At 49.5% G+C, this 52,568-nt stretch overlaps 1 protein-coding gene, 1 long non-coding RNA gene and 1 other non-coding gene across 3 annotated transcripts; all 3 read left to right on the top strand.

Moving 5' to 3' along the window:
- The first annotated feature begins 1,996 nt into the window (after positions 1–1,996).
- B4GALNT2 (beta-1,4-N-acetyl-galactosaminyltransferase 2) lies at positions 1,997–29,422 on the top strand. The gene is made up of 11 exons (XM_043582634.1): positions 1,997–2,034; positions 4,223–4,411; positions 4,942–5,079; positions 9,393–9,499; positions 10,518–10,555; positions 13,344–13,524; positions 14,351–14,437; positions 24,438–24,625; positions 25,567–25,707; positions 28,127–28,346; positions 28,871–29,422. The coding sequence occupies exons 1-11, from the start codon at positions 1,997–1,999 to the stop codon at positions 29,059–29,061; spliced, it is 1,518 nt and encodes a 505-aa protein (XP_043438569.1). The 3' UTR covers positions 29,062–29,422.
- A 13,479-nt stretch (positions 29,423–42,901) lies between these two features.
- On the top strand, positions 42,902–50,079 carry LOC122485402. The gene is made up of 3 exons (XR_006297852.1): positions 42,902–44,244; positions 48,677–48,760; positions 49,126–50,079. It is a non-coding gene; the product is annotated as an uncharacterized LOC122485402 (long non-coding RNA).
- Positions 43,406–43,477, top strand: TRNAQ-UUG. Its single transcript has one exon. It is a non-coding gene; the product is annotated as a tRNA-Gln (tRNA).
- Positions 50,080–52,568: the final 2,489 nt, after the last annotated feature.

Below are 52,568 nucleotides of genomic sequence, written 5' to 3'. Positions count from 1 at the left end.
TAGTATTAATGTATATCATTATTTATAAACGGATTATCAAGTGCTAAAAAATCAGCGTAATAAAACCAATGATCAAGTATCCAAAAATTAGGTCACACAGCTCAAAAGACATACACATACATTCTCTCCCTTTTGAAAGTTCCTATTATAACCACTTGGCTTTTACGAAGCTATATTGGTACTTAAACTTTTGTTAACCAAAGGAAGCGCAAAGAGGATTTTTGCTGTAACCGAAAAAGGCGAAAGGGAAAAATAGCGCTGCTGGGTTTGTTTTGCAAGCCCGGGGTACAGAGGCGGCTCGCACCCTGAGCAGCCCCAGGGTCGCCCCCAAGCACCTTGCCCGGGGAACTCAGCATCTCAACATCAAGCAACCCTGTGTCGGCGAGCAATTGCTTTACCTCCGTTCATTTTGTGCATCCGTTAGCAAGATGCCCCTAAGGTATCAGAAAAGCCTAAATGTAGTTAGTTTGGGGGTCTGGGAACACTAAAGAATTTTCCATAGAAATTCATGGTAACTTAACGGTCTCGTAGGATTGTTTTCCTTTCAGAGGGTGGGAGGAACCTGTAATACATTAGATAGAGGCTCAGTTCACTGCCAGAAATTCACTTCCTTTTTTTTTTTTTTTTCTTTTTAAAGGAGAGGCTGGGAAGAGGGGAAAAAATTCACACTTCAAACAAAAATAGTAGTGGTAAACAACTTCCGATAGGTCTGTAAAAGTTAGGAGATGTTCAGAAATCTTATGACTAAACTTCGTTTTAGTTTCAATAACAAAGCCTCACTGGCCTTTCAGAAATAGTTACTAAGTTAAAGGATATATTCTACATGTTTTGCACAAGACAAAAGGCAACCTTTTATTAAAAGTAGGAATAGGGGCGCCTGGGTGGCGCAGTCGGTTAAGCGTCCGACTTCAACCAGGTCACGATCTCGCGGTCCGTGAGTTCGAGCCCCGCGTCAGGCTCTGGGCTGATGGCTCAGAGCCTGGAGCCTGTTTCCGATTCTGTGTCTGCCTCTCTCTCTGCCCCTCCCCCGTTCATGCTCTGTCTCTCTCTGTCCCAAAAATAAATAAACGTTGAAAAAAAAATTAAAAAAAAAAAAAAAGTAGGAATAAAGGGGCGCCTGGGTGGCTCAGTCGGTTGAGCGTCCGACTTCGGCTCAGGTCATGATCTCACGGTCCGTGAGTTCAAGCCCTGCGTCGGGCTCTGTGCTGACAGCTCAGAGCCTGGAGCCTGTTTTGGTCTGTGTCTCCCTCTCTCTCTGACCCTCCCCCGTTCATGCTCTGTCTCTCCCTGTCTCAAAAATAAATAAAATGTTAAAAAAAAAAAAAGTAGGAATAAAGCCTGGGGCGCCTGGATGGCTCAGTTAAGCATCTCGACTCTTGATTTCAGCCCAGATTTCAGGTTTGATCTCACAGTTCATGAGTTCGAGCCCTGCATCGGGCTCCGTGCTGATGATGGGGAGCCTGCTTGGGATTCTCTCTCTGCCTCTCTCTCTCTCTCTCAAATAAATAAACTTTAAAAAATTAATAAAATAGGAACAGTCTTCTCATTCTTCTTCTTTTTTGAAGTTTATTTTTCATTTATTTATTTATTTTTTTGAGAGAGAGAGAGTGCAAGTGAAGGGCCGAGAAGGAGAGAGACAATCCCGAGCAGGCTCTGTGCTGACAGCATGATGTCACAGCGACTCAAGTTCCTGAACCGTGAGATCGTGACCTGAGCTGACATCGGGAGTTGGACGCTTAACCGACTGAGCCACCCAGGCTCTAATTTTCTCACTAATTTTCAGGCTTTCCCTGTTAAGTTGTTGCACACCAAGTGCAAACATTTCATTAACTGTAAGGCTTTTGCCTGAAGACTTTACAGGGTGTGCTGCTGTGCAATGTAGAGTTTCCAAGTGGAGGTTTTCTATTATAGCACAACGTGAGACTTACAGAAAGACAGATCATCACGGTAAGAACTTGGTTGACATCCAGCAAAAATCAGCGATTGTAGAAACCCGATGTACTTTGGTACGAATTCGGCGGAAGTGAACATAGAGTAAGCAAGCGAATCACCATACGAGTTTCCACTGTCAATGTTTGAAATTCCTGAAGGCATATACCACATCCAATGAGAGTGTTCATGGCGCCTGGGACTTTCATCCATGTGATACTGAAAATATACACATATTGGGCTGGGTATTTTGGTACTTCGCATCTCTAGATTTTCTTGGCTGTTGATAAGATCTTGGGATGAGAACGGATTTTTTTTTTTAAGTTTATTTATTTTTTTTTGAGAGACAGCGTGCAAGTGAGCTCAAGCAGGGGAGGAGCAGAGGAAAAGGGGGGAGAGAGGATCCCAAACAGGCTCCGTGCTGTCGGCGCGGAGCCCAAGGCGGGGCTCGAACTCACAGACCGTGAGACCGGGACCTGCGCCGAAGTCAACAGCCAGACGCTTAACTGACTGAGCCACCCGGGTGCTGCTGGGATGGGAATAGATTTAAAAAAAAAAATTTTTTTAACGTTCATTTACTACTGAGAGAGAGAGAGAGAAAGAGAGAGAGAGAGAGAGACACAGAGCGTGAGCAGGAGAGGGGCAGAGAGAGGGGGAGACACAGAATCCGAAGCAGGCTCCAGGCTCTGAGCCGTCAGCACAGAGCCCGATGCAGGGCTCGAACTCACAAACCGCGAGATCATGACCTGAGCCGAAGTCGGTCACCCAACCGACTGAGCCACCCAGGCGCCCCAAGGGTCCTCGCCAAGTGTCCAGAGAGGACCAGGAGATCAGGATCACACGGGCCACCTTCCCTTCAAAGGTTTATTTTTTTAAAACTGTCAAATTGAAGAAAACTTAGAACAGTGTTACCATGAATACCACGAATACACCTTCTACCTGGAGATAACAATTATTAATATTTTACCACATTTGCCTGATGTCTCTTTTTGTCTTTCAAATGGCTGGGCCATCTGAAAGGACGTTCGAGACACGTGGACACGTCACCTCTAAAGATTTCATCAGGCTTCTCAGAATGACCACATTCCTCTATAAATTTTTTTTTTCAACGTTTATTTATTTTTTTTTGGGACAGAGAGAGACAGAGCATGAATGGGGGAGGGGCAGAGAGAGAGGGAGACACAGAATCGGAAACAGGCTCCAGGCTCTGAGCCATCAGCCCAGAGCCCGACGCGGGGCTCGAACTCACGGACCGCGAGATCGTGACCTGGCTGAAGTCGGACGCTTAACCGACTGCGCCACCCAGGCGCCCCCCACATTCCTCTATATAATCACAAGAGTACCAGCTCACCTAAAAAAAAAAAAAATGAACAATTCCCTAAGATAATCTAACCTTCAGCCCATGTTCAAATATTCATGATTGTCCTGAAAACGTCATTTAAAATTTGATTTTTGGAACAACGATCCCATCAAAGTCCACACGTTCTGTCTGGTTGCCAGATTTCTTTGATTTCTTCAGTATCGAAAGCTTTCCCCATCCCTCCACTGTTTTTCCTTTTGGTAATACTGTCTTTTTCAAGAGTCTAAGCCAGGGGCGCCTGGGTGGCTCAGTCAGTTAAGCGTCCCGCCCTTGATTTCGGCTCAGGTCACGGTCTCGTGGTTCTTGAGATCAAGTCCCACGTTGGGGTCTGTGCCGACAGCGTGGAGTCTGTTTGGGATTCTCTCTCTCACCCTCTCTCTGCCCCTCCCCCCATGCACCTTCTGTCTCTGCCTCAAAATAAATAAACAGAAAACCGTTTTTTTTTAATGTTTATTTTATTTTTGAGAGAGGGAGGGAGAGAGATTGACAGAGCGTGAACAGTGGAAGGGCAGAGAGAGGGGGAGACACGGAATCGGAAGCAGGTTCCAAGCTCATGAGCCGTCAGCACAGAGCCCGACGTGGGGCTTGAACCTGTGAACTGGGAGATCATGACCTGAGCCGAAGTCGGACGCTCAACCGACTGAGCCACCCAGGCGCCCCTCAAGAAAAGAGATTCTGGGGGCGCCTGGGTGGCGCAGTCGGTTAAGCGTCCGACTTCAGCCAGGTCACGATCTCGCGGTCCGTGAGTTCGAGCGCCGCGTCGGGCTCTGGGCTGATGGCTCAGAGCCTGGAGCCTGCTTCCGATTCTGTGTCTCCCTCTCTCTCTGCCCCTCCCCCGTTCATGCTCTCTCTCTGTCCCAAAAATAAAAATAAAAAAAAAAAAAAGAAAAGAAAAGAGATTCTGACACAACTTGTTCTCTCGTGTGCCTACAGGTGTGAATTTCTATGGCTCCTCAAGATTTCGGCGTTTCTCTTAGGCCTTGGCACTATTGGGTTTCTGTGCGTCAGCGTGGGGCTAAGTAGGCTCCCGCCAGAGCTCCCTCCTTCTGCTGTGGCTGACCAGCCGCCGAAGCTTCTACCTGAGGAACGTTTCCAGAACCTCTTTACCTACGATGGAATCTGGTGAGGTTCAAGTCCACGTTGTTCTGATGTCTCCCTTGCCCCCCCTACGGTTTACTGTGCCTCCTGGTGCCCATTTTATAGCCCCTTCCCCGCCTTCCCGAGCCTGCGCCCGTCGCTAAAGTGAACCAAACCGGGGCACCAGGAAAGGGTTCGGTCTGCAAGGTGCACAGCACCTACCAAAGTCCCTTACAACTGCGGAGGGCCTGTCCGGCCAACAGTGTGAGAAAGGGGCAGCCTTTTCCACCCGCTGGCCTCCTCCTCTGGTGGGGCCAAGATGCCCCTGGCATCCATGTGACTCGAGTTTAAAGAAAGTGGGTGCAGGGGATGATTCCAGAGAGGGGACCTTCTCCCCCTTCTCCGTCCCCTCCCCTCCCTGCGTCTCTGGGAGGTGTTGCTGCTGGGATCCCAAGTACGACCTGGGCGGGTGTGGGAAGGAGATGCCCAGGGTGGACGGTGAACCGCACGCCGGGTTTTCGATGGCGGGTTCTCCCCCCTCCCAGCCCCTGTTCACAGCCCTTTTCTGGTTTTAGGCTGTTCCCGAGAAACCAGTGCAAATGTGAAGCCCCCAAAGGGCAGGGAGGCTATAACTTCCAGGATGCCTATGGCCAGAGTGAACTCCCTGCGGTGAAAGCGAGGAGGCGGGCTGAATTCGAACACTTCCAGAGGAGGTAATGCAGACCGGGGCGGGGGGGGTGGGGTGGGGGGTGGGGGGGCGGGGGGCTCCTGGGTCTCTCCCGTGTCCTGAGGGTGTGGGGTCCCAAGAGAACAGGGGGGATCTCCTCTCTTGCAGGGGCCCCTGGGGGTGTGGGGGAACCGTTAGGAATAAAGCAAGGAGTGAGAACCGAGGAAGATGGAAAATGGCCCGTCCATGAAGACGTATCAAACTTTGCACGTCTAGGGCATTTCCTCGTAAGAATCGAGCAGAGGAGTGAAGATAGTCTGAGGCGTCCCTTCTTTCCTTCCTCCCTTCCTTTCCCTTTTTTTCCAGCAATCATTTATGAATCATAGTGGAAGGCATGCTATAATAAAAAATAAAACGAACAGAACCACGCTTAGGGACTTGAACGCTGGAACAAGCTGGATGCCAAGTTACCTGCCCCCCCCCCCCGTACTTAAGTATCTTTATATGAAAAATGGCGATAGAGGTACTTCTTTCGGAGGTTTGTGAAGGCTCGCGATGAACACAGCTAGTATCTCGTAAAGGGTCTGACGGACCGAAGCCTTGCAAAAATATCACCTACTATTATTGTTGTGGTTTACTATCCATCTTACTCTGCTTATGGTTCTTACAGGAGGTACATGATTCATGAAGAGATACATAAGTCACCTAAATATTAGATCGTTCTAAGTGCCAGTTAAATTCGTGTGGTAGAATGCTACTAAATGCCTGAGATTTAATGGGATGGTGAAGCAAAGTGACCTTGGACTCTGATTTGTATATGAAGCAGGAGTCCCCAGCGTCTCCTGTAAGGGAGCATCTCAGAAGGAAGAGTTAAGGCAGGGCCCAAAGCCCGGGCAGGTGGTGGGGGGGGGGGGGGAGGGGTGGATTTTGTGATGGCTGAATGACAAGAAAGCAGGTGACGGCTGTTGGAACCTAGTAAGTCAGGGGAGGGCTGGTGGTGCATGAACTCAGAGAGGCCAGGAGGCCAGGAGGAAGGGTGCGCCTTTTGCTTTCTGAGTAATGCAAGGAATTAGACAGGGTTTTTTTTTTTTTTTAATGTTCATTTATTTATTTTGAGAGAAAGAGAGAGAGAGAGGAGAGGGAGAAAGAGAGGAAGAATCCCAAGCAGGCTCCAGGCTGTCAGCACAGAGCCCCACGCGGGGCTCGATCTCACGAAGTAGTAGGGAAGGTATAGGGAAGGCGGGGCGACCTGTTGGGGAGGCAGCTGGAAGGTACATGTTCCTTCTACTCCTGGGACAGCGGTGTCTCTGGGATGAACGGTCCCCAGGGGCTCAGTTGACTGAGCCTGAGTCATGAGTCAAGGAAGGGGAAGGGTGAGTAGGGCCCCTCCGGTTTGCTTGTGGGAATCAACCACTACCCGCCCCCCCCCCCCCAAACTACATACAAATAGAAGACTCCAGAAAAAGAGATGGGGCAGCGGCAGGAGGCAGCGTTGCAAGTCGAAGAGCCAGGGGAACACAACAGATGATTCTGGCATGGCTTTGAAGCCTGGCCCCACCTAGCTGCGTGAGGAGCATTCGGGCTCCGCGGTTAACAGTGCGTCTTCCGTGTCCCAGCCGGATGACCTTGGGCGAGCTGCTTACCCTCTTCTGTATAATGGAGACAGTAACAGTACCTGGGGCTGTTGGGACCTGTAATGAACTGATCCACGAAAGGGCTCAAAACGGTAGTGAGGTTGTAGCCTCAATGAACTGATAGGACAGCAGAGGTCAGAAAAGCGTATAAACAGCCATAACTTGATGTGATAAAGCTGTCACGCCAAGCGGGACCTGTGCCTGGCTCCGCGCCCAATGGCAGCCTCTGCTTGCCTTCTGCCAGTACTGTGGTTCCCACTGGCTCTCCTGGTCTCCCTTTGCCACTGCCTGTGAGGTCCCTGTAGTCGGGGACTTGAGGTGGCCTCAGCGAGATGCCCGCTCTGGGCGAGGCGCCGAGTTAGGTACCGAGACAGGACTGATCTGAATGCCGCTCCCGGGACGCTCCCAGAGGAACAGAGAGGACACAGTCGGCGTCCACCTCACCGTCCCTGCCGCTGCTGTAAGGACCACCGAGCCCCAGCCCGGTGCGGGGTGACTGTGGGCGGGCTGTGGCCCACGGAAGGTGGTCAGCGACCCGGGCGGAGCTCAGAAGTTCAGTCCCAAGCTCAGTGTTTACAGGACCAGTCAGAGGGAGGGCCGGGGAGGGGGGCGAAGCCTGAGGAGGGAGAAGGGCTTCCCATTCTGGGAATTCCAAAAGGGATGGTTCCAGAAGGCCGCCTTCAGAGCTGGCCTCATTTCTGTGACTGAACAGGTGACCTAGGATTCCGGTTATGGGTGCCTTAGTCCTCCAGCAGTGGGACCTTCTCGTCTCCTTGCCTCCTCTGTAACACAGGGGGGCAACGCGATCACATAGAATAAATAACCCAGAATCTTCGGCCCCTGGTGCATGTCACCTAAGCTGTGCAACTCTCTGGGGGTCATAGAATGGAGATGGTTCATACCTTACATGCTTTCTGCCATGTGAGGGAATTCAGCCAAGCCCCATTTGGAGATCACATTATCCTCGGCCAGAGAGCACGTCTGACGTGGGAAGGCATGACAGGGGATCCCCGCCCCGCCCCCCGGGATTCCCAAGATCTCTGTGTGCTCTGTCTGTGCCGCGTAATTGTCTGTATCCTTGAAACTATTATCATGATTTTATTTATTTTGAGAGAGAGGGCGCATGAGAGCAGGGGAGGGGCAGAGAGAGAGGGAGAGGGAGAATCCCCAAGTAGGCTCTGTGCTGTCAGCCGGGAGCCCTACCCGGGGGCTTGATCTCACCAACTGTGAGATCCTGACATGAGCTGAAATCCAGAGTCTGTCACTTAACCAACTGAGCCACCCGGGCACCTCTGCTTAAAAAAAAATTTTTTTTCTGTTTATTTTTGAGAGAGAGACACACACAGAGTGTGAACAGGGGAGGGAGGGGTAGAGAGAGAGAGGGAAACACAGACTCAGAAGCAGGCTCCAGGCTCTGAGCTGTCAGCACAGAGCCTGATGCGGGGCTCGAACCCACGAACCGCGAGATCATGACCTGAGCCAAAGTCGGACGCTCAACTGACTGAGCCACCCAGGCGTCCCAGCACCCCTGCTTTTTTTGTTTTATTTTAAGTAATCTGTACACCCACCGCGGGGCTCGAACTCACAACCCTGAGATCAAGAGCTGCATACTCTACTGAGTGAGCCAGCCAGGGGCCCCTATTTCATTGTTTTAGAAGCTGCATTTCCCCGATTAATTTTGAAGCAGAGCACGTTTCATATATGTATTCGCCATTTGTAGTTTCTCTTCTGCTAGTTGCCTATTTATATCATTTTCCATTTTCAAATTTTCTCTCTTTTGTATCGTCATAAATATTCGCTACAGTCGTCTGATCTTTCTTCCAGGTGATCTAAATGACACCCTTGGCCACACTGGATCCCTAAAAGGCTGCGTTTCAACCATATTCCCTTAGTGCCTCAAAGACTCAGTCTCACTGGATTCTTCCCTGCTTGCCCTTGACTGAGGTTGTTACCACAACAAAACCATAGGAAAACTGTCACTGTGTTTGCTCTGAAAACATCAAGGCAACAAATCACGTTTCTTACGACAGATCTTCTTTGTGAGTTCAGTGCCAGGAAGAAGTGTATTCACCTCGGGAGTTGTTTGCTTTTGTCTTTTTGATAATAAGACCAGAGTCCTGACTGGCCACCCGTTTGGACCCTGGCTACCAGGAAGTGACCCTGGCATGGGGCTACCCGCAGCTGGGTTGGCCCATATGCTCCGAATATTTTGTTTCTTCTTTTTCGCTGGTTGTGATTTGGATTTCGCATGTGCCTTGTTGTAAACTGCCTCGATTCCTTTGTGGGATTCAAGGCTGGAGGGAAGGGCAGGAATAAAGGAGGGAGGGGATGGAGGGGTGCACAGGGCAATCGCTTTCACTTCCTTCCCCCTGGCAGCACAAAGCTCTGGACACAGGCACCACTTTAAGAACCGACGGGGAGGGGGGGGGGAGGGGGTGCCTGGGTGGCTCCATCGGTTAAGCGTCTGACTTCGGCTCAAGTCATGATCTGGCGGTCCGTGAGTTCAAGCCCCGCGTCGGGCTCTGTGCTGATCGCTCAGAGCCTGGAGCCTGTTTCCGATTCTGTGTCTCCCTCTCTCTCTGACCCTCCCCCGCTCATGCTCTGTCTCTCTCTGTCTCAAAAATAAATAAATGTTAAAAAAAAATTAAAAAAAAAAAAAAAAAAAGAACCGACCGGGGAGACACGTCAGAGCGGCTGCTAACGGTTCCGGTTCTGTCCCCTGCAGAGAAGGGTTGCCCCGTTCACCGCCGCTGCTGGCTCAGCCCAACCTCCCCTTTGGGTACCCGGTCCATGGGGTAGAGGTGATGCCCCTGCACACGGTTCCCCTCCCAGGTAGGTACGTCTCCGTCTGGAGAGGAGCCAGGCAACTTTCATAACCCTTCTGAAGCAAAATTGGGGAGTGGAAGGGGACAGTCGTGTATTGAGTGCCTGCTGTGTGCTCAGCGCAACCAGGAATTTGGCGTGATTTCGCTGAATGTCGGTCTCACGGTTTCCGCCCCTGGGAATCACCCTTAGTAGTGGTGACCTCCCAGGGGACCCGAGATGACACAGAAGAGGACAGAAATCTGTGTGCCTCAAGGGCTCTTAGGACATCGTTGGCTTTTTGGCGTCCCGTCACTCATGGGAACAGGCCAAGATGAGCCCACCTCCTGGGACAGCATATTGAAAAGAATATTTATGGTGGTTAAAACGCCCCTCCAACGAGGGATTTCTAGACACGTCTCTAGTTCGGGACCACATCCCTGTGAGGTAGATGTGACTTTGCCAATTTCACGGATGATTCCTTTTTTTTTACTGTAAAATGTGCATATCCTAAAATTTACCGTATCCATCATTTTGAAGCACACGGGGTTGTGGCATTACATTCTCATCGTTTGGCAACCGGCCCCGTCATCCGTCTCCGGAACTTGTTAATCTTCCCCCACTGAAACTCTGTACCCAATTTAACATTAAGTCCCTTCCCCCCACTGCCCGTGGCAGCCACCATTCAGTAGAATGTCTTGTCTCTGTGAATTTGACTGTTCTAGAAACCTCATATACAGTATGATCCGTTGCGGCCTTCCCTTCAGTAACAGAGATGCCTGGAAAGTGCTAGATTAATGCACAGTCCCCGTCCAGTGCTGAGGGTGGGCATCAGAGGCTTTAGAACCACTGGAATTTGAGGACAGGGGACACCCCCTAACACAACCCCCAGGGAGAGAGGAGTGTTCGGCAGATGCCCTGGGTAGGAGGGACACTGAAGGGATTCTGGAAGGATGTACAGCATCCACCGGGAGGGTAGGAGCGTCAGGGAACCTTTGACACCCTCTCAACTGGTGTTTTTTTTTCTCCTTTCATCTGTGTCTTCCAGGCCTTCAGTTTGAAGGACAAGACGCCCCCTTCTATAAGGCAAGTCCCCTTCCCAGCCCCTTTTTGGGCTTGGCCTCCTGTCCACACCCTGCTTCCCCAGTGGTGGCTGGTCTCAGATTTTGACAGAGTCTTTATCCAGATTGAATATCTGACATGAGTCCCAGGTGGGGAGAGGAGAAAGGGTGTCTCCAGAAGGCATGATTTTCATGAACTCCAGCGGCCAGAGCTCCGAGGAGGACTTCTAAAGACCTGGGCCATCACAGATGCTGCTGCTTCTGCCTCAAGAGGAAGTTGCGACCACAGCCGCGGCCACGGCCACGGCCACGGCCACGGCCGTGGCTTCTGTGCATGTTGCCTCTGTCAGGGTGAGCTCCGGCAAGACCGATGCTCCGTGCCCTTAGCCTTCCGTGGCCCGCTTAACACGGCGCCAAATCCAGCTCTCCTGCGCGTAGAGCTGATGGGTTGGAGGCAAGACATCCAGAGCCCTAATTTGAAAAGGAGTCTGGGAAATGCAGCTTTAGTTTTCCCACTCTGCATGCCACAGGTTGGAATGGGTGATGAGTGAGCAAATCTGCAAAACTACTCAGTGCCCGATGGTCTTCCCCCCTCCCAGCAAAGCGCTCCCCCCCACACGCCCCGCCCCGCCACTTTCCCAGTACTCTCATATCTTTTCAGGGTGCCTTTCTGTACCTGAGTTATTTTATTATTTATTTAAAAAAAATTTTTTTAATGTTTATTTATTTTTGAGACAGAGAGAGACAGAGCATGAACGGGGGAGGGGCAGAGAGAGAGGGAGACACAGAATGGGAAGCAGGCTCCAGGCTCTGAGCCGTCAGCCCAGAGCCTGACGCGGGGCTCGAACTCACGGACCGCGAGATCGTGACCCGAGCTGAAGTCGGACGCTTAACCGACTGCGCCACCCAGGCGCCGCTGTACCTGAGTTATTTTATATGCATCATAATAGACTGGTGGCTGACCTCCCCCACCAGAATAGAAGCTTCTGGAAGGTGTGGAGTTGGTTTTATTCACTGCTCTTCTCTCAGTGCCTCTAGTTTGGGTCTCAGAAAACACCTGCCCGCTGACCAAAGCGTTCTCAGCAGACGTGACATAACCCAGTGTACCTTTCACAAAAGACGTCTGGATGCACAGAGGACGAGGAGGCAGGAGAGGAGAAGGGCTTTCAGGAGTAGCAGTGGGATGGAGAGAAGGGGACCAGTCCTAGCTACGTGTTGAAGGTAGACCCGGCAGGACTCCCTCAGAATAGCAGTGACCTCCATCAGGGACGTCACCAGTTGAATGGATGAAGGCTCCATTCACGAGGCCGGGAGAAGCAGGCAGAGAGTGGAAAACAGGTTGATAGAGAAAAATCAATAGTTTGGTCGCGAAGACTTAACTTTGAGTTAGTCGCCTGGGGAATTTCCTAGCAGAGCAAACAGCCGGGCAGTTAGGGCTCAGAGAGATGGGAGCTGGAGGCATCCATTAAAAAAAAATTTTTTTAAAATTTTTTTTTTAATTTTTTAAATTTATTTTTGCGACAGAGAGAGACAGAGCATGAGCAGGGGAGGGGCAGAGAGAGAGGGAGACACAGAATCCGAAGCAGGCTCCAGGCTCTGAGCTGTCAGCCAGAGTCCAGCGTGAGGCTCGAACTCATGAACTGCGAGATCATGACCTGAGCCGAAGTCGGACACTTAACCGACTGAGCCACCCAGGCGCCCCCCCCAAAAAATTTTTTTTAACATTTTATTAATTTTTGAAAGACAGAGACAGCATGAGTGGGGGAGGGGCAGAGAGAGAGAGAGGAGAGAGAGAGAGAATGTGAAGCAGGCTCCAGGCTCTGAGCTGTCAGCACGGAGCCTGACGCGGGGCTCGAACCCACAGACTGTGAGATCATGACCTAGGCCGAAGTCAGACCCTCAACTGACTGAGCCACCCAGGAGCCCCTGGAGACATACATTTTTAAGCCAACAGCCTATGAATGATATTTAAAGATGCCTCCTCTAGGGGCGCCTGGGTGGCTCAGCTGGTTCAGCGTATGACTCTCGGTTTTGGTTCAGGTCATGATCTCGGGGTTTGTGGGATCGAGCCCTGTGGCTGACCGGTGTGGAGCCTGCTGGGGATTCTCTCTCTCCCTCTTTGCCCCTCCCCCGCTCAGGCACATGCTCTCTCTCTCTCTCTCTCTCAAAATGAATAAATAAACTTTCAAACATATATACATAAAGCCGCCTCCTCTAGAAGGTGTTGAGTAGGAAGAGAAAAGGGGACAGAGCTGAACCCTGAAAAACTCCATTTGGAGGTCAGACGGTAGCCAAAGTCAAAGGAAGCAGCCCGCGGCAGTAGGCAGAAATCTAGAAGAATGGTATCCCGTAAGCCAAGGGATGAGAGAGCAGTGGCCCTGGAACACTCCAGGCCCCAGGACTTGATTCTGCTTTGCTGAGAGTAAAGCTACAACTGCCTGCGGTGCCAGACCCCAGCTTTCAGGAGCACCCCGGAGCGCCTCCTCTTTCCCGCCTGTGCCCTGCCCCCTGCTGGCCATCCCGGGTATGTGCCTTTCCTCACATTCAGCGTCCTTTTTTTTTTTTTTTTTAAATTTTTTTTTTCAACGTTTATTTATTTTGGGGACAGAGAGAGACAGAGCATGAACGGGGGAGGGGCAGAGAGAGAGGGAGACACAGAATCGGAAACAGGCTCCAGGCTCCGAGCCATCAGCCCAGAGCCCGACGCGGGGCTCGAACTCCCGGACCGCGAGATCGTGACCTGGCTGAAGTCGGACGCTTAACCGACTGTGCCACCCAGGCGCCCCAGCGTCCTTGTACCTCATCCACCCTAGGTCACGCTGACAGCGTCTCTGGGGACCCTGAACACCCTTGCTGACGTCCCGGACAGTGTGGTGCAGGGCAGAGGCCAGAAGCAGCTGACCGTTTCGACCAGTAACCGGCAGCTTTTGAATTTCGTCCTCCAGCACCTGACATACACCAGCACAGTGTATCAGCACCCCAGGGTGGATGTGGGTGAGAGCCTGTGCTTGGAGGGCAAAATGCGAAGGGAGCGGGAAGGCAGCCACGGGCCCCTCTCAAAGTCTTCCTCCTCCAGGAAGCCCGCCTGCGTTTAGCACGCTTGCCTTGCTCCTGTTTCTAACCCTGGATGTCTCACCTTCCCAAGTACTGTATTCCATATTATCCCCATGTTGCCACTGACCCCATAGCCTGACTGGAAGGAAAGAACACGTACCTCTCTGTGAGGACGGATCATTCGTGCTGTGTACCTGGAAGCCATCGGGCCCTGTTCCCCGTTATCTGTAGCTCTCAGCTGCGGGAGGGGAGGGAAGCAGTCTGCGCATCCGTATCTCGTCCTGGGCACTGACAGGAAAGAGGGATGTGGGGGAACTCCCAGTCCCAAGGGCAGTGGTTTTGTGTCCCACCCCCCACCCCCCACCCCAGGGATTCCCTGGGAGAACAATCCTTGCTGCCCTGATGGCAGTCCCAGGTTCTTTCCGGATGAATTCAAGTTGCTGTTTTCCCTTTGGGGGCGCCTGGGTGGCTCAGTCGATAAAGCTTGCCACTCTTGTTCTCGGCCTTGTGGGTCGTGAGTTCGAGCCCCGTGTGAGGCATAGAACTTAATTGAAAAAAAAAGGGGGGGGGCAGTCAGCAGGTTGCCCCAGGGACGCAGAGCAAGTCAGGTGCCAGAATGCTGTCAACGTTATGGGGTCCTCAGTCTCATCCCAGGCGGGACATTCTCTACCGGGCCTTCACCTGGCTTCAAATCAGCTTCCTTGGGGCAGCGTGGAAAGTGACCCAGACGCGGTGCTGCCCACCTTGCCTTTCTGTCTCCCTCCAGTGAGTCTGGAGTCCAAGTCCTCAGTCGCCAGATTTCCAGTGACCATCCGCCATCCTGTCATGCCCAGGTTGTATGACCCTGGACCAGGTGAGGCCCTTGCCCCCGGGGCTCCAGGGTGGGATCCTGTGGAGTTTTGGTGACATTCGGAAGGCATCCCTCCTCCGCCCCCCCCCCCCCCGGGAGGTGGAGGAGGAGATTCAATGAAAATAACAGCTCTGATTGGATTCCTGACAAACAAGCTTTGCTTGGTGGGGGTGGGGGTGGGGTGGGGGGCGGATTCGAGGACACACGCTCCTAATATCGCTTAATCATATTTAACTTATTATATGGTTGGGCTTACTTTGCAAAAAAAAAAAAAAAAAACAACGAATGACAACGTCTTAATAAGTAATAGTAACAAGAACAGAATGGTACTGGGATGTGGCTAGATGTATCAATGGAGTCCAACTGGAAATCCACAAACGACCATGTTAGAATTCTACCATGTAATGAAGGCAGCTTTTCAAATTAAAGGGCAAAAAAGATGGGTTAGCCAAGAAATCCCATGGGACAGCTGTGGAGCTACGTGGAAGATAGAAAGTTGAATCTGTCTTACGGCTCATACCCAGAGAAATTCCAAATTGATCAAATATCGCATATTTTTAAGTGCTAGAGCAAAAAAAAAATCCATGGAGTGAAAAAAAAACAAACAATCCTAGGGGCGCCTGAGTGGCTCAGTTGGTTAAGCGTCTGACTTCAGCTCAGCTCATGATCTCACGGTTCATGGGTTCAAGCCCCATGTCGGGCTCTGTGCTGACAGCTCAGAGCCTGGAGCCTGCTTTGGATTCTGTGTCTCCCTCTCTCTCTGCCCCTCCCCTGTTCATGCTCTGTCTCTCTGTCTCAAAAATAAATAAGCATTAAAAAATGAAAAAAAAAAAAGCAATCCTAGAATATAAGACCTTTCTCAACGTTTATTTATTTTTGGGACAGAGAGAGACAGAGCATGAACGGGGGAGGGTCAGAGAGAGAGGGAGACACAGAATCGGAAACTGGCTCCAGGCTCTGAGCCATCAGCCCAGAGCCTGACGCGGGGCTTGAACTGCCGGACCGGGAGATTGTGACCTGGCTGAAGTCGTACGCTTAATCGACTGCGCCACCCAGGCGCCCCTAAGACCTTTCTAAGTACGTCACAAAACACAAAGGCCAGGAAGGAAAGACTACCCACGTAAAATACCCAAAATTGTTCAATGTTTTTATGGCAGAAACCCACCAAAGGCAAAGGCAAATGACAAAGAACAAATTGGGAAAAAAAAAAAAAAATCTTCAGCACGCGTTAAAGTCAAAGGTGTGCTTTTATTTGCAAGCGCTTGTGAATCAATAAAAACACCTAATAAGCCGGGGCACCCGGCTGGCTCTCGGTGGAGGGTGTGTCTCTTACTCTGGGGGTTGGGAGTTCGAGCCCCAGGCTGGGTGCAGAGATTACTTAAATAAATAAACGTTTGAAAAAAAACACCTACTTGGGAATGCAAGCTGGTGCAGCCACTCTGGAAAACAGTATGGAGGTTCCTCAAAAAAGCTAAAAAGAGAACTACCCTACGACCCAGCAATTGCACTACTAGGCATTTACCCAAGGGATACAGGTGTGCTGTTTCGAAGGGACACATGAACCCCCATGTTTATAGCAGCACCATCCACAATAGCCAAAGTATGGAGAGAGTCCAAATGTCCATCGATGGATGAATAGACAAAGAAGATGTGGTATATATACACAATGGAGTATTACTTGTCAACCATAAAGAATGAAATCTTGCCATGTGCAACGACGTGGATGGAACCGGAGGGTATTATGCTAAGCTAAATTAGTCAGAGAAAGACAAAAATCATAGGACTTCACTCATATGAGGACTTTAAGAGACAAAACAGAGGAACATAAGGGAAGGGAAACAAAAATCATATAAAAACAGGGAGGGGGACAAAACAGAAGAGACTCATAAATATGGAGAACAAACTGAGGGTTCCTGGAGGGGGTGTGGGAGGGGGGATGGGCTAAATGGGTAAGGGGCATTAAGGAATCTACTCCTGATATTATTGTTGCACTATATGCTATTTGGATATAAATTTCGATGTAAATTTTAAAAAAGAAAAAAAAATAAAAAAAATTAAAAAATGCCTACTAAGCCGATGGAAAAATACACAGCTTGCTACAGATTAAATCCAACAATACTTTTAGCCATTAAGATATGTACTCAGTCCCATGCTTAAAAAAAAGCACAACTGTGAAATACATTCATATCAGAAAGGATTGGAGGAGGAGTGGGGGGAAGGCACTCTTTGAAAAAATTTTTAAATCTTTATTTTTGAGAGAGAGAGACAGAGAGAAGCAGAGCTCCAGCGGGGGTGGAACAGAGAGAGAGGGAGACACAGAATCCGAAGCAGGCTCCAGTCTCTGAGGTGTCAGCACAGAGCCCGATGCGGGGCTCGAACTCACGAACTGCGAGATGAAGACCTGAGCCGAAGTCAGACACTTAAACGACGGCGCCATCCAGGTGCCCCAGGGTGCAGGCATTCTTATGAACCCCCGTGGGACGTGTAAATTGGCATAGCCTTTCTGGAGGTAGTTTGGCAATATCTATCAACATTTGGGATGTGTATTCCCTTCGGGCCAGCAATGGCACTTCTAGAAGTTGTCATACTATGCTTGTATCTGTGTGAAATGACGTTTGTTTGAGGTTCTTTATTGCAGCAAAAACCTGAGTAGTGGGATGCATTGGTTAGATCAAGTGGGGTCCATCCATATAATGAAATTCCACGCAGTGGCATTCTGAAGGAGGGAAGGGGGAAAACAGGAGATTTTTTTTTTTTTTTATGCTGGTACAAAATGATTTCCAAGTTATAGGCGGGTACAGAAGAGAGGGAAGGGTAAGCTACCATGTCTGTAAAAAGGAAGAGAGGAAAAAAATGCATCTACATTCATTGCTGGATTAAGGAAAAACGAACAAGAAGTTGGTAACATTGGTTGCCTCCTGGTTTCCTCATTGGGGGACAGAGATGGGAAGAAATTGTTCCATGGTATAACGTTCGAGATATTCAGAATTTTGAACCGCTTGGCACTTTTTGAATATATTACGTATGTATTCAAAGTCTATTCTATCCAAATAGAGTCTATTCAAAATACAAATTGAATTACTATTTAAGGGTAATAGCATGAAATATCCAGGGAGAAGGATTTAAAGTATTTGCCTAACACAACTATCTCAAAAATAAGAGAATTAAGTACAAGAAAGTCACATAATTTGTTTTCTTTTTTGGCTTCAGGTTTGCTTTTAAAGACAAGGTGTTATTTTTAGGTAGAAACTTCCACAATCTTATCCCCCTCCCTTCTGTTAACAAATGATCACATATATCTTTCTTTTCCTGGTTTTTGTACATTTCATACGTAAATTTCTATTTCCACCCGCATGTGTGTGCGCGCGCGCACGCGCATAGAGCATTGAGCGTGGTTTTGAGCTGTTCATAAAAGTTATCGTACCTTATGGTGTGAAGTTCTAGATTCTGACCTTTTTTTGTCAATCTGCGGCTTGTCTTTTGATTTTGTTTCTGGTGTCATTTGTTATGTGAAAGTTGTATCCTTTAATGTAGTACAAGTGATTTTTTTTCCCTAGCTTTTGCTTTTTGTGCTTTGCTCAAGAAATTCTTCCCTACCTTGAAGCCATAACGATATTCTCCTGTATTTTTCTTTCAAAGTTGTAGGTTTGGCTTTTCACATGTAGATATTTAATCCCCGCACAAGTTATTTTTATGTGTGGCATGTGCTGGGGATCTGATTTTTTGTATATGAATAGCATGTTGTCCCCACACCATATATTAATGAGCCTATCTATCCTCCTCCTCCATGGCTTGTGTGACCAGTCTGTCACATACCAAGTTTCATATATGCAGGGGTCTGAATCTTGGCTTTGTTGGGTTGCATTGGTCTGTTTCTCCTTGGGCCAATCCCATAAGACTTCAGTAAGCTGTATAAGTTTTACATCTGGTGCTGATAAAATCTATACTTCGGGGGCGCCTGGGTGGCTCAGTCAAGCATCCGACTTCGGCTTAGGTTGTGATCTCACAGTCAGTGAGTTTGAGCCCCGTGTCCGGCTCTGACTGACAGCTCGGAGCCTGGAGCCTGCTTTGGATTCTGTGTCTCCCTCTCTCTGACCCACCCCCGCTCTGTCTCTCTCTGTCTCTAAAATAAATAAATATTAAACATTTTTTTTTTTAGGGGCACCTGGGTGGCTTCGTCGGTTAAGCGTCCGACTTCGGCTCAGGTCATGATCTCACAGTCCGTGAGTTCAAGCCCCGCGTCGGGCTCTGTGCTGACAGCTCAGAGCCTGGAGCCCGTTTCAGATTCTGTGTCTCTCTCTCTCTCTGCCCCTCCCCTCTTCATACTCTGTCTCTCTCTGTCTCAAAAATAAATAAAAGTTAAAAAAAATTAAAAAAAAATAATTTTTTTTTTAATCTATACTTCAGGATGACTGTACTTCGTTTGCAACATTTTCTTAACTCTTCTTGGTGTTTGACTTTTCCATTAGAATTTCAGGATCCTCTCATCAAGCTCCTCCAAAATCCCTTGAGATTTTGATTAGCATATCATAGAATTTATAGATGAATTAGAGATGAGTTGGCAACTTGGCAAAGTTGAATAGTCTCAGTCACGAATCTGGTATACCTTTCCATCTTATGGTTTCTGCGATAGTCTCTTCATAAGCTCTTCAATCATTAATTTATTTTGTAATTTTATTCGTAAAGAAATTGCACACATTTTGTTGGATTTAGTCTTAGGTGCTCTATGTTTTTTATTGTTACTGTGAATTGAATCTTTTTCTTCTTTAAAAAAATTTTTTTAATGTTTATTTATTTTTGAGAGAGAAAGTATGAGTGAGGGAGGAGCAGAGAGAGAGGGAGACACAGAATCCGAAGCAGGCTCCAGGCTCTGATTTGTTTTTTTTTTTTTTTTTTTGAGAGACAGAGAGCGAGAGAACATGCAAGCAGGGAAGATGGGCAGAGGGAGGGAGAGAGAGAACCTTAAGCAAGCCCCATGCTCAGCAGAGACTGTGACGTGGGGCTCGATCCTGTGACCGTGAGATCATGACCTGAGCCAAAATCAAGTGTTGGACGTTTAACTGACTGAGCCGCAGGACATCAGTGACTTTCAAACGTTGGACTCATAAAAAGCATCTTTGTTACCCTCTTATTGACGATGTGTTTAAACACAAACATAGAGTCTCTTAGATAAGTACTGATTTTTTTTGTCCCTTCCTTTGCTTTTAATTCTTATACTTTTTTTTTTTTTCTTGTCTGACTCCATTTGGCAAAAACTTCCGGTATAGGGTTGAATAGTGGCAGTGAGTCCTAGAGGGCGATTTGACTTGTTCCTGAGCATTCTAGTGCTACACTAGTAATGTTTGCTGTGTGGGAGTGGTAAATGTATCAGGCTAAGAAAGTTATTTCCTTCTGCTTCTATTGCCAAGGCTTTTTCTGTTTCTACCTTCTATTTTCTGTTTTCTTACTAAGAGTTTTTATTATGGATGCGTGTTGGATTTTAATCAGATAATTTATCTGCATCCGTTGAAATAATTTTTCTCCTTTAATTGGGTTCATGTAGTGATTTACATTGGGTGATTTTCTTTTTTTCTTTTCTTTCTTTCTTCTTTCTTTCTTCCTCTTTCTCTCTCTTTCTCTTTCTTTCTTTCTTTCTTTCTTTCTTTCTTTCTTTCTTTCTCTGAGGGAGATAGAGCACGTGAGTGGGGGAGAGGGGGAGCGGGAGAGGGAGAGACAGAATATTAACCAGGCTGCACCCCCAGCATGGAGTCCAACGTGGGGCTCGATCTCACGGTTGTGAGATCATGACCTGAGCTGAAATCAAGAGTTGGACCCGTAACTGACTGAGCGACCCAGGAGTCCCTGATTAATTTCCTGCAGCGGAATATCCTCACGTGTCTGGAACAAACCCATTTTTTTTTAACTGCTTTATTCTATTTATTTCAAGTAACCTTGATGCCCGGTGTGGGACTCTTGATCTCGGGCCAAGAATCACATGCTCTACAGACTGAGCCAGCCAGGCGCCTCTGCAACAAACCCATTTTTTTTTTTTTTAATATAATTTATTTTCAAGTTAGCTAACATACACTGTGCTCTTGGCTTTGGGAGTAGATTCTCATGATTTACCGCTTCCATACAACAGCCAGCGCTCATCCCAACAAGTGCCCTCCTCAGTGCCCATCACCCGTTTTCCCCTCTCCCCCACCCCCATCAACCCTCAGTTTGTTCTCTGTATTTAAGAGTCTCTTATGGTTTGCCTCCCTCCCTCTCTGTTTGAAACGACTTTTTCCCTTTCCCTTCCCCCACGGTCTTCCGTTAAGTTTCTCAAATTCCACATATGGGTGCAAACATGTGATATCTGTCTTTCTCTGACTTCACTCGGCCGAATACCCTCCAGTTCCATCCACGGCAACAAACCCATTTGGGTGGCAGTGTGTCATTTGACCAAATGCTGAATTAAATTTGCTACTATTTTGTTTAGGATTCTTGCGCCTGTGTTCAAAACTGAGACTATCTTTTCTGGTAATGTCCTTGCCCGGTTTTGTTATCTATATTATACAGTCTCATAAAATGAGTTGAGTAGCTCTCCTTTTTTTAAAACTAATTTTCTGAAATGAATTGTAACAATACAGGAATTACAGGTCCCTTGAAGTTTTTTTCTTTTTTAAAAAAAAATTTTTTTTTCAACGTTTATTTATTTTTTTGGGACAGACAGAGACAGAGCACGAATGGGGGAGGGGCAGAGAGAGAAGGAGACACAGAATCGGAAACAGGCTCCAGGCTCCGAGCCGTCAGCCCAGAGCCTGACGCGGGGCTCGAACTCACGGACCGAGAGATCGTGACCTGGCTGAAGTCGGACGCTTAACCAATTGTGCCACCCAGGCGCCCCGAAGTTTTTTTTCTTTTAACTTCTCTGGTCCTTGTGTCTTTTTTCGTTTCTTTCTTTCTTTTTTTTTTTGTCTTTGGTTTAAGTTTGCGGGGGAGGTGTTTGGGGGTTAAGGGAAGGAATGTGAGTGGGAAGAAGCGAGAGAAAAAGGGGAAATTTTAAAATATCAACTCTCTGTGTCTTTAGTGCTTATTGATCTGTATGTACATTGAGTCCGTTTTTAAGGGTTTCTATAGCATTATCCACTTGATATAAAATCACCAATTTGGGGTCATAAAAGTTGTTCATAGCATTCTCTTTTGCTTTTAAAAACATTCTAGTACATGTGAAGTCACGTCCCTCTTTTGGTTCTTACCAGTTATTTTCTATAATTTTAAGTTGTTTTCATATCCAAATATTTTCATTTCACTTATGCCTGATTTATTTCATTTTCTTTTTCATACATGTGATTCTGTTATTTCTTGCTTCAAAGATTAAAAAAAAAAATGGGGCACCTGGGTGGCTCAGTCGGTTAAGCGTCCGACTTCGGCTCAGGTCATGATCTCACGGTCCATGAGTTCGAGCCCCGCGTCGGACTCTGTGCTGATAGCTCGGGGCCTGGAGCCTGCTTCAGATTTTGTCTCCCTCTCTCTCTGCCCCTCCCCCACTCATGCTCTGTCTCTCCCTGTCTCAAAAATAAATAAACATTAAAAAAAAGAACAAAATATTAAAGATTAAAAAAAATTTTAACGTTCATTTTTGAGAGAGAGAGAGCGAGCGAGCATGAATGGGGGAGGGGCAGATTGAGACGGGGACACAGACTATGAAACAGACTCCAGGCTCTGAGCTGTCAGCACAGGGCCCGATTTGGGGCTCGAACCCATGAACCGCGAGATCATGACCTGAGCCAAAGTTGGACGCTTAACTGACTGAGCTACCCAGGTGCCCCATATTGCTTCAAAATTTTAAGCATTCTCATTTTAGTTTATTATTATTATTTTTTAAAATTTTTTTTTCAACTTTTAAAATTTATTTTTGGGACAGAGAGACACAGAGCGTGAACGGGGGAGGGGCAGAGAGAGAGGGAGACACAGCATCGGAAACAGGCTCCAGGCTCGAGCCATCAGCCCAGAGCCCGACGCGGGGCTCGAACTCACGGACCGCGAGATCGTGACCTGGCTGAAGTCGGACGCTTAACCGACTGCGCCACCCAGGCGCCCCAAGCATTCTCATTTTAAATCGTTTTTGGATTTCTCTGTTATTGCCAGTCTATCTGGAATGGGTTCATCTCTGTGGTCAATCCGTGGTGGACTCATTGGCTGTTGTTCATCCTAATTTTTCTTTGGGTGTTTTGTAATTTTTGTGGGTGAGCTCATCCTGAGTAGGAGATTTTGCTTGCTTGTTTTGTTTTCTCTCTCCCTTCCCTCTCCGGACTCTGCCTCATGGTGATATCGGGGTTATGGAAGAGCCAGTTTCTGGGTCCGACGGTGGTGTGGCACAGGTCATGGCTGGGGGAGGGGGTGGCGTCATTTCTGTTTGGGCCCAGACGTGTGTGCAGGGCTGATAGCCGTCCTGGGGTTCCTTGCCTGGCAGGGAGTAGGTGGCGAGGGATGGAGGGTGTGCAACTTAGCTCCATTCTGTGGCTTCTAGCAACAAGCCTGGCTCTGGACCCGCACGTCCCATGAGACACCTTAATTCGCTCACCCCTCAGAATCAGCCTCCGCCGATGCTTCTGGTTCCAGAATGCAGCAGGCCCCAGCTCCAGCCCCGCTCAACGGCTTTTTATTTCTGTTCCTTGGGAACTACTGTGTGCTTTGGAGCATGGCGATATCTTTGTATCTTTATGATTGCTCTATATCGGGAAAACTAAGGAATCTCGAACAGAAAGCTACGCCACCAACTTAGTCAGGAGTCCCCGACCTTGACCACATCCTATAGTAATTCATGCCCCGGGTTCTCTCTTTCCCGCAGAACAAAAGAACCCGAGGCGTCTTGTGGCCCAAGGAAAGGGAGGAAATGATTCATTTGACAGGCCCTTGAATGCCATTTACTTGACCCTTTCCACCGATCGCTTTTCTGTCACTCCCTCAGACCCGAGGGGAGCTGACGTAATGGTGCAACAGGTATTTACGAAAGGGGTTTCTGGAATGATGACGTCTGTCATTCTGAGAAGGAGCGCTGCCGTAGGGATCTGGAGCCGTCGCCCACAAGCCATGGATGGGGTGATGGCTTTCAGCATGTTTTTTTTTTTTAATTTTTTTTTTCAACGTTTATTTATTTTTGGGACAGAGAGAGACAGAGCATGAACGGGGAGGGGCAGAGAGAGAGGGAGACACAGAATCGGAAACAGGCTCCAGGCTCTGAGCCATCAGCCCAGAGCCTGACGCGGGGCTCGAACTCACAGACCGCGAGATCGTGACCTGGCTGAAGTCGGACGCTTAACCGACTGCGCCACCCAGGCGCCCCAAAGCATGTTTTTATATAATATTTTTGCTTCCCTTCCCTTATGTTCATCTGGGTTTTTTTTTTTTTTAATCTTAAATTCCTCAAATGAGCGAAGTCATACGATGTTTGTCTTTCTCTGACTAATTTCGCTTAGCGTGATACCCTCCGGTTCCATCCACGTGGCTGCAAATGGCAAGATGTCATTCTTTTTGGTTGCTGGATAATACTCCGTTGTATAGATATCCCACATCTTCCTTATCCATTCATCCATCCAGGGACATTTGGGCTCTTGCCATACTTTGGCTATTGTCGATAGTGCTGCTATAAGCATGGGGGGGGGGCACGTGTCCCTTCGAAACAGCACCTGTATCCCTTGGATAAATGCCTAGTAGTGCAATTGCTGGGTCGTAGGGCGGCTCTATTTTTAACTTCTTGAGGAGCCTCCATACTGTTTTCCAGAGTGGCCGCACCAGTTTGCATTCCCACCAGCGGTGCGAGAGGATCCCCTCTCTCCGCATCCTCGCCACCATCTGTTGTTGCCCGAGTTGTTCACGTGAGCCGTTCTGACAGGTGTCAGGTGATATCTCATTGTGGTTTTGATATTTGTTTCCCTGATGATGAGTGAAGTTGAGCATTTTTTCATGTGTCGGTTGGCCATCTGGATGTCTTCTGGGGAGAAGTGTCTGTTCATGACATCCACCCTTTCTTGGCCAGAGAGGAAGCTCAGAGACCTGGTGACCATCGCCACCAAAACTTTCCTCCGTCCCCACAAGCTCATGACCATGCTCCGGAGCGTTCGGGAGTTCTACCCAGACTTGACCGTGATCGTGGCCGATGACAGCAAGGAGCCCCTGAAGATTAACGACGACCATGTGGAGTATTACACCATGCCCTTTGGGAAGGTGTGTCCCCGGCAGATGGGGAGGCATCTGGGTCCTGGGACCCAGAGTCAGTTCTTCCCTGGATGGGGCTGCCTGAGTGGCCTTCCCAAGGAAGCCCGATTCTGGGGTGGGGGGGGCTCTTCTCTGAGCCCCGTTGCTGACTCCACCTTCACAGAGAAATCGGGTCACTCTTTTTTGCACTAACGAGGCGATCAGTCCGTCTTTCCTCACGCTTGGTGTGGACATTAGTCTTTCTAAGTGACTTGAGGTGTCGGACGTCCTAAGGATTCCTGACCTGCAGATTCAAGAGCAGAGAACCTCGTGATCCCTATGATTCCAGCCAAGCTAGAGGCACTCTCCCTCTCTCCCTTTCTCTCTCCTTCACATACCCTTTCCTACAAGGACACACAGAAAGAAGAGGGGATGATATATACTATAGCGTCCCACCCTCCAACACTTTCCAGGCACCAGGAGGGGAAGTGGAAAGAGAGTCAGAGAGTCAGGCGAGAAAGGACTCCGGTCACCCCACATTGGCCCTGGGATCAACGAAGGGCTTCCTGGCCTTTTTTTTTTCTTTCTTTTTTTTTTTTTTAACGTTTATTTATTTTTTGAGACAGAGAGAGACAGAGCATGAAGGGGGGAGGGTCAGAGAGAGAGAGAGAGGGAGACACAGAATCGGAAGCAGGCTCCAGGCTCCGAGCTGCCAGCCCAGAGCCCAACGCGGGGCTCGAACCCGTGGACCGCAAGGTCACGCCCTGAGCGGAAGTCGGACGCTCCACCGACTGAGCCGCCCAGGCGCCCCTCCTGGCCTTTTCTTCATGTCAACCTCTGATTCAGGGAGTCCCTGTCCTTCCTCCTGTTTGGGGTGCAGCCTGGCTGTTGGGAACTTAGCAAGCTCCCGGGGGGATTCTAACACGCGCCCGGGGCCGGCAACCTCTGATCTCCCCTCATGCCACCCGCAGGGCTGGTTCGCCGGTAGGAACCTGGCCATCTCTCAGGTCACCACCAAATACGTTCTCTGGGTGGATGATGATTTTCTCTTCAACGACAAGACCAAGATTGAGGTGCTGGTGGATGTCCTAGAGAAAACGGAACTGGACGTGGTAAGGCTGAGCTGCCGCTTTTTACCCCCCCCCCCCCCCCCCCCCGCTGCAATCTGTAGAGACAGCCAAGAGAGAGAAGGGGAAGGGGAGGGAAGAGAGGTAGGGGCAGGGGAGGGAGGGTTCCCGGGAGGGCGAGGGGCTCATGCAGGAGATGGTAAGCCAGCACAGCTCGGGTTGAGAGCGCCACACCGGGGATCAGGAGGTGTGCGGCCTCCGTCTCTGCCTCCATATTTACTTTTCTCTGAGTTAATGACCCCCCCCGCCCCCCCCCCTGCTCCGCTCCTAACCCTTGTTCTATCTTTAAAACGGTGTGTTTATGGGATCACTTCTAACTTCCTCCCCAGACCGGTGTGAGGGGAAACAGAGCAGTGCTCTCTGTTGCTGTCACACGCCATTGATTTGTTTTATTGTATTATTATTATTATTATTTGGAAACACTTCTTATTGTTTATTTATTTTTGAGAGGGTCCGAGCGTGAGCCGAGGAGGGGCAGAGAGAAGGGGAGACACAGACTCGGAAGCAGGCTCCGGGCTCCGAGCTGTGCGCACAGAGCCCGACGCGGGGCTCGAACTCACGGACCTGAGATCCGTGATCTCACGGATCTTACAGATCTCACGGTCGTGAGATCACGACCTGAGCCGAAGTCGGACGCTTCACCGACTGAGCCCCCCCAGGCGCCCTTCTGTCACACATCATTAAAAAAAAATGTGAAGGGTACAACGTTTTTAAAAGCGTACGTAGCCTCATTGAGGTTACAAAAAAAAGAGGAAGAAGAAGGAGAAAGAAGGGACGCCTGGGTGGCTTAAGTCAGTTAAGCATCCGACTCTTGATTTCGGCTTAGGTCGCGATCCCAGGGTTGTGAGATCGAGCCATGCATCAGGCGCTGCTCTGAGCGTGGAGTCTGCTTGGGATTCTCTCTTTCTCTCTCCCCTGCTCTCTCTGGCTGTATCATAATTTAGTCCACTTAAAACTCAGAGGGTCTATTTGCTGAACGAAGAAGGAAAGAAGTGGTGATTCTTCTCTCCTCTCAGGGTGGGAGTGGGCTGGGGGGGGCGGGGCAGGAGCAGAGCAGGGGGAGGGAGGCAGCTCGAGACACAAGGCCCCTTGCAAGAGGGCCGGCAGTGGTGATTCCACAAAGGGACCCTTGTGCCCGCAGGCTGCTGCGGGCCTGCCCCCGAGCACTGCTCCGCCTCGTGGGAGGGAATGACTTACCTTCTGGAAAGAGCGAGCTTGCTGGAGCAGAGTTGTCTGCCCTTTGGACATGGTGCTTTCTGCTCCCACCAGCGAGATCTGGGGTGAGCAGGAGTGAAAAGGTCAGGGGCGCCTGGGTGGCTCGCTTGGCTAAGCGTCCGACTTCAGCTCAGGTCGTGATCTCCTGCTTTGTGAGTTCGAGCCCCGCGTCAGGCTCATCTGCTGTCAGCCCGGAGCCTGCTTCGGATCCTCCGTCTCCCCCCCCCCCCTCTCTCTCTCCTCCTCCCCTGCTCACTCTCTCTCTCTCCCCAAAATAAATAAACATTTTTTAAAAAAGAAGGAATGAAAAGATCAACGGACCTTGCTGGTGGGTGGAAAGGCACGTTGGGACAGCAAAAAGAGTGAATCCCAGGGATAGTATGAAGGGTAGATACGGAACAGGTGTGATTCTTGTTTCTATTGTTATCTTTTTACATTTCTAAAAATGTTTATTTATTTTTGAGAGAGAGAGAGAGAGAGAGAGACAGAGCGCAAGCAGGGGAGGGGCAGAGAGACGGGGAGACACGGGATCTGAAACAGGCTCCAGGCTCGGCGCCGTCAGCTCAGACCCCGACGCGGGGCTCGAACGCGGTAACGGTGAGATCATGACCTGAGCGGAAGTCAGATGTTTAAGCCAGGCGCCCCAGGCGTGATTCTGGTAACTGATGTGGTTTGCAGTGTTGGGGTTTGGAGCCGATGGGCCAAGAAAGAATTCTTGAGACACCTTCGGTGCAAAAATGTGTTTTTATTATAGCACAAGGAGGGGACCCTTAGGCGTTATAAGTGTGTGAGAAGCGACTGATTATATGAGAGTTTCTGTCCTCTGGAGAGGAGGGTGGCATGAAGGTCCCAGGAAATCGACTCCCTGGTAAATCAACAGAGTTGCAAACTGAGGGGGACTCAGGTCCCACGGGACTGTGATCTCTATCAGCTAACCATTTGTTTTCGCCTCTCCTTTGTTCTCGGGCAGGAGTGCCTGAGGAACCTCGGGCACATCCCACTGTGGCTGTGGGGGTGGGGGGTGGGGGGTGGGGGTGGGGTGGGGGGTGTCAGCTTCTGCTTTGCCCTCAGCCTGCCTTTTGCTCCCTCATCAAGTGACTGAGGTTCAGTCCAGGAAGGCTTCCTGGCAGAGGCAACCTGAATATCAAGTCTGCGTTCTCTGACGCGCGTCTCTCTGCCCACGGGTCAGGTAGGTGGCAGTGTGCTCGGGAACGTGTTCCAGTTTAAGCTGTTGCTGGAGCGGAGTCAGAATGGGGACTGTCTTCACCGGGGGCCAGGCTCTTTCGGACCCCTGGATGGCTTCCCCCGCTGTGTGGTGACCAGCGGCGTGGTCAACTTCTTCCTGGCCCACACAGAGCGACTGCAGAGAGTTGGCTTCGACCCCCGCCTGCGGCGAGTGGCTCACTCAGGTGGGGAAGAGCTGGAAGGGTGAGGAAGGTTCTGGCCTCCGGACCGACCTCAGGAGTCTGTTCTTTCCAAGGGACACGCGCCACCGATCGTGGTCCTTGCCTGCCACGCTGGGCCTCTCTCCCTTTTCCCCCAGACTAGGGAGTTCAAGGTCTCTCTTGCCTCCCTTCTCCCCTCTCGTTTTGCCTCTTATCCCCCAACGGCTGCTCCCATGTGAGACGCCCTCCCCCTACAGGTCGGTCCCCTCCCTCGTTCCCCTCTTGCTCCCTCAGTTCGGGAGTTCATAGTTCTGTCCAGCCGGAAAGCTGATCTGTGTCTCTCTGTGTCTCTGGCCACATCCCTGAGAAACGTGCTTATGAATTCCTTCGCGCTCATCAGCCTGGCAGGTGGCTTTGCATGGGCTCCACCTCCCGAGGGGTATAAACTGTGCCCTGCCCCCTGCCACCCCCCCTTCCCCGCCCCTCTGCCCGGACCCTGGGATATGGCCCTGGGGTCTCTCTAGCTGATGTTCTCCCTCTCTTCACAGAGTTCTTTATTGATGGGCTCGGGAGCTTGCTTGTGGGGTCGTGCCCAGAAGTGATCATAGGTCACCAGGCCCGTTCTCCAGCGACGGACCTGGAGAAGATGTACAGCACGTTCCGGACCAACACCCGCGACCAGATCCAGTTCAAGCTGGCTCTCCATTACTTCAAGAACCATCTCCAGTGCTCCACATAAAGGTGCCCGGGCATCAGGAATGCTCTAGACGTACCCGTCGTGGGACCCAGAACAGCGGGACTGGTGCTGGGGATACCCAAGTATAGACTCCTGAGAAGACAGATGTTGGAAAGAATAAGCCAGCGGGTGGGGCAGATGGGTCAGGTTCAGGGACGAGAAATGCCCGTCAGAGCCTAAGGGTCGTTAGAAAGGGACCAACCCCCGATAGGGGCAACAGAGGCGTATCAACAACAGTCATTATTTGTCTGTAGGACCCGTTACCAGTTAGGGACACACAGCATCTCGCATCGTCTCATTTGACCTCACGCAAAAGAGTCCATGGTGGGTTGTATCCTTGGTCGAAAGAGTGGCTGCTGGGGTTTTGAGGGTTATTCGGTAGAAGTGATATCATGGTCAGTGGCACCGCTTCCGGCATCCGCAAATGTTTATTTGTTGTCACCCTGGGCGCTCCGATAATGTGAATGACGCAGGGTCCTTGCCTTCAGGAGGCTGCAGCCTGGTCCAGTCGAGTCCGCTAAGCAGAATCGTGCAGCCAGGCTCGGAGAAGCGGAGGAGGAAGGGTGACCAGTGCCCGGGCAGCTGAGGAAGGTTCTGTGAAGTGAGCTTGTCGGGAGGCTGGAAGCCGAGGGGATTCAGGCAGCGGGGGGGGGACAGCGCTGGACTCCACCGTCCGCCAGAACGAAGGTTTCCCTGGCATCAGACTCATCACCGCAAGGACACATTTCCAGAACGCCAGGGATTGAACTCCGACCCCGTGCTAAGCAAGGTGCCGTGGTCAACAGAGTAAGTGCGATGGCATTTCCGGGAACTGGACACCAACTGCTGACCACTCGAGTCCCTGGTCGTCTGCAGAGAGGAGCCATCACATGTTGTTGAGGAAGGCTTTTTCTGTTATCTCAGGAGTCAGCAGATTCCCCAAGTGCTGTATTAGCCCTGCCGTTAGGGTTTCCACTCTTTCCTGCGGAAGATCGTCGAGGGGAGTTCAGGATTTCTGAAAACGGGGCGGTGGGCTGGGAATAAAACGTCATGAAAAATGTTTTGGTGGTCCGATGATTTTGGAAAATACCGCAAGACGTAGCTCCCTCTTGGAAAGTTGCGATGCACATTAGCACATGTGAATTAGCATGTCAGTTCGCTAATTCACGTTAGCATAGGCTCTGAGAAGTCCTGCAATAAAGAAAGTCAGGTTGATTTTGTTTAATTCGGGCTTGCCTGGGTATGGATATACGCTGGCAGTCTTTTTTTTTTTTTTTTTTTTTTAATTCTCCCAAACCCAGAATTGAACGCATACCTCGTCCCGTTGTGTAGGTCATAAAGATTCTACTGCAAAAGCTGCGGCAGCTTTAACTAACAGGGACAGTCATTCGGTGCTGGTCCGTGCACTTGACCTCCAATAACATAGCTATATAGGAAGACCATGTTGGATTGTCCCATCCAGTCCTGCCTTTAGAACCAGGCAAGAAAAGCCCCTGTCTGGAACCTTTAGAGAACCCTGTATATCACATGTGCTTGCTGACGAACATCTGGACGTCTCCGTCACTCGGATTCAGTGCTCTGTTACTCTCGATATTCACTCCTGGGACTAACAGCATTCAGGCCCGGGGGGAAATGCTTCTCCACACCTTATGTCTTCAAAAGACGGCTGCATCAGGGGGCGCAGTGAAAGCCTGAGGCCGTTCTTTGGATGCAGGTAAGACTTGAGCTGCAAAATGCTTAGGTAAGAGAGAAAAAGACGAATGTTTTCATTTGTTAAATTCTTCCTCTCAGATCCCACACAGAGCAGGAGAGTCGTGGTTCTAAAAGCGCTAAAAAAAATCAGCGTAGTTTTCACAACAACTGCACATAGTGTCTTCTGGGACATTTAAAAAGAGTAAACCATTTGTACTCTTTAGTTTTTTTTTAAAAATTTTTCAGTGTTTATTTTGAGAGAGAGAGAGACAGCGCGCGAGCAGGGGAGGAGCAGAGAGAGAGGGAGACACAGAATCGGAAGCAGGCTCCAGGCTCTGAGCCGTCAGCCCAGAGCCCGACGCGGGGCTCGAACTCACGGACCGTGAGATCATGACCTGAGCCGAAGTCGGCCGCTTAACCGACTGAGCCACCCAGGTGCCCCTAAATTGGGTTTTTAAATGAGCTTTTGTCCATTATCATTTTGATTTTGCCTTTTAATCTTAATAGATCATTTTGAGTATTTACAATTTTTTTTAAGATCTTTTTTTTTTTTTTTAAAGCCGTCTCCACACCCAGCGCCCAAACCCACAACCCTGAGATCGAGTCAACATGCTCCAGCAACTGAGCAAGCCAGGTGCTCCAATTTTGAGTATTTTAGAAGAAAAATCACTTTCAAAACATGAAAAATAATTTTAGTTAAAAAATTGTTAACATTGGCTTCAGTTTACCCTTAGGGCACATTTCTCGCAGTTTGAACACAATAATCTTTTATTTATTTATTTATTTATTTTCAAAAGGACGTTTATTTATTTTTGGGACAGAGAGAGACAGAGCATGAACGGGGGAGGGGCAGAGAGAGAGGGAGACACAGAATCTGAAACAGGCTCCAGGCTCTGAGCCATCAGCCCAGAGCCTGATGCGGGGCTTGAACTCACGGACCGCGAGATCGTGACCTGGCTGAAGTCAGATGCTTAACCGACTGCACCACCCAGGCGCCCCATCTTTTATTTTTTTAATTCCTTGGATTATTGCGACTCAGAGGGCAGGTCTACAGATTCCTAAAGAGCATGTGTCAAAAGGTAGTCAACACACTGCGTCCTTCATTGAGAAAATCTTGCCACGAAAAGCATCAGCTCAACTAAAACAACGGGCTGAAGGATCTAGATGGTTTAGTTCTGATGCAACCTCCTTATCTCAAGGCAGAGAGGTAGCCAAGAGCTCGCAGACCAGACCTCAGGACATACTTTGGATTAAGGCTTGACAAAATTTTTGCAAAGGACAAGATGGTAATTATTTTAGATTTTGTGAGCCACTTAAGGTCTCTATCACATATTCTTTTTTTTTTTTCCCCCATAACCCTTTAAAATGTAAAAACAATTCTGAGCTTGTGGGGCCAAAACTAAACCATATAGGCTGTCTTCGGTCCATTGGATATAGTTTGTTGACAGTTTAGCACTGTCATTGGCAAAAAAAAACAAACCAAGACAAAAAACCGAGGTGCCTGGGTGGCTCGGTCAGTTACGTGTCCAGCTTTGGCTCAGGTCATGATCTCGCAGTTCGTGGGTTCGAGCCCTGCATCAGGCTCTGTGCTGACAGCTCAGAGCCTGGAGCCTGCTTCCGATTCTGTGTCTCCCTCTCTCTCTGCCCCTCCCCTGCTCGTGCTCTGTCTCTCTCGAACATAAACATTAAAAAAATTTAAAAAACAAACAAAAAGCCCAAACTGCCATTGGCTACAAATTACGTGAAAAATGTCAATTATAAAAACATAATTAGTGAATTTCCACAAATTCCAATAATTTGTGGAAACAAAAGCAAGAAAGTTACATCATATGGCATAAATATATGATAAATTATGAATTATATTCATTATCTACTTTTTTTTATGCTTATTTATTTTTTGAGTATGTTTATTTATTTTTGAGTACATATTTTTTCTTATCCATGTGTCACTAGTGCATGAACTAAACAACCAGACATACTCAATGATTGTTAAATTCCGTTGCTTCGGTATCTTGCCAACTTTCAGTCCTGTGGAAGCCACAGCTTGACAATATTTGCGATTTTGCCATTATGAAATTTTTTTTTAATGTTTATTTATTTTTGAGACAGAGAGTGAGACAGAGCATGAGCAGGGGATGGCCAGAGAGAGAGGAAGACACAGAATCGGAGGCAGGCTCCAGGCTCCGAGCTTTCAGCACAGAGCCCGACGTGGGGCTCGAGCCACGAACCGTGAGGACGCGATCTGAGCCGGAGTCAGACGCTTACCCGACTGAGCCACCCAGGTGCCCCGTGATTTTGCCATTATAAAGATAGATTTGTCAAGGTTAAGAGGCTAGAACGTGTATCTTTTTTTTAAATTTTTTTTTTCAACGTTTATTTATTTTTGGGACAGAGAGAGACAGAGCATGAACGGGGAGGGGCAGAGAGAGAGGGAGACACAGAATGGGAAACAGGCTCCAGGCTCCGAGCCATCAGCCCAGAGCCCGACGCGGGGCTCGAACTCACGGACCGCGAGATCGTGACCTGGCTGAAGTCGGACGCTTAACCGACTGCGCCACCCAGGCGCCCCTAGAACGTGTATCTTAACAGTTTGCTAGTTTCAGTTATTATTAGCGTTTAAACATTGAAATTCTTTTAAATAGTTAAGATATGAATAAAATATTTAAATATATTTTTTAAATGTTCATTTATTGTGAGAGAGCAAGAGAGAGAACGGACGCGTGAGCGGGGGACGGGCAAAGAGAGGGAGAGAGAGAACCCCAAGCGGGCTCCAGGCTGTCAGCTCAGAGTCTGACGTGGGGCTCAGCCCCACCACCCGTGAGCGCATGACCTGAGCCGAAACTAAGGGTCGGATGCTTAACCGACTGAGCCACCCGGGTGCCCCTACAATATTTAAATATTGAGACAGCTATTTAATTTGTCCCAGGCCTGCTTCCAGAAAAATGTCTGCCTTCCTAAGTAAATATTGCATTCATGCTATAGGAAAACACAGTTGTGTGCTTTCACAGAAACGAGAGCGTCCTGCAACGTCCTTCAGCGGGGACGATTCTGACATGCTGTCCTTGTCGTGGGTATGTTCCAGCCAGGCACATTTTTTCCGCCCCCGTCCCAAGATCTGGAACCGTTTAGTCCAGCAGGGAAGAGTAGTTCAAACGGAGCGCTTGTAGGGTGTTTGCCTAAACTGCGAGCCAACTTTCCAGGCGGATCAACTACCCGGAGAGTGTGTGACTCCACAGCCTGGTCAAAATGTATCAGACCAAGAGCGTCAGGCTCCTGCACCCACGGCCAGTCAGGCTGTGTCTCCTGGAATTTGAATCGGTCCCGCAAAGCCAGGCTCTCCGGGTGGCCGGACGTCAGATGTCACGCACGCAGGAGCTGCGGGCATGCCCCTTCCGCCGCGTGGACTGAGGGGCTGAGAAGGCCGGCCTGCAGCTAGAAAAAAAAATGCAACGTGTGCTCAAGGAGAAGCTGAAATGAGAGACGCCTGCCAGCCTTCTGGTTCTTTCCCGAGGTCTGGCTACAGTCCTGCCCTGGGATTTTGTGAAACGCTATACCCTTATAATTCTTCCTTTTTGCTTAACCTAATTTGAGTTGGCTCCTGTTACTTATAACCACAGTGTCCTGAATCATACAACCATTCTGTGTGTCCGCCTGTTCTCAAACCAGAAAAGCATACACGAAAAGTCTTCTCCTTGGGTGGTTTGGAAGCAGAAATCGGGTCACAGACAGTAACAGGCACACAGGCCTCCCTCGAGCCTTGAATTTCAGACACGAGCAAGCAGCCCGGACCAAAGCAATGACACAAGTTTCCTTCCAGGGCAGTGAAAGTGAAGTATCCTTTACAGTGGTGAAGGAGGGCAAAGGTAGTGAAGGAATCCTTCCGGATACTTCTGCGAGACACCAAATGTCAGGGCAAGCTGGTGCAAATAATTGTGTTGGCCTGCAGAGGGAGCTCGAGTCTGCTCTCTCCGTCTCCCCTCTATCCACTGATTCCCAGCGCCTTGCTCAGGAAAATTGCTACAGTAATGACTTTCAGAAAAGAGGAATTTGTTGGCTACCGTGGTAGTTGCTTGTTTGTGAGGGTGTGTCCATTTCACGTGGGTAAACGACATGGGGCTGGGAGCTCTCTCCTCCACCCTTAGGAAGGTCCCTCCCCAACAGATTTTGATTTTTAATGGACCAAAACCATATATAAGCCACTACGAAAAGGTCATCTAAGAGGGCCACCTGGGTGGCTCAGTTGGTTAGGTATCTGACTCTTGATCTCAGCTCACGTCTTGTTCTCAGGGTTGAGAGTTCAAGCCCCGTGTTGGGCCCCATTCAGGCCTCTTGTTGGGCCCCATGCTAGGAGTGGATCCTACTTAAAAAAAAAAAAAAAAAAAGGATTATCTATTAGAATGCACCAGAAACTTGACCCAAGTTGAAACTTGTCTTGAACGGTCTCATATACAGCTTGAAGCCTAGAGATGGGGCAGACCACCGGTGTCCTATGATCGGGAGGGAGATCAGGGAGTCTGAACCCTGGCTGTTCAGACCATCTGGCAACTCCAAGTTCTTCCCTCTCGTAGGAGTCCCCTTTTCCATTATCTTCCATATCCCCGTCTGAGGTCCTTGGGCAGGGTGACGCTTCTGTGGCCTGTCAAAGCTTTAACTGCCCACGCCCTGTTAGGCAGGTGTGCACCTGCCTGGGACTGGCCCTAGGAGGTAAAACTCATTGGCAGTTATCAGTCAGATGTTGAAGGAAACGGGAATTGCCAGTGAAACCTTGTTAGCTACTCCGTAAAACGTAAGAGGTTTTCTGTCATTTCTTTTTAAATTTTTTTTTCAACGTTTTTTATTTATTTTTGGGACAGAGAGAGACAGAGCATGAACGGGGGAGGGGCAGAGAGAGAGGGAGACACAGAATCAGAAACAGGCTCCAGGCTCCGAGCCATCAGCCCAGAGCCCGACGCGGGGCTCGAACTCACGGACCACGAGATCGTGACCTGGCTGAAGTTGGACACTTAACCGACTGCGCCACCCAGGCGCCCCTATTTCTAGTCGATTCCAGACATCTTGTCTAGATGTAGTCTTTGAGACGGGGAAACTCGTTCTGGTAACCACAGGCCTCTATGCTTCGTTTATCCTCTGGCCCTCAGTTAAATGGCTTCTGCCTTGAGGCTATTCAAAATCTTCTAAGGTACAGAGAGACTATAATCTGCACAGAGAGACTATAATCTGCTCTTTGCCCCCAGCTGTTTCCTCTTTGTGAGCAGAAATTTTTTTTATTTTTTAATTTTTTTTAACGTTTATTTTATTTTTGAGACAGGGAGAGACAGCATGAACGGGGGAGGGTCAGAGAGAGAGGGAGACACAGAATCCGAAACAGGCTCCAGGCTCTGAGCTGTCAGCACAGCTAGGCTGGTCTTTGGCGCAAACGGGTCTCCTGCGAAGTCTCTGGTCTCTGTTGGTGCTTTCTCTCGGGGTCGAGAATTTAGCTTTCCCCCGCCCTGCAAGGCTCCAAATTATAGGATTGCCAGTAAGCTTGGATGGTATGCCACCCCTAAAAGAAACATGTTACACCTGCTTGAAAACAGGGCGCCTTCAGCCCGAAACTTGTCTTCCCTTTACAGGGCCATCCTAAAAGCTACCGCATGAAGTCACTAACGGATGCCGACATCCTGATTTTTCCTGCCAGTTCCCATTCTCAACACTCTTGATAGGCACATAGTCTGTGCTGCGGACACCAGCAAGTTTCAGGGACACCAGTCTTCCAGAGGTCACCGTCTCTACCCCTTCTCTTCCGCTCTTCAGTTAAGGTTTGTGCCTTCTACTTTATGTAAATAGGATCTCAATAAAATATCATTAAAAACATTAGACATATATACTATTATGGAACAATCTTCAAGATGTGGTGTGAAATGAGTAAAACAGAGTACAGAACAGCGTTTCCACTTCTTAAAAGAAAAGGAGGGGCGCCTGGGTGGCTCAGTCGGTTGAGCGTCCGACTTCGGCTCAGGTCATGATCTCACAGCTTGGGAGTTCGAGCCCCGCGTCGGGCTCTGTGCTGATGGCTCAGAGCCTGGAGGCTCTTCAGATTCTGTGGCTTTCTCTCTCTCTCTGCCCCTCCCCCGCTCACACTCTGTCTCTCTCTCTCAAAAATAAACATTAAAGATTTAAAAAGAAAAGAAAAGGAGTATGGGGTGTCTGGCTGGCTCAGTCAGTAGAGTTTATGACTCGATCTCAGAGACAGGAGTTCATGCCCCACGTTGGACACAGAACTTACTTTAAAAAAATAAAAGGAAAGAAGTATGCATATTCACGTATATTTGTGTAAGAATAAAATATCTCTAGGGGCAGCCGGGTGGCTCAGTCGGTTAAGCGTCAGACTTTGGCTCAGGTCATGATCTCATGGTTTGTGAGTTCAAGCCCTGTGCTGGGCTCTGTGCTGACAGCTCAGAGCCTGGAGCCTGCTTCGGATTCTGTGTCTCCCTCTCTCTCTCTGCCCCCTCCCCACTTGTGCTCTGTCTCTCAAAAATAAATAAAAGTAAAAATAAATAAATAAATAAACTATCTCCAGAAGAGTATCAGAAGTTGCCTCTGAGAGCAGAAAATTATAGTGAAGAAGTTTTATCTGTGCATTTACTTTTGAATTTTATATTGTGCTCGTGTATTGCCCATGTAAATATTTTAAACTTTTTAAGGAAAGAAGAAACAAGGTTTTTAGGTAACCTGTCATTATTATGTTAAGTGCAAAAGCGGAACATGAAATTGTACAGTGACGATTATGTAGAAATGCATTTTTTTAAACTTTTATTTATTTTTGAGACAGAGAGAGACAGAGCATGAACGGGGGAGGGGCAGAGAGAGAGGGAGACACAGAATCGGAAACAGGCTCCAGGCTCTGAGCCATCAGCTCAGAGCCCGATGCGGGGCTCGAACTCACGGACTGCGAGATCGTGACCTGGCTGAAGTCGGACGCTTAACCGACTGCACCACCCAGGCGCCCCTAGAAATGCATTTTTAAAAAGGAAATGAAAAAAAAAATCCAATGTCAAAGGTGCTTGTTGGCTCAGCTGGAAGAGTGTGGGGCTCTTGATCCCGGGGTTATGGGTTTGAGCCCCACATTGGATGGAGAGATTACTAAAGAAAATAAATAAAAAACAAACAAACAAATAAATAAAAGTGCTTGTTGGAATTGTAATTATTTTCAAATCCTTCGCCGTCCTTATCAAAATAACACCCGCAATCTTCACAGAGTCTAGAACAAACAATCCTAAAATGTGTATGAAACCAGAAAAGACCCCGAATAGCCAAAGCAATCTTGAAAAAGAAAACCAAAGCAGGAGGCATCACAATTCCAGACTTCAAGCTATATTATAAAGCTGTAATCATTAAGACAGTATGGTACCGACACAAAAACAGATACTCAGATCAATGGAACAAGAATAGAGAACCCAGAAATGGACTCACAAATGTATGGTCAACTAACCTTTGACAAAGTGGGAAAGAATATCCACTGAAGAAAAGACAGTCTCTTCAACAAATGGTGTTGGGGGGCGCCTGGGTGGCGCAGTCGGTTAAGCATCCGACTTCAGCCAGGTCACGATCTCGTGGTCGGCGAGTTCGAGCCCCGCGTCGGGCTCTGGGCTGATGGCTCAGAGCCTGGAGCCTGTTTCCGATTCTGTGTCTCCCTCTCTCTCTGCCCCTCCCCCGTTCATGCTCTGTCTCTCTCTGTCCCAAAAATAAATAAACGTTGAAAAAAAAAAATTAAAAAACAAAAAAACAAAAAAACAAATGGTGTTGGGGAAACTGGACAGCGACATGCAGAAGAACGAAGCTGGACCACTTTCTTGTAACACACACAAAAATAAACTCAAAATGGTTGAAAGACCTACGTGGGAGGCAGGAAGCCATCAACATCCTTGAGGAGAAAACAGGCAACAACCTCTTTGACCGTGGCCGCAGCAACTTCTTACTTGGCATGTCTCCAGAGGCAAGGAAAATAAAAGCAAAAATGTACTATTGGGACCTCATCAAGATAAAAAGCTTCTGCACGGCGAAGGAAACAATCAGCAAAACTAAAAGGCAACTAAAGGCAGAATGGGAGAAGATATTTGCAATTGACATACCAGATCAAGGGTTAGTATCCAAGATCTATAAAGAATTTATCAAACTCAACACTCAAAAAGCAAATAATCCAGTGGAGAGATGGGCAAAAGACATGAATAGACACTTTCCTAAAGACATCCAGATGACTAACAGACACATGAAAAGATGTTCAACATCACTCATCACCAGGGAAAATACCAATCGAAACCACAATGAGATATCACCTCGCACCTGTCAGAATGGTTCACATTAACAACTCAGGCAATGACAGATGTTGGCGAGGATGCGGAGAAAGAGGATCTCTTTTGCATTGTTGGTGGGAATGCAAGCTGGGGCAGCCGCTCTGGAAAACAGTATGGAGGCTCCTCAAAAAGTTAACAACAGAACTACCCTATGACTCAGCAATCGCACTGCGAGGTATTTATCCAAAGGATACAGGAGTGCTGATTCGAAGGGACACATGCACCCCCATGTTTATAGCAGCGCTATCGACAATGGCCAAAGTATGGAAAGAGCCCAAATGTTCACTGATGGATGAATGGATAAAGAAGATGTAAAAAAAAAAAAAAAAAAAGAAAAAGAAAATGTGGTGTATATATACAATGGAATATTATTGGGCCATAAAAAGAATGAAATCTTGCCATTTGCGACAATGTGGATGGAACTAGAGTATACTGAAATCGTTATTACTCTGGATGTTAACTAACTTGGATTTAAATTTAAATAAGTAAGTACATAAATACATAAATAAATACAAATCTTTCTACTCGGGGCGCCTGGGTGGCTCGGGTGGTTAAGCATCGAACTTTCGATTCTGCCTCAGGTCAGGATTTCACAGTTCTTGAGATCCAGCCCCGCGCTGGGTTCTGCGCTGACAGCACGGATCTTGCTTGGGATTCTCTCTCTCCCTCTCTGCCCCTACCCCGCTCGCACCCGTGTGCCTTCTCTCTCTCAAAATAAATACATAAACATTTTAAAATCTTTCCACTTTAACTGCCTTTTCTACAGTTTCCATTAGAAATGCTTTACCTTTTTTAAAATTAAAAGAATTGTTTTTAAATGTTTATTTTTGAGAGAGAGAGAGAGAGAGAGAGAGAGAGAGAGAGAACGTGAGAGAGGGAGACACAGATCCGAAGCAGGCTCCAGGCTCCAAGATGTCGGCACAGAGCCCGACACGGGACTCGAACCCACAAGCCATGTGACGATGACCTGAGCCAAAGTCGGACACTTAACTGAGCCACCCGGGTGCTCCTACCTTTTCTTTTTTAAGTTTCTTTCTTTATTTTGACAGACACAGAGACTGCGTGAGTGGGGAGAGGCAGAGAGAGAAGGAGAGAGGGAAAATCCCAAGCAGGCTCTGCACTGTCAGCCCAGAGTCCAACATGGGGGTCGAACCCACGAAAGCATGAGATCATGACCTGAGCCAAAACCAAGAGTCAGACGCTTAAGCGACGGAGCCACCCAGGCGCCCCATAGAAATGCTTTACCTTTATAATCTGAAATGATAAGGTAATTATTTTAAAAAGAGAAAGTGAAAACATTCGAGAAAAGGATAAAATGTGGATGCTGCTTTGTTCACAGAAAGTAAGCAGCCAGATTGCCCCATCAGAGCCTCAGGAACGCGAGGCCCAGAGCAGGGGGCTGGGCAGGAGGCTCAGAGACGCAGGGCATCACGGGTCACCTTGCACGAGGTGGCACTTAAACGGCTTGTCTGACATAGCTGGGGCTCCCGGGGCAAAGTAGGGGATTCGTGGCAGATGTCACCTATCCTGGGCGCAAGGACACACAGCAAGGCTGGCTCTAGCCCAGCTAACCTGGAGCAGCGTCAACATGGATAAAGGAAACTGACCAGACGTAGACTTGACAATGAGCATGAATGCTTTCCGCTTACTCAAAACGCTATTGTACCTTCTCTAGCCATTGATAGGCTCACGAGAAACTTGGAAGAATATCTGAAAAGTCTCTAATCCCGGACTTTAGCTGTCTTTTCTTAACCTCTGACCTCATTAAACTTTCAGGGGGTCCCTTCTGCCTCAGTCCAGCCGAAGCCTTGCTATCCCCACCTCTCACAGAACCCCAGACTTCCCCAAGCTCCAGGAGCCACCTTGTGGAAGGCGAGAGTCTATTCTCCAAGCCTTCACGAGATGCCGTGTTTGGGGGGTCACGCATGATGCATTTACGTTAAAAGAAACTAGTTATGCTGGGGCAGGGAGATTACATATCATCTCTGTTTTCTCTGGTGTCTCAAAAAGAACAAATGTGATGTTAAAGGAAATGTAGCTTCTTCCTCCCCAGTTCTCCTGGGGCCTCCCGAGGGGGTTCTGTGAACGTGTTTGGTATGGCACTAGCCACATTTAAAAACCAGCAAGTCCTGGACCCTGCCCCCCAAAGAGTTCACAGTCCAACCCAGGGGAAGGGGGGGGGAGGGAACATGGGAGAGACGGAGCCACAGAACACAAGTACCTATCATTCCAGCAAGTAATGACACAAGCTGTAAGGGAGATGATGCTTTCCTGCCACTTGACGAATTCACGAGTGGGGATTTCGGCGAGGGTGTCTGGCTGGTAAAATTTTTCAAGCTGAGGAGGTGGAGGGAAGCGGAAAAGAAGTAGGGAATAGGAGGAGGGTGAAGTCCTTCCCGCCGGACAGAAGGAACCATCTCCTGTCCACTTCCAAAGGGTATAATCGCAACTCTTTAGGGTTTCGATAGTAGCTTTTGAAAAATTAATTTCAATACACGTTCACCGGTACAGGAGGAAATAGATGGGAAACCAGAGATGCCAAAGTCCTTTGATATTTACTCAATTCGATATTGTCGCTCCAGCCTAATAAAGAGATGTCACTCCAGCCTAATAAAGAGACACCCTTATCTCACCATAGAAACTCAACGGGAGTTTGGTTGGTTCCTCAAAATGGAAGATCTTTAATGTTTCTTCTGACAATATACAAGAGTTATATTTGTTCAAGGAATACAGAAAATCGTAAACTAGGAGAAAAGAGCCTCATCAATTTATTCCCCAGGGCTCTCTGTCACCAGCAGACCTTTTCGGATCTGGGCTCAGCAGATTTTTGACCCAATGCAACAGAAAAGGATTCTGGGTAACTTACACAGGAAAGGTACTCTGCTGGAAGGAAGTCAGATAGCTCCTGGCATCAGAGAAGCAAACTCAGGAAAATGGACAAGAACCAAGGGGGACTAGGCAACCAGGAACGGCCCCAAGGTCAGGACCCTGGGCTGTCTGTCTCGGTGCACTTCTGGGGCCAGTGGGCATGGAGGCTACCACTGACCCCGAGGCACTGGGTGTCACAGCAACTGCCAGCTGCAGGCCAAGTTCTAAAACGTCCCCGTTTCTGGGCATCCGTCCCTTTGGATTCTAAGTCCAGCAGAGCAAGCTAAGTACACACTCACTGTCACTCTGGAGAGCGAGTGTATCTGTCTTGGAGCAAAGCCGTGCTATCACCCAGACCCACACAAGGCTGGATCCCTCAAGACAGGCAGTCAGATGACACAGGGCAAATCAATCAACGGCAAATGTCTGTCACACACACACGGACACAGCTTTTCTGTTTCTATGTAAGTGGGCATTCTACACACGAATTAGCAAATAGATTTTTGTTTTGGTTGGGCTTGTTGAGGCCTGTCGCTCTTTTCATGTCAATACAAGAAATCAAAATAATGCAACAAACCAAAACGATGTCAATGCAATAAAAACGCATCCCCCCAATACCTGCACAGCAGTCATCGTACAGAAACTGTCAATATCTACTAAACCGATTTTCAACTGACGGACATTTCTTTTCTGCTCTTTCCCACGATGAACATCACAGCCAAGAACACCCCCGAACACTCCGCCGCACCGGTCTTAAAGTAGTCCTTTAAGGATAAAGTTAACAGAAGTGAAACCGCTGAGCCGAAGGTTCTAAAAGGCTATTAAAAAGTTGACGCGAAAAAGCCCAGGCGCGAGTCTGCCTCCCGCGGACCCCAGATCCACAGGTTGAAAGGAAACACCGCCGCCGCCGCCCCCCCACGGGGGTCCCGCCGAGCAGGACGCGGAAGCGCCTGATCCCGGGTTCCGCCGTCGCCCCCGAGTTCCGGTAGGAACCCGGGGCTCGCGTGCGCGCCCGGGCTTTGAACCGCCGTCCCGCCCCGTGCCGGGCCGCTTCCCTCCCCGCTTGGCCACCGTGACCCGGGCAGAGGGCGCCCCGTGGAAATAAATAAATAAACAAGCCCGGAGCCCAGGCAGCGTGCGCCAGGCTTTCCGCTCGGGGCAAGGGCCGAGGCCGCCCCGCTCCGCCTTCTCCGCCTCCCAGCCCGCCGTTCTTCCGGCTTCCCGGGGGCGCGCGTCAGGACCCCCGGAGGAGAGCAGAAGAGCAGGAAGAGCGGCGGCAAGAGATGACACCGCGGGACTCGCAACGTCGGGGGCCGCGGAAGCCCTTGCTGGTCCGCTTCCGCCCGCCCGAGCGGTCTCGGGCCCGGAGCCCAGGGCCCAGGCCGGGAGAAGCGGGCGTCCGCCGTCCCTCTCGGCAGGCAGCTCCGCGCGCCATGTGGCTTGAGAAGCCTCCCGGCCGCCTAAAGCAGCCAGCAGGTCCCATGGTGTAATGGTTAGCACTCTGGACTTTGAATCCAGCGATCCGAGTTCAAATCTCGGTGGGACCTCACCAAACCTTTTGGTTTTGCAATTTCTGTTTTGAGGACTGCTGGCGGCGGCGGCCACCTCGGGCGGGGTCGCTACCCCCGTGACCTAGGGGATCGCGGTTTAGGGTCCCTCCCCCTCTCGTTTCACTGCCGGCCTGAGGGTCGCAGTGCGCATGCGTGAGAGTCCGGGCGGAAAAGTGGTGGTGACCCAATGTGCCTTTACCCTGGAGGGGACGGCGGGGAAACCCGAGGGACCCTGGGAGCCTGCTTCGGGCGGCAGCCTGTGGGTCTAGGGGGACACCCCACCCCCACCCCCCCCAGCCAAAGCTGCTGGGAATCCTTCTTCCTATCGGCTAATGTGCAGTGTGCGCTCAATCACTGCTTTGTAAACCTGGAATGAAATGCCGGGCGGGGGCAAGGGACGCGGGAAGCAGTAACGGGCTGGGAAGTAGGGTGTGTGTTTGGGGCCAGTCCGCCTGGGAGTCGGTCACAGAGTGAAGCGGGTCTGATTGGTTGTCTGTCACTCAGGCAGTGAAGTTGTCCGTGTTTGTTCATCAGGCCGTGCCAGCGGGTCAGAGGATCTCCGCCGGCGGTTTCTCCCCATATGGATGGGGTGTTTCTTCCTCAGATGGTCAGAACCTCAACCAACAGGACTGAGCACGTCTATTGGCGCATCTGTCCAGGATCGGTGTTTGGGGCGCCGGCCAGACGCGCGGGATTTGCAGGAAAGGGTGTGCCTCCGGGATGGAAGGGAAGAGACGCGCCTGGAGTGTTGTCTGCTTCGAATTGTATCTGGGTTTTGAGAGCTGCGGGGCCCTCTGGGATGAGAGACGACGGGGCCCAATGACGCATTTGTGATCTCCCTAACAGGGTGATTGGCACTGTGGCTGTACGTGGCCGCCCCTTGGGAGGGTGCCATGGAAACAGAGGATCCTTGCCCTGCTCGCTGCCCTGAGCACCTCTCCTCCCCACCCCTCCCGCACGCTCCGTAAACGTTTGAATGGATTTGTGTGTATGAGCGATCCCGGCCTCAAAAATATCTAGGTATGAGAGGTGGGAGGGCTTACTCTACCAGATATTAAAACTTATTATCATCAACTATAAACTGTAGGAATTAAGATAGCGTGGTACAGGTGCAGGAGAGACCAGCATCCCAGTGGAACAGAAGAAAGGGCCCAGATACAGCCCCACACGTACTTGGACAAGTGATTCAAGACAGAGGTAGGACAACAGAGCAGCAGGGAAAAGAATCTACGTTTCGATAAATGATTCCGGGCGTCCACATGGAAAAATAATGAAATCAAATTCCTCCCAACTTACACTAAACACATCAATACATTCCAGGTGACTCATAGACCTTAACGGGAGAGGACAAGCAGTAAAGCTTTTGGAAGAGAACATAGACTATCTTCATAACCTTAGGGTAGGGAAAGTCCTCTTAAATAAGACACAAATATTTCTAAAAGCGTAATATATGTCACCATATTAATATGATGCTCTATGTTCTCCCTATCAAAAGACCCCAATAAGAAATTGAAAAGGTAAAGCACAGGATAAGAAAAGATCTTGTAGGGCCCCCTCATGTATGACTCTTTGTGATGCATCACTGGCAAGGAAATTGTATCTAAATTATTTAAAGAACTTGTCATAATAAGGACATAAAATTAAAATGAAAAAAAATCGGTAAGAAGAAACACAAACAACCTAATAGAAAAATAGCAAAATACTTGAACTGGCACATCACAAAAAAAGGAAAGCCAGGGGCACCTGGGTGGCTCAGTCGGTAAAGCGTCCGCCTTCGGCTCCGATCGTGGTCTCGCGGTTCGTGGGTTCGAGCCCCGCATCGGGCTCTGTGCTGACAGCTCAGAGCCTGGAGCCTGCTTCGGATTCTGTGTCTCTCTCTCTCTCTGCTCCTCCCCCGCTCATGCTCGCTCGCGCTCTCTCTCTCTCTCTCTCTCTCCTTCAAAAATAAATAAAAACTTAAAAAAAAAGGAAAGCCAAAATAACTGTTATAGGGGCTCCTGGCTGGCTCAGTCGGTAAAGCATGTAACTCTTGACCTTGGGGTTGTGAGCTGGAGCCCCAAGTTGGGTGTAGAGATTACTTAAAATAAAATCTTAAAAAAAGTAACAAAATACTAATATATATATGAAAAATATATGAAAAAAAATTTCACTAATATATATGAAAAAATTTTCATATAAAATTTCCAAAAAAATTTCACTGATATATATGAAAAATATATGAAAAAAATAACAAAATACTAATATATATATATATATATATATATGAAAAGCTGCAAAGCATCATTAATCATCAGGAAAATGCAGATTAAAAGCTCCACGAGATACCATTACGCACTCACCCGAATGACAATGCTGAATATTAATAAGGATAGGGAATGTGAACCCTCAGAGAAATGTAAACCGGTAGAAACTAACTTGGCATTAGCTACTGACACTGAAGATACTCCAATATCCTGTGATCGAGCAATTTCAGTCTTGGACATACCTCCACCGAAATGGGCGCATTTGTGTACTTGGAAACGTGTATAAGAGCGTTTGGGCAACATGATAGCGAAAAATTGGAAAGAACGCAAATGTCCGGCAGTAGAATGGGTAAGTAATTGACAGGCCGTACAATGGAATATTATCCAGCAACAAAATGGATGAGTCTTTTTTTTTTTTATTTTAACATTTATTTATTTTTGAGACAGAGAGAGCATGAACAGGGGAGGGTCAGAGAAAGAGGGAGACACAGAATCTGAAACAGGCTCCAGGCTCTGAGCTGTCAGCCCAGAGCCGGACGCGGGGCTCGAACCCACGGACCGTGAGATCATGACCTGAGCTGAAGTTGGAAGCTCAACCGACTGAGCCACCCAGGTGCCCCCAAAATGGATGAGTCTTTAAAAAAAAAAAGTATGGAGCGAAAGAAGGCCGGTCTAAAAGAATAAGTCATGTGGGACTCCATTAAAAAAGGTGCTAAACAGGTAAAACATAACTACCATATATTGTTTAGAGTTGCAAACTTAGATGGGAAAACGATTAAGCAAAGCAAAAATTCCCCCGTAAGTGAGGATACCCCTGGGGAAGAGAGAGGGCCATGATTGGAAAGGGGCCAGCAACAGTCTTCTGGGGCTACTGGTATTATTATTATTATTTTATTATTTTAAGTAATCTCTATGCCCGGTGTGGGGCTTGAACTTATGATCCCAAGATTAAGAGTCACACGCTCTACCAGCTGAGTCAGCCAGGTGCCCTGGTACTGCTATTATTCTATTTCTTGTCCCGGGCGGAGGTTACACGGCCTGTTCGCTACAAAAATCTGTTAAAATGCACATTAAGTTATTCATTGTTCTGAATGTGTATTGTATTTTGACATTTAAAAAGTAAAAAAAAAAAAAAGGGGGTACCTGGGTGGCTCAGTAGGTTAAAGTGTCTGACTCTTGATTTCGGCTCAGGTTATGAGTTCATGGTTCGTGAGCTCAAATCTCGAGTGGGGATCTGGGCTCACAGCATGGCGCCTGCTTGGGATTCTCTCCCTCTCTCGCTGCCCCTCCCCTGCTAACTTTCACTCTCACACACACTAAATAAACGAACTTAAAAAAAAAAAAAGTCAAAAAAGTACTTATCTAGAGACGTGTTTCTGCCCTGGTCACAGATGAGGAATCTGAGATCAAGAGTTTGCCCACAGGGGCGCCTGGGTGGCTCAGTCGGTTAAGTGTCGGACTTCGGCTTGGGTCATGATCTCTCGGTTTGTGGATTCGAGCCCCGCATCGGGCTCTGGGCTGGCTGACAGCTCAGAGCCTGGAGCCTGCTTCCGATTCCATCTCCTCCTCTCTCTGCCCCCACCCCCCACCCCATGCTCATGCTCTGTCTCTCTGTCTCTCAATAATAAATAAACGTTAAAAAAATAAAAATAAATAAAATACCAAAGTCTATCCACAGACTGGGAGCTTGGGGAGTCAGGAGAGCGATCCTCCCCACTGAGCCAGCCCGAGGGCATTCGGAGGATCAGGTTCAATTCTAGGCATTGCATGAAGACATTGATGAATTTCCCCCTGCCACTAATTGGCTGAGTGCATTTGCGTAAGCATTTCAAATCCTCTGAAGTTGTAACTCTGTGAGGTGATGGATGTGTTAATGAAGCTTACTGAGGTAGCCATCTCACAATCCATAATGATAACAAATCATGATGTCGTACACCTTAAACGTATACAATCATAGATGTCGATTACATGTCAGTTATCTGGGAAAAAAAGATTCAGAGCCTCACTTGTAAAGGAAAAGGGACAACGGTGCCTTTTGCATAGCAGTGTGGCAAGAACTAGTAAAATAGTAAGCAAAAGCCCTTTCCTCTGCTTCTGAGCCAAGACAGGCTCTATAATAGTAACTGCTAGAAAGACTGTCAGAATAGTGAGGATTCCGGAAGCTCAGATCCTTGAGCAAAGAACACAGGCTTATATGGGGAAGAAAACAAGACTTGGAGGGTAGCAAATAGAGGCGGAGAACGAGAACGTGTGGGTGGAAGTTAGAGGGACAAGAGGAAGAAGTTTCTAACAATTTGAGCTGTTCATCCACGGAACAGGCTTGAGAAATTCTGAGCTTCTCATGCGTGGTAGTCTCCCGGGCGCGTTCGAAGGTCTTTGTCACCTGGAGGTGTGGGAAGGTTTCTAAAAGTGGGTCTCCACCTGCTAAGTTGATTTCACAACTCACTAATGGCTCTTAACCTACGCTTAGTAAAACACCAGCTCCCCAGCCCCGCCCCAGCCCCCTCTGTCCTTCCAGATTTTCTGAGAGCCTCTCCCCATTTCCTTCTCGGAGCCTCTCTCTCCTCCGACAGTCTGAGGAGCCCTCTGCAAGGATTTTATTCCCACGAAGGGCCCCCAGAGGCAGCGTTTTTCAGAAGGTAGTGACTGTAGTATGTTGTCCTTGACCAGAGGGACCAGGAGCGGGCAGAGACCAGGGCCACCAGGGAAGCCAGGCCTGTGCCTAGCCTGGCCTCCCCCTTGTGCTGGATTCCCAGGGCGATCGGTTTATTACCGTCTTTGGCTACTGGTTTGCACGTGGCATGATGTGTCTCCAACACTTCTCACAATGCCTGGCCCCTAGAAAGTCTATAAATGCCGGGACACACGCGGTCATTTAACACCCATTGTTGTGTGCCTACGAGGTTCAGGGTGCTGGGAATACAAAAGGCAAAGACTTGACTTCTGCCCTCAGGGTGCTTGAAAGCTGAGCGGAGACACTGAGGAGGAGAGCGTGACATGAAAAGGAACAGGCCGGGGAGTAAATGTGGACACAAAGGTCAGTGAAATCAACCAGGGAATAGGAAAGCCAGAGGGGCCCAGGGGGTGTGGAGAAACGACTTCAGAGTCGCCTCCCCTCCCCCAGCTTCTAACCTCAGAGATGGTGGAGGAGGAGGAGGACAGGGAGGAGGACGGTGAGGGTGCTGTTTTGAACCCTATGTTAAACTCTGCTCCCCACCCCCCCCCCCCGCTTCTAAGGCCTGGGGATCCCACCCTGGGAGTCTCTGGTGAACGTGGACTGTGGAAGGAAGAAGACAGAGAATTTAAGAATTCTTCAGCTTGACATTTCGTTGACCAGGAAATCGGGAGTCCGAGCCCCTCTCTGCCTCCCTTTTCCTGACTCGGTGTCATTTTACTGCTCAGGGTCATCAGAACTTCAGCGGCCCGCTCTGTGCTTGGCCCCCTTGCACCTTGGCCTTCCCTTCTTGGTCCTTTTCATGGCCCTTCCTCCTCCTGAGTCGCTGATGTTCTCCAAGCTCCATCGTTGGCCTCTTCCCATCCTGCCCCACGCAGCCATCCCGCACGGACTCACCTCCTCTTTCCATAGAATCAGCCGCCACCTCCCAGTGGTTCTCAACAGGGTACGAGGGGAGGGAGGAGAAGCCAAGGGGAATCACCTAGAATCATTTGGGGAGAAGGGCGTTCCCACTGGTGACACCACCATTCGCTCGCTCAGTCATCCCAGAAAGAAACTTGAGGTCATCCGTGAAAGTCACCTTGCCGTCCCGCTGGGAGTCGAGCGACCTCCAAGCCCTGAAAACGTTACCTCCCGAGTATCATTCCAACTCATCACCTCCTCTCCGTTCTTACTCCGATCCCCCAGTTCAGGTCCTGAGCCGGTCTGCGCACCGGGATCCCCGTGGTTCCCCTTTCTCTGGGAACCGCCCTTCTCAGAGTGGCCCGAAAATCAGCAGGGAAAGGCAACTCCTTCCTCTCTGATTCCTGGGGAGCAATCAAGGTTCTGGTCCGATGATCAAGGTCTTAGAGCCCAATGGAGGGACTGAAGACAACGGTATCTGGGGAGGGCCGTGTGGTTGGTCCACTTAGGCTGAGTTCAAGTGGCATAAGTAGATTTACCAGAAGGCCGCCCCTGCAGAAGAGGCTCTTTGTAACCCCACAGACGGGGGGACCCCTGGGCCGACGGGGGCTCATGAAACAAAGCAGCCAGCGAGGCAGGAATAGAGGCTGCGTTGCACGTGCCGTGGCTCTGGAAGATGCTAACATCAGGCGAAGCTGGGGGAGGGGGACACGGGAACCTTCTGTACCATCCGTGCAAGTGTTCTGTAAATCTCAGGCAAGGAGCGAATGCTCTCAGGATTTGCTGATCTCACCGTGTGTCCGTCTGTCCGTCCTCTGGGGACCCTGCCGGCTTTATAAAGCGAAGGAGGGGTCCGGCGAAGCCCGGGCTTGGTGCCAGCTGGGAGACACCTGGCAAAGACGAGGTGCCGTCACAAGACGGCTGCCTGCGCTCTGAAGTGAACCAGTCACGACGCACGGGGCTTTTCTCTCATGGGTGTGAAACCCCCGGATCTACAGGAATGAGGCGGGGACGGGGGGGCTTAGATGACACCCAGGCCCCCCCCCCCAGCTCATCATCATGCTCATCGCTGACCTCGTGAAGGTTTGGGCATGCGGGGAAGGAATGCGGCCACCGGGGCACCAACTAATAATTCCTTTGACGCTGATAACTCCTCGGCCCTTTGAGGCCCTTCCTGGCATCCGGAAAACAGACGGAAGGGGGGCTCGGAGCGGATGGCTTAGGGATCTTCTGGTTGCTCCCACACCTCGGGGTGGACGGGACGGGTGTGGGAGGAGCCAAGAGCACACCCGGGGCACCTGGGCAGTGTGCCCTGACAGTAGGTGCGCAGAAGAAGCTGCTACTTTGTGCGGAGCCCCGTCCAGGGTTCAAACGCCCCAGAAATAACGGTTAGAGTCACCCCTCGACCGAAGGCTCCAATCAGTGAGATTCCGCCTGGAGGTAGCAGAGCAAGGACCGAGCGGGTGGAAGAAGGAAGCCACAGCCAAGGGGCCTGTGGCCCTATCGCCGTAGCCCCCACTTGCTTTTCCTTTCCTACCGCTAGAACCTTCTGGAATGTTCACCCTCCCCCACCCCCCGCCTTAAAAAAAGAAGAGTTCTTGGGGCTCCTGGGTGGCTCAGCCGGTTAAGCGTCTGACTCTTGTTTCGGCTCAAGTCGTGCTCTCACAGTTGGTTGGGTTCAAGGTGCGTGGGTTCAGGCCCCACATCGGGCGCTGAGCTGACGGTGCAGAGTCTGTTTGGGGTTCTCTACCCACCCCCCTCCCCGGCCTCTCTCCCCCCCCCCCCCCCCCCCGTCGTGCTCGGGCTTTCTCTCTCCCTCTCAAAACAAGTAAACATTTTTAAAAAATTAAAAAAAAAAAAAACCACAAGAATTCTCGTATTTACGTCTTTGCCCTTTCTCGTCCCTCCCTTCCTTCTCCCAGGCCGGGTATGTTGCGAGTGGCTGAATTTATTCGAGGCTGAATCACAGAATGGTGAGGTGGGGTCGGGAGGGAATTCTCAGGATGGCCTGGGGAAAGCAGTGGACCCTTCCCAGGAGGTCCTGGATTCATGACCAGCGGCCATGACCTCACCAGCAGGCCCTGGGTGCTAAGAGAGCGGGCAGCCCCAGCGGGATCACTGTGTTACGCTGGGTTTTGTTTTCCCGTGGATGACCGTTCGGTCATATCCGGTCGTCTCCCAAGCCAGGAACTCGTCCTCCTCGACCGCTCCCTCTCCCTCGGCCACCACTCAGCGAGGTGTCAGGACCTGAAAACTTTATTTTACCCAAAGAACTCCTCACCCCCATCTCCCTGCTCTAGACCTACGACGGCCAACGCCCCGGATCCAGTGGTCATTCCCTTCATTGTCTCTCTGTCTCTGTGCTTTCCCGCCTTCAATCTTGCCAAACACGTTTTCTTCTAACTGCAAACACCCGCCAACCCGCTCCCGGCTGACGAAGGTGGGTTACACCAAGACCCCTCTGCTCACCTCCAAGCCCACATCTCTAGCCGTGAACTCCAAAGCTCTAGGCCCCTCTCTTGTTCCCCCCTGGACCCTGCTTCGGATTCTATGTCTCTGTCTCTGTGTGTGTCTCTCTCTCTCTGCCCCTCCCTTGCTTGTTCTCTCTCTCCAAAATAAATAAATAGACATAAAAAAAAAAAAGAATATGAGATAAATCATGACATCATGAGGCTATCACCTCCTTCTAGAAGCCTTTCCCTGTTTTCCCTCCCAGGATGCAACTCACTCATTCAGCTGGATTAAGCTGTCCTCCTCTGGGTCCCCTCATCCATCCCCCCCCCCCGCTGCCCCCACACATTGCACTGAGCGCCCTGTATCACGTGAGTCCGCCTGTGGCTCCCTAAGACCGTAATCTCCTTGCTAACAAGGCCCAGGAATCAGCATCCTCCTTCGTGGGGTCCAGCCTCCCTTCTGCGAGTCAGTTCCTGTCCCTTGGCTGCTTAATGCCTTCGTAGGCCTTCTGCTGCAATGAGAGTGAAGAACCAAGTTCTTGACTGCGCGCGCAGAAGGTTCTTGAAGGCTTGACCCCCTTCTCCCTCTTGGGCCTCTGTCTGCCCGGTTCCGCCCCGCTGCCCACCGGCCCGCAACAGTTCACGCTGACCTTGCCCACAGGCCTGAGTGTCTGCGCTGTGCTCCTCCCTACACCGCCCTTGACGTCCCCTCCCGCTCAGTTGCACACCTTCTCCGCTAAACGCCATGAAAATAGGAGCCACGTGAGCATCGTCATTCTTCCCCCCTCGTGCCCAGCACGGAAGAGACACTCAAG

Source organism: Prionailurus bengalensis, chromosome E1, assembly GCF_016509475.1.
Source record: "Prionailurus bengalensis isolate Pbe53 chromosome E1, Fcat_Pben_1.1_paternal_pri, whole genome shotgun sequence".
Classification (NCBI taxonomy): Eukaryota; Metazoa; Chordata; class Mammalia; order Carnivora; family Felidae; genus Prionailurus; species Prionailurus bengalensis.
This window is presented reverse-complemented; position numbering and strand designations above follow the sequence as displayed.

Excerpts from the sequence above, each read along its gene's own strand:
- B4GALNT2 (XM_043582634.1), top strand. The coding sequence starts at position 1,997 with ATGTACTTTGGTACGAATTCGGCGGAAGTGAACATAGA. Across the intron at positions 14,438-24,437 it reads GTTGTATGACCCTGGACCAG|AGAGGAAGCTCAGAGACCTG; the intron begins GTGAGGCCCTTG and ends TTTCTTGGCCAG. Across the intron at positions 25,708-28,126 it reads AGAAAACGGAACTGGACGTG|GTAGGTGGCAGTGTGCTCGG; the intron begins GTAAGGCTGAGC and ends CCCACGGGTCAG.